Here is a 57,422-nt window from a genome sequence, read left to right on the forward strand (position 1 = left end):
GCTATTATATAAATATTTCGAATTGGCCCGATTAAGATTTTAGCCAAAATAATATTATATAAGCCTCGCAATTTCATCACAGATGGCAGAAAGGTTTGGAATCTATTTTCTAAATCTCGAACTTACAATATTATCTTGGCTAAAATCTTATTCGGGTTGTTTATAAAAATCGACTCATGTATTTTTTAACCGGTTGACCAACTACAACATTTATTCCAAATTATATATTAAGATTCACAATATTCTAAAAATTTTATTTAAAACCTACTTAAGATTTAAGGAATTAAATATTAATTATATTTTAATAAATTTTATTAAAATATATATAAGAGTTAAAGAATTAAATATAAAACTATAATTATTTATTGACCAGAGTTTATTTGGCTTTAACTTATATATTTTAAAACAAAACATATTTATGTATTGTCTATTTTCAATGGATTGTTATTCTCCACCTACTTGGAAATATTTTAAGCATTCTGTCGTTCGTGGGTAAATAATTGGGAGGGCCTCCTTGGTCCATTTGGTCCATTTTAGGTCAAAATGGACGATTTTTTCATTCATATGAATTTATAGGTTACGGTTAGGGTTAGGGTATTCATTTCTTCTTTTAACAAATAGTCTTAAATTATCAGCTACAGTATTAAGCATAATGTATTTAAATGATTTTAATTTACCGCGATTAAATAGACCAATCAGAAAAAAATGGACCAAATTTACGATCAAATGACTTTACGATCAAAGTTAGGCAAATCAAATAATTCATATGATATTTTTTTAAAGGTAAATGATAATTCTTATTGCTTAAATAATGAAATAGCTAATGATTATATATAATCACTATATTTTAAATATGAAATTTTTTTTACTAAAAAAACTAACTCGAAAGAAAGAAATACACTCATATATAATTTAAATATTAATTTTTCTTTTACATAATAGCCATTTTTTCTACATATAAATTATTCCTGGAAATATATCACCTATAAATTTATTTGATATAATATCTACTATTACTTAGGTGATAATTTTTGACAAATAATAGCACAAAAATAAGATTCTAACATTTATGGTTAAAATAAACCTTAAATTTATTGTATATATCCAAATAAATTTAAAATTTTTCCTAACAAATATTCTAAACATATAACAAAAGCTGCCATTTGTTTTATAGGATTTTTAAATCTTTAATAATAAATAACATTATTTTAAGTTTATATTCACTACTACCAAACTATATTCTGGTTGTAAACAATTCATCTTTAATTTCTATTTATTGATTTAATTATTAATTTTGGATGATAATATAATAATTTCAAACAATGTGTAGCTTGTCAAGGTATGGTCATTTATATCATAAATTCTTTAATTAATATATAAAGTTTTCGAATCATTAAGCAAGCCCTTATTTTAATTCAAAATTCAAAAATAAATATGACTCCATTGACACAATAAAATCAGATTGAATCACATAAAGAAATGCCCTAAACAAGACCTAAACAAATACCTCAGATAAAAGATACTTAACAAATTTCCCCAATAAAAAGTTTAAATGCTTAAAAAGGTGAACATTTTAAGAACCATTTTTTTGTATTTCTAAAAGTAGGGTATTTTTGTCTAAGTTTTTTCCTTGGCATTTTTGGCCACGTCTTTTTCTCCAGGACATTTAGGTATATTTAGGATTTTTATGGAGAAGAAAACTTTTATGCCTATGTTTGGTTAGACATCTTTTTATTTATTTTTTTTTCTCAAATTTTTCTATTATAGACATTATTTTTTAAATATATTTTTTTAAAAAATGGTATATAACAGAAGCGCCAATACCATCTTTTTAGCTAATTATAATACTACTACTAACAAATATTGCCTGATACCATTGAAACTCAATACTAGCCAAAAAATTAATGTAGTATATATTGAAAAAGTAAAATTGTGATTTAACAATGTGATTTTTTATTTATTTACAATTAATTTATAGAATTAATAAAATAAATTAAAACAGGAAATAAAGATTAACAGCAACCTTCTTTCTTTTTTATTAGTCTATAAATTTTTATATGATTTTTTTCTATAAATTTATAGTGTAATGTAATTTTTTTTAAATTTATGAAGGCTAATTATAATTGTTGAGCATTGGTTGTTATTAGTTAAAATTGAAAGTATCTGCCAATACCGATATTGAGATTAAGTATAGATAATGGGGTATCTCTGGCTTATAATGACTTATCCTATATATTTTCTGCAAATAGGGTGTCAGGGATGTTGAAGGAAATTTTTTATTAACTTGACATGATATTTATAAAAATTGGCATTAGTGTTGTTAATAGTTACATTTTTAAAATAACTCAGTTATGAGTTTCATCTTTAGAAAGTAATTAAATAACTTTAACCAGTTACATTTCAAAAGTAACTAGTTACATTAAAGTTATTTTTAAATTTATATGTATAACTCAACATTTTAAATATTATCTTTTCATTCTACAAAACAATTTTTGATTTACAAAATTTAATTAAATTAATAATTAAAAAACAATTAAAATAATAATATAAATTGGAAAAATATTTATTTGCACCAAAAAAATAAATATTCTTAAAATTGGTGTTAATAGTTTGCTCATTTTTCTTGAAAAATAAGTTTCACTATATAAAACAAAATTTTTACATAAAACATTAATATTTAATTAGGAGTCATTTTAAATATAGAAAATCATTATTTAATGATTGTATATTATATACTTTTGTTGTTACATTCAAAAAAATTAATTAAATTACTTTTGAAAAGTATTAATATGTTACTAGATGCATCCTTAAAAAGGTTACTATTTAATATATTTCAAAAGTAATTTATTTATATTGAAATTTCTACATCATTAAAAACCTATTACAGTTTTGTTATCTATTGGTATAATAAAATAAAACTAATTTTTTTCTATTCTTAAAAAATTATATGTAATTTTTTAAAAATGAAGTGAGTTCATAATTCTATAAATCCAGCAGAACCAGCAAAACCAATTCCAACAATGTAAATGAATTGAATATTTTTAAAATTATTTTATATTTGAATAATATTCATAATAGGGTAGAGGAGACTAGGGTTGTTGAGCTATTGCTCTTTTCAAATACAGCATAGTTATCAGAGACCTGCAGAAATATCAGGGGTTCGAACCGAACCCAAACCCAGAGAAAAAACCCTGGTTTTTGGGAAAAAATTTGAACCCAAACTGAACCTGAACGCGGATTATAAAATTTTCAAAACCCCGAACCGAACCTGAGAATTTTATTTGAACCTGGGTTCAACCGGGTTCAGTGTATTGTTTAAATTAATATTAAATATTTGTATAATTCTAAATACAAGTATTAATAATTTACTTGACATTTTATAATATTTTTAAATTTCCAATTAAGTGAAGTGTTAATTAATTTTAAACAACTTAATTCATTTACTCCATTTTTAAATTTATTCTCAAAGATTCCTATTGGATTGTTTATAAATTTTGCCATTTTTTTTTTATTTTTAACTTATTCTCAAAGATTATTAATTAGAGGAAAATGTGAACAAGTCAGATGTTAATTTAAAGAAATACGTCTAATATTATCAATTTAAATATTCTTAAACCAGAGATAAACCCGGAACCAAACCCGGGTTCAAAAATATTTCCCTGAACCGAACCTGAACCTATCCACCTATTTTTTTAAACTTAAACCGAACTCGAACTGAACCCGTAAATTTATGCCATTTGCATGCCTAGCCCAGATTTTTTTAAAATATATTATATTCGGTTTAAAATATTTGGTTGTAAAGTATACGGCCTGGTCCAGGAATTTTTTTTAATAAAATTTTTTAGGCTCAGCTTGGCCTGGGTATTTAAAACAAAACTTTTTAGGCCCAGTCCGGATATATTTTAAATAATTGGCCTCTCAGATATTACATTATAATTGGTATATAGCGTTTTTAGGATGGTGAATAATCCATGGAAATATATTTTTTGTGTTGAGAATGTTTTCAATTGGAATTAACTTAAATTTTTTTATTGCAATCTAATATTTTCTCACTATTTAGAACAATGTATATTAGTCATACATACATAGGTAGGAGTTAGCAGTAGTCATCTTATAATTTGCATATTGATTTTTTTGAAACTAAGACTAATATTAAATTCTTAAAATTTTACACAATTAAAAAAAATTTTTGGCCATATATTTTTTTCCATTACAAAAGACTTATCACATGTTTTTCTATAGTCTTATAAATTTCTCGAGTTAAATTTTTGATGTTTAGGACAACAGGGTGTAAAACTTTTTTAAAAAAAAATCTACAAAAAATTCCTTACATAGCTACAGCTCTGAATATTTTTCTTGCAAATCAAACTTTCCAAGTGTAAATATTTTATTGTTTAAAAAACAACTGGACTAATCTTAAGTATATTAAGCTTACTCATCAATTTTTAATTTTTAAGATACACTAAAATTAAAAATGTCAACTGCAAAAAAGTGAATAAATAAGGATTATTTTATTGTGATAAAAAAATACAAAAGATTTAAAATTAATACAATGTGTAAGTGTATAGAAGTTGTAGATACCTTTTCCTAAATAATATAGATAATTTTTTATAAATTCATTAGAATTTACAATTTATTATCAAATTTAATTCATCTTACATTTGCATAATCAAATCTCGATAAATGGAATATCGCACGTTTTCTATATTCATTCTTTTTACTTACCATATATAATAAAATAAAATTATTAATGAATATTGTATTTTTCCGCTTGTACTTCGCATTATAAATCAAAAAATATTAATTACAAATTTTTAAACAAAAGGTGTATTATTATTTTTTATTTAAAAATTTTGTTAAAAAATGAATAATTAATTGGTTTAAACTTTCCCTTTTTTTATTAAAAAAAATCTTTTAATGATTTAAAAAAAACTAATTAATTTTTAATTTTTAGCCTACATTATTTCTAGATTTTTTTACTTACACAGACAAAACAATGAAGATGTAAAATGTCGTATACGATTACCTGTCTTTTAATGAATGAATGCTTTAAACGAACTCATAAATATAATAGGAAAGGAATAGTGTTAGGTTAGTGTAATTAGAGATCTGCAAATAGGCTGGATCGGGCCTAATATACTTTTAAAAAATCCGGGCCGAGTCGGGTCGGGCCTTGGAATTTTTTTAAAATATATCTAAATTTACTAATTTTATGTAAAATAAAAATTTGATTTTATTTATAAAAACTAGACGCCATATAACATATATCTATTATTTTTAGTAATTATAAAAATGAATTTCTATATTTAAATAAATACGGGCCGGGCTTGAAAAATTAGGCCCGATGCAGATCACTGAGTGTAATATCCAATATTCTGGAATTTTAAACGTTTTTTAATTTTGACTTTTATTATTGTCCCTTTTTATTAAAAAATAAAATTTCTTAAAAAGTATGATTAATTAATGCCTCCTACTGAGTAATTTATGTTTTGCTATTTAACATTTAAATTATAAAGCTATTTTTGATATCTAATTTCACATTATTTGAAAAAAATAAATTAAGATCAAAATTATTATCTTTTGATCAAGTATAAAGTAATAGAAATGATAATTTCGATCATGATGTTATAATTATTATATTATGTATAAATTTAAAAATCATTTTATATTTCTATTTTTTGAATAAAATTTTAATCCAATCAATTATGGCTCAATTTGTTATTTAAGTATTGTAAAAAACTACTTATATAAAATATAATCGATTGTGTATAAAGAAATCCCATGTATGCCTGTCTTTCCAGTTTTTGAAATTTCTTATTTATTAAATTTTCTCGATTTTAAACGTTTTAAATATTGTTTAATTGTTAAAACATTATTTATCAGCGGACATAGGATATTCTTTGATCAGAGTTTGAGACCTAAAAACTAATTTTGGTTCGGAAAATTTTAAAAAGAAGATCTGGTTTTGGTTTTTTTTATATGAACCGGTTCTAAACTCTATTAAAGGAATCTAAAACAATTTCCAAAATTCTAAACATTGAAAAAAAATCCCTCTAAAATAGCAATTTTATCTTTATAAACCCCTTATTGCACAGGTTAAAAAATGACACGAAAGCCTAAATAGGGGTTCCTCGGTCCGCAATTTAGATACGCTATATCTTACAATTAAATATATTTTATATTTTAAACATATATTAAATAAACTCGGAAGTGACTTTAACTGTGTATTAATTTATTGTTATTTTAAAAATTTTTGACAGCTTTTTCCAAAAGAGTCAAAAAAGTGACAAATTATTTTAAAATATCATATTATAATATAAAAAAAATGTATAGACGGAAAATATATCCTAGAAATATAATTAAATTAATATATATTTTTTAATTAATAAAAATGGATGTATAAAGTAAGTGTTTATTTATGCTTAATATATTAATGCTAAAATAGATGAAAAAAAATTACACCATGATAAAGTGGGGTTTATGCCTCCCAACCTCCAAAAACAGTTATACACGAAGACTAGCAAAATCCCAACTACATATATACTTTACCTAAAAATAATAAGTAACTAAAAGATCCAGATAAAAATATTGGAAGAATTTTTAGTAATAAATTTTTTTTAATGACTGGGGTCTTCTTAGTCCCATCCCCACCTGTGCTATGAAGGGTTAAGAAATATATATTGATTAATATTTATAATTAGCTCAAAGGTTCACAGCAAAATTAAGTGAAATTCATAGAACAGGTACTCTATATATGTGGTAAACTTAAGTATTGCTATATATTACATTTAGTTCTATTTTCTTAGAAATTTTAAAAAGAATTCCGGTTTTTAGAAATTCTAGCTTCGGTTGAACTATAATTTTTAAATGAACACGAATATTTTGGGGATCGCGGTTTATGGATTTTATTTATAGATTTATAGATATGAATACACGATAATCAACATCTTAAAAAATTATTTATCGATTAAAATTTTAAAGGAAATCGCTTAACAAAAAAATTAATATTAGTCCTTGTAACATATTATTTTTATTTAGAAAAATAATGACCAATAATTTGGACCTAATCAAATTAATTATATTTGCATTTTTCATTATAATATTTTTCATAAAATAATTTATTTTTACCTAAATTTAGAAGTTACTTCGTTATAATATAATTAAAGGAATAAAATAAAGTTTTATCATCATTGAATTGAAAATGTTTAATTAATAAAATTCATTCATGGTGATGGTAAATAAAACTAGTTATTTTAAAAATGAATATTTTTTCCCCCATTTCATCGTTTCCCTCAATTTATCTTTTAATTTAATTCATATTCTTTCCTCCCAAACCTCAATAATACAAAATCTTCCCTCTATAACCTTTACTATTTATCTATACTTATATAAGATAAAAAAAACTAAAATTAAAAACACAGAAATATAAAGAAATAAAGAATGAATAAAATAAGAAAAAATATTTTTTAAAATTTAAATTAAGAAAATAAAAAAAATTCTATAAAATTTAAAAAGTGTTTGCAAAAGTATAAATAATAGAAAAAATTATCATCTATTCTATTAAATCCTTAAAATTTTTTTTGATAAGAGTAATTCGCATATCGATTAGCAGAGACCTGCAGAGATACCATTTGCAATGCCCGGCTTAGATTTAAAAAAAAAATTAGGCCTAGCCCTGATATATGTAAAAAAATATCCGGGCTGGCTGGGTCTGCAGGTCTCTGTCAATTATATATATTTTGGTTTATCTTAAAATTCTATATTCTTTGTGCAGCGAATTAATATGGCAATAAATATTTAACCTGCTGATCAATATATATCAGAGACCTGCAGGCCCGGCCCTAAGCCCGGCCCGGGTACCAGGGTCGGGCCGTATTTTAAATTTTTAAAATATACCCTGGCCGGGCCTGAAATTTTTTTAAAAAACCCGGGTCGGGCCGGGCCTGAAATTTTTTTTTAAAAAAATACCCGGGCCGGGCCTGAAATTTTTTTTAAAAAAATACCCGGGCAGGGCCGGGCCGTATTTTTTTTAAAAATTTATAGAACATGAATAATTATATTCGTCAATTAGATATGGTTATAATGATTATATAGTTATGATTAATATAATGTTTGGTGAAAGTTAACACTAGCTAACACTCATAGTATCTATTACATAATAAAATTATAGTTTTCCTGCCATGGAATAAATACGCAAAGGATTATATACATTATATATATTATATGTTATATTTTTTATTAAAAATTCATTTTTATTTTTTTTATAAATACATAGTATTTGTAATATACTAAATATCTGTTTAGAATAAAAAAAATAAAATATAGTGTTGTTAAACGGCTCGTTTTGAGCCGATTTTTAAAAACGGGTCTAGCCAATCATTAGAAAGATTATTTAAAATTTTCTGAAAAAATGACTAAAACTAATAAACAAACTATTTTTAAGAAGTCACCCGAAGACTTGGTTGTTTCAGAAAATTAAGGCTACGATCTCTAATGAAAAATTCTTTAGCAGAGTAAAATCCCTCTGGTCTCTGAGGTTATTTCTTTCCCGACACATTTTATGAAAGTCCCTGAAGACTTCTAAAGTCTTTAAGCATAATTTTCCTCTTAAACCAGGGACAAGTGTGAATGATATTTGACCTAGAAATCTATTCAGGCACAATCCCAGGCGATGAAGGTATGTTGTCCCTTTTAAATATTAAATTTTATTACTGATAGCTTTGGGGCGGGGCTGGTGACTCTAAAATGTTTACAATATATAGGAATAGGAAGATGGTTTTGGCGCAGTAGACAGTTATCTGGTGTTACTCAATAGAATTAATTATTAAGTGCTTTTTATTTTTATTATTTTATTTGAAGGTAAATTAATAATAATACAATCAGTTTATTTTATAAATTATAATATAATTACAATTTTAATTGAAATATATTTATTGCTTTAATAGTTCACCCTAACATTTAAACTTCTTTTTTACAATATAAATGTTATTTTAATGCTTTTTATAGTTGCATACCTCACTTTAATAGAAGCAAAAATATATGGTAACTCGAAAACGATCCAATGTATAATTTACAAAAAATAAAAGAATATATTTAAATTGTTAATAGGTGATCTTATTAACTTGACTTTCCTTTTATTAATAAGTGTAATTTTCATTATATAAATATTTGTTTAAAAAAAAATAATTATGTTTAAAAATTATTTATTTATAGGTTAAAAAGACATTTTATTATTGCTTAGTTGTGTGAATATTTTTTAGTATATTATATTAGCGTTTGCAATATAGTTTTTAATATTAAGATTAAATAAAAAAGTTAAGTCCTTTTTTCAACCGATTTAAAAAAGATATATTAAGATTAAATTTTAATTACTTTTGTTTTAAAGTTAAGAAAGCGCAAAAGAGAGCGTTTTTTTACTGAGCACATTTAAATAAATAAAGAATGCACAATAGTAAGCTCAGGGCTCTCGAACAGAAAAATCAATTGCATCATTAAAATCTTAGGCTACTATTATACTCAATATCGATTTTATTGAATTATTTTTTTATTTAAGTCATCAGAGGTAGCTTAAATATCATTGGCATAGGGGAGTCGGCATTGACAAGCCGAAATAATAGGAATTAATAATGCAAGTGTTATACTCATGAATTTAACTGAGCTGCTGACATCAGAACTTTCTAGTTCCTCTTAGCCAATGACGCTGAGGCTTCCCCGATGTTTATAGATAATGTAATTAAATATAATGAATACTGACTGAGTATATATTTTTTTTTAATCTTGAGTTTTTCATTCCTAAATATTTTTAAAATTTATCAAATATAATAATTTCCTATGGTTTAGATATATGGGAGATCAATCATTATAAAAGATAATTTATGCTTTGAAGTATATAAGTATAGTCGGGTTTAACCCGGACACCTGCACGTTCATTTGTCTAAAAATTTTATTTAACCAGTCCACCTAATGTTTAATTTAAAAATTAGTTTATTGGTTGGTTTGGCTCTTTATTTGTTTTATTTTATTGTACTTAAACTTATAAAATATGCAATATTATGAAATAAAAAAATTAATAGAAGTTGTTTTGCTCATTTAGCCAGAAAATTTTAAACCGTGTTTTTAAATACTTTCACTCGCTCACCCATCCGTTGTTTAAAGTTAGCCCGCCCGCCCATGCATAACTTTATATAAAGTCCTCAAACAGATTCCTAAAAATAATACTTATTTTTCGACACATATGTTCCTTTGTTATTAATAAGTCTTCCATAAAAATAAAGAAACTAATATTATATAATTTTCATCTTTTTCATATAAAAAAACGAATAAATTTTTTTTATAATTTAAAATAATCTGAATTTTTTAATAAAGGATTTCATTTTCTTACATACCCAATTCCTTCAAATATTTTTCGGCATGATTTCCTTTCTGGCTAGTGTCTATTTTACTCAAATATGGTTTACATATTATGCTTACATTTTATTCTATAATATCATGGAGCCCATAGCAACCCCATTTCCATTTAAAAAAATAAAGATATCCTGCATTTGGGTTATTTAAGCTCACTATACTATAACAATAATATTATTCAAATTAAAAAATTTACATGCTTAACTTATTGTAAACCACTAATAGATACATTAATTCAATAGTGTTATTAAAGTGACGTCTTTAGCTGACTTATAAAATGAATCGTTAATATATTAATATCATGCATAATACTCCTTCAAAAAGTTTTATGATTTAGACGCAACCGAAAAAGCCAAATATAATACCACATAATTAACATAATATAAGAAGTTTTATTTAATCAAATTTATTAGAATATTCTTTTAAAATTATTTTAGGCCTCTTAGATATTATTTTTTTAAAATTTATTTATTAGATAATACATAAAGTTCTACTGTTTAATTGTGCTTTGTTGTGTTATTAGCCACAAGATATTCATTTTTATTATAAAGTTTTTATTTTAAAAAGGTACATATCGTTTAAACAAATATAGTAGAATTCTTTTTTAATAAATTCCAATACGTCAAAGAAATATATATTTATACTATAATATCCATTTTTTTTGTGGGCTCTTATTAGTGATATATTAATAATTAATTTTTTTCGATACGTGCGAATTATAAATTTAAGATATATAACCTTTTTTTTATCATCAACCTTACCTTGTCCATATTTCATATCAAATTATGTTTTATTTGAATACACTTTTTTAATGAACCTGAACCAAACCTTTTTATAAAATATTTAAAGGATCTAACTGAATCTTTATAAAATAGTTTAAATGTTTATTTAGGTTTTAAATTAGATAATATTTTTATATTATCATCATCTAATCTCTTTAGCGCCTTGTTTTTTTTAAAATTGTATTTATTAATCCATTATATAATTTTTGTTTGTATCTTTCATTTGGTTTATTGAACAAGTGTCCTAGCACCCGGCTGTCCAAGCCTGTCGGTGACCGGGGTGGCATTTCTAAGTTCAGAAATCTATCTTATCATATGTCTTTACATATAAGTCATCAAAGAAAAACCTGAAAATTTTTACAGCCTTATCAGGATTGAACCTGGTATTTTCGGCTTCCAAGCATACATCATAACCATACAACAATGGTCCTTAACACAACTGGTAATTCAGCAGGCTTTACAATAGCCGAGGGAGTTCATCAAGGGTCAGCTCTAGCCTACTTCTCTTCATAATAGTTATAGATGTATTATAACAGTCTATACCGCAAATAGTCCCGTGGAATATGATATTTGCAGATGATATTGTGATACTTGCCGAATTCAAGGATGAAATGAAAGAAAGATTAGTGAGTTCGATAAATATTCTAGAAAAGCACGAACTAAAAGTAAACAGAGAAATGACGGAGTATATGTTGTTAGGAGGAGATGAAACAGAGAGCATTGATATAAATGAATGGCAGATATCGGCAAAAAAAAGCTGCAAATATTTGGGCTCCACTACACAAACAAACGGCACATTAGAGAAAGAGATATAGAGTAAAATTAATTAAGGGTGGTTAAAGTGGAGATCTTTATCTGGAGTGCTCTTTTACAAAAAAATCCCACACAAATTGAAAAGAAAAATTTAGTACAACCAACTACTATATAGTTGGGAAACATGGCCAACCAAAGTATCAGGCAAGAGAATTCTACAAACTAAAGAGAAGAGAATGCTGAGGATGATTGTTGGGATATCAAGAAAGGATAAGGTGCGAAGTACAAGAATACTAGGATGCTTAAAGGTAGTGCCCATTAAGACTAAGATAATGGTGTACAGACGTAGGTAGTATGGGCACATAACATAGGCGTAGCCAGGGGGGGGGCAAGGGGAAATTCCCCCCTTCAGAAATTTATCACTTTTTGTAAATATCATTTTTAGCTAATAAAAAATATCCCCCTTAGTCCTCCCCCCACTCCCTGACCCTCAAATATGTATGCATATATCTTAAATAATAATTTAAAAGAAAGAATGTAAAAGTTGATATTTTTTTATAAAACAATTCATCATAATTTATAGATTTTTGGGAAAATAAATTTATAAATATATAAAATGAACCAAAAATGTTTTTTAATAAATGGAATATAAGCCAAAGATAAGTCTTAAGACAGAAGTGAAATGTATTATAATTATTAATAATAGATCCATAAAATTACTAAATAATATAATATATCAAATATAATTTTTTATAAAGTGAGTAATTTTAATTTATTTATCTTAATAAAAGTAAAATATAATTATAAAACTATTGATAAAATTAAATCATAAATTAAAAAAATATTAAAGCACAATACAAACAGTGGAATATTATATGTCGTAGATTTACAGTATATCTAATTATCAAATGACAATCAAGTAATTTTTACCAATATAGCGAATTATATATTTAACAGAAAACTCTAAAATATTGATAAGGACATCAGAAAATATCTTAAGACATTGTGGGATGAATAAAATGAAGATTTATTTTTAATATCATTTTTTGTTAAAATAAATAGATGGCGTTAAATGCAAATTGTTGCTATATTTAATATCAAGAGCATTGATTAGTAGAATTTGTTAAATTATTAACTGTAATATATTCTCTAATTGTCAAATATGTCTGTAAAAGTGGAATTTTACCTAGTATTTTATAACTAATTCTATATAATAGAGTAAAATCAACTATATGTCTACTTACTTTTTATAAATAAATTTCTTATAATTGTTTGGAATAAATTATTACCATGCTCTTATATTAAGGTATATACAATACAAGTAATTTATTTTATTTTTATTTTATATAAACTAATAAAAATATATTTCATATTTGTTCCAGGCTTATTTTTTTATTATTGTAAAAATATTTTATGACTATATATAGACTAAAGTAACCCGGCCGAAGGCCGGGGAAAAGCGGGCCGAAGCCCCGCCTAAAAGGGGGTCTGGGAGCGAAGCCCTCAGTAATTTTGTAATTTCCCCCTCCCCCTTATGAAAATCCTGGCTACGCCTATGGCACATAATGAGAAGACCTATGAACTATATAGGAAATAAGGTTAAGAGTTTGGAAGTGATGGGGAAATGTAAAAGAGGAAGGTCAAAACTTCAATGGGGCTTTAAAGTTAGAGCCAATATGAAGAAATATAAATTAGATAAAAGAGATAGCATGAATAACATAAAGTGGAGAGAGATATTGAAGGTGCTTACCATCAGAAAAGGTGAATGCTAAAAAGAAAATAATATAAATTTGTTCTTTATATAATCTATATTTTATATTAATTTATAGTCATAAAAAATAAAAAGTATAGCATAGCAATGTTTAAAAAAAAGCATAGGGGAGACCAGTACTAGTTGTCTCAAGGGTCTTGTCGGTTTAGTGGATTTTATTTAAAAACCAGACATGTTTAGAAATTCAAATTTAAGCAGCAATATGTATATATAAGGTAAAAAGTATTTTATACCCCTGAGCTATTAAATTTTTTTAGGTAAAAATTAAAATGTTTTTACATAAAAATATTAGGTGGCATTATAATATGAAGAGTTTAAAAATAATAAAATGACATTATATGAAATTTAAAACCCACTTTTCGCATTTCAGAAGGCTTCATAATCGGATATCATGTTTAAATATATTTAACCTATATATATCAGAAGATTCGACAGTCTGAATGTATATCATAATATTAGACTGAGATAATAAAATATAAATCGAACTATCGATTTTCTTAAAAATACAACATTTTACTACACTAATTAATATTATTTTTTACGATTTTTTTATTATTGGACAAAAGACTAATCTTTTTGAATAACAAGGATGCCAAAGATTTTATTTATACAATTTATTAAATGAGAGGATATGAGACTTTTTTACACTCTAAAAATAATTAAATTAATAATGCATAAAATATAAATAGCGATTATTAAAAGAACCACAGTTTTAATTTAGTTTTTACAAAATTTATATTAAATTTTAATTTAATTTAACTTTCTACATTTATTAATTAGGCATATTACAAATCAGTTTTTGCTTAATACGGAATATTTTTCTTTCTTGGATCTTTTAGTCACAATAATACATAGATTAAAAATTGAATAAAAATATGGAATATTTATTTTATGCAGCGTAAAACCAAATTTTAAAAAAACTCGATTTTTGCCAAATCTTAGTTCTATTTATTATATTAAAAGTTTCTCACTTTAATATGACTGTATTATTTAGTTGATTTTTCTCATAAATACGGCTAATTTTTTTCTAAAAAAAAAATAAGGTTTTAAAAATCCAATTATTTATATTATGAATAACTAAACTCCAGGGATTTATTTCATTATTATTATCATAATTTGATTATTATTATAATTAATAAATTTTTTAAAATGTTAATAATTAAAATAGACGAATAATTAATATCGGATGGATTCGAATATGGAACATTCATCGTCCTCGTTTCTGCGATCTTGGAGTGAAAAAGATCTGACCTTAAATGGTGGCTCCTATAGAAAATCTTCTCTGTTGACCAAATTACCTCGATACCTGACTAAAAGTCAACGCTACACTAGGCTGAGGGAAGAGTTCTTTGGTAAAGAAAATTCGAATCACTCGCAAAATTTGATAAATGAAAATCAAGAACGTAAATTTTCCTCCAACAGTACCTCCCCGTGTTCTAAATCTTTATCACCATCCTCCTCTTCCGAAAATTATTTTTCACTCTCTTCAAATAATTCGATAGCATCCATGATAGATTCCAATAACGCCCGTCATCCTCAATTGATAGACATAGACTCCGATAGGGATAGACTAAGCCCCGATACACTTATAAGCACTAATAAATTTCCAACTAAGCAGCAACAACAAAATGGAAATCTGACCAGTTATTTGGAGGAATTTTGTTCCAACATGTCGATTTTTAAAGATGGCGAATTTGGAGGAGATGTGAGGAGTGATGAATCGGCTCTCAATAAAACATTTGACAATGATTTCCTTTGTTATAAGGTAATCGAAGAAATGCTTGCCACCGAAAAAAACTACCTGGACGATCTGAACGTTATAATTAACGTTAGTTTTATTTTATTAAATCTCAATATAAATTTATTTGAAAAAGGTTTAATTAAATAAAATTTCAGGTCCCTCTTGAATATAAAATCGAGGATTATATCTGAACTTTGAACCCGAATCAGGTTCATTGGGCCTTCTCTTTTACCCGAACTTTTCCAAATTTTAATTCCAAATACCGGACCTGAATTAAACGCGAAATTTTTCTCAGGGTTTCAAAGATCCAGATAAATCATAATTGTTTCATAAATTTCAAAAATAAATTAGAATTTAGACAGCATTTTTACAATATTATGATTTTGACTAAAATCATTTTTTTTTGAACGATGTGTCGAAGAAATGTTATGTCCTGATAAAAATAAATGATAAATCTAAATTTCTCTTTAATGAGTTTGACTTTATAATATTTCGCCTTTTTATTATCTATTTTATCGAATAAATATATATAACATAACTTAAGGGATATCTCTGGCCTTTATACGCGTCAGCGCATGCTTATGGATTAAAAAAACGTGATATCAAATTGATAATAGAAAATCTTGAAAGGATTCGAAATTTAAATGAGTGAGATTATATAACATATTTATACCGCCACAACTCAATTCGATAAATAAACATTTTTTTAGAAAAATAATGTTTTAATTAAAATTTTAAGAGTTTTTTTATGTAATTTTGGAAAAATCACTTTCTTTTTTGGCTTATCTAAAGTTAAAGAATTAAAATTGTTTTTTTTGTATCTATATGTTATGTAACAAATAGTTCCTCCGTGAACTATATTTCAAGTATATTATCTCTTAAATGATAAAAAAAATATCGAATTTTAATTAGTTTTTTTGTTATAATTTATATTTATGACTATTCTGGTTATTTAAAAATTGCTAATATTTAATAGATTGTTTTATATGAAACTTTGATTAAGTATCACGCCGATCTCAGTATTATTATCATAAGTAATTTGCCAACTAACATTAAATTTTTGAAATATTATCATTTAACTCATCACTTTATTATATTTTAATGTTAATACTTAATAATATTATTTAAGATTAGTGATTTTGTTAATAATTATTTTAAAACAGAATATACAAAAAACATAACATTTAAAATTTTAGCACTTTCAGCCAAGTTTATTTATTTAATTATTTTTTAAAAAATGATTTTTGATTAGTATATAAATAAATATGAAGAGTTCAGATAATCTCATAGTCAATCTTTTTCAATTCACCCGGGAAAGGGATTTTCTTAGGTTTCAAGTTGCAACATTAATAAATAAAATTATTAATGAATATGAATTACCAAATGGTTTTTTAAAATTACTTATCTCAAGTCAGCTCGATATTATATAATATTAATTTGCATGCAATACAATTTTCATGATTTTAAAAAATATTTCTTTATTACGAATATATAATTAATTTTTTTAAAAAAGCGAAAATTTATAGATTTAACAAGGATAACGATATGAAATATTTATTTTGCACATGTTTTACATACTTAGGTAGGTTTTTATATAATAAAGATTCGTTGATCTCATGCATACTATAAAATGAATAAGTATATTATAAATGCTTATTCAAGCATAGAAATAGAAAGTTGACAAAAATCTTTATCTCATTGGCTTGACCATAAAATTCCTTAAATAAAATTACTTTTTAATTTTATATAACCCCTATAAATTTTAAGCGCTACTAAGGTCTTTACTTTATCTCGTTAGCATTTTATTTAATTGACCTATGGCATTACTTTTTAGGACTGCATCGTTAATAATACGAAAATACATGCTGGTTCAACCAGGGATGAGAATCCATACCCTGAATTCGAATCGTTTTTTAAATTTATGGTTTAAGAATTGTTTTTTATTTATTCCCTTAATTATTATATTTTGAATATATGATAATTCGCTTAAATGAAATTTTTAATACAAATGTATAATATTATTAAGTATTGTATTATTCTAGTTATAATTATGAAGAAAATTATTTTTATGGTGAAACTTGATATAATAAAATAAATTTAAAAAAAAACGGGTGTCTGTTATGTTAACTAAATTTTATAAGTTCTCATTTTTCTTAACTTCGAACCCGAACCTGGTTCAGGGATTTTTCATTGAACCAGAACCCGAACCCTTTTTAGAACGAGGGTACACCACAGGGATATGAACCCTTCGACAATAAAAAAGGGTCTAGGTAAATTTAAAAAGGGCCCGGGTTCAGGGAATATAATAATGACTCAAAATAAGACTTTTTTTCATTCATTTATTATTATACTTCAATAGATACACATTTATAATTTACAAATTATAAAAATGAATTAATTTATATTTTAAATGTTATATTCAATCGCACAATCATAATATCTTCTAAAATATCATCCTTGAGATTTCCACGTAAATTAGACAATATATATTTCAAAGATGAAAATTCACTTTCTACGCTCACTTAAAATATATAGTTATCTTTATAATACATAAATTATTGTAATTGTGTCGCCGGTACAGCCATGACGATTCTAAACAATATATATAATTCTAGATATATTGAAGGATTTTCTTCCCAGAATTTCAAAATATGTGTATTCTTTTTATTCTCTTAACTTCGGAACTTTTCTATTAAAGATGCAATAGGCATTTTTTTGATCCTCCTTTCTATTTGATGATAATTTGATTTTTTTCCCCCTCTATCTAAGTAAAATTTCAATATCATCAATGTTGCTATCATTATTATCACTATCTAGCCTCCAATATATTGTAAATAACGGAGTTTTGCGTATGCCATAAATCCTCAAGATGGTCTATAGCCATTTGTTTTTGCTCAATACTCAATAAAACTTGATATCGAGGGTCTAGATATATAGAAGCTTATACAACACTATTTTGCAAATATTGTTGCTCTCGAATTTTCATGTTATCTAATATTTCATATGAAAAAGGACTTGTAAATCTTTCTAAATCTAATCGGTATCTAATCCATATGCCATAAAAATCAGATAAACATAATTGTTCCGATTGTAATCTTAATGTTGTTATTTTTAAAGGAACTAATACACTTCTTTTATTTGGCATCAATCATTTTCCGACAAAATGACTCACATGTTTCTATAGTAAAATCATTACAGGAACCTTTCAAACTTAATAATCGTTCTAGCATCATACAAATTGAGGACCAACGTGTTGTACAATCTAATATTGCCATTGACCTTTTCATTGATTTTAACATTCTTACAACTGTAGGAGTTCTTAAATATTTTGCAACATCCCTTGCTTTATCAATAATAGTTTTAAAGTGATTATTTTTTAGGCAATCATTAATAGCCAATATAAATTTACATAATGAACTATTACCTACACTAGAAAATAATTTATGATATCAATCTCTAAATAAAATGGAAGTCCAGGAAGAAAATTGAAAGAAAAACGCGAAGATAAAATAAATGATTCCACTAAAAAAGTTAATAAAATTTATATTATAAAAATATTTATAAAATTTTTTTATGACACTTAGAGTCCTTAGACCCTCCACCTGTAAAAAGGGTCCGAGTTCGGGTTACAGCAAAATGCGAGTATCCGGGTTCGGGTTCACGTCCCTGGTTTATATACAGCACTGTTTCAACCCGGCCCACACCATTAAAGGACAATTGTTTATTTAAAAATCGATATTTTATTTGTAAAAAAATATCAATTTAGAAAATTTTACCAAAACCTCAAATTTTATGAAGGGGAGCCTTACAAAATTTGCACACTTTTTATCGAATACAGTACCGATTTCCACACGGCTTATAACATATATTGTCAATATCACCAAAGGTTGGTTTTTTTTAACGCTCTTATTCTTTTAAGTTTTTTATTGGCATAACATAATTAAAATAGAAAAGGCATATTATATAGAAAGAAAAAAGAAAGCAAGCAAATATGAAGACTCGGAACCCGGTCCAACCCGTATATTCGGCTTGGATCGGGCTATAAAATGGTATAATTTATAAATCCAGACCGGGCATAAATATAAAAGATACAAACCCATCCTAAAATTTTTTTTTAATCCGGAGTGCTCATATTTTTAATTTTCCTTCGCGATTTACCAAATGCAGCTAAAATATTTAAAATAGCGAAATTTTCAAAAATCCGGGACAAAGCAGGGATTAAAATAATAAATAAAATTTTGAGCTTTGCAGGTTTCTCATATATTGTATATATTCTGAATTTTTGTGTATTTATTTAGAACCTTGTTATTATTTCACCTGGATGATAAAAATTATCGTAAAAAATTACTGGATCATTTCTTAAAACAACGTCAAATTACTCTATCTCATTCGCTTCCCATTGATTCCTATTTGCTCAAACCTATTCAAAGAATCCTAAAATATCCACTTATTTTGAAAGTTAGTAGAATATTTGTTTTCATACATTTTTTATAAATATTAATTTTTGATGTAGTATTCTCATAAATTGTATTTTAATATTTTTTTTTAATTTTTAGCAATTTAAAATGTTTATATCCAAAAAAGAGACATTTCTTTAAAATGACTAATTATACTATTATTCTTTAAAGTTCTCTTATAATTTTCTCTTTCGAGCATTTTGTACTGAATTAAAATAAATATTCTCTTGGCAATGGTATATAAACTTTGCAATTTGATAAAAATTAGAATTATCATATTTTTGAAATATATTTAAATTATCAGAATTTGGAGAAACATTACACCCCCCAAGCTGAATTAAATTTTAGGCCCTCTTTATCTTGCGACGAAAGTATTAATTTTGATACTTCAAAATCTATTGTCAATAATGCTTATCAGCATATGGCGAAAGTGGCCCACGATATCAATTCAGCTCTCAGGAAGCTTGAAAATTTGGAAAAAGTCCAAAAATTGGCCCGATATGGCTTTATCAATTGGCCTGTAAGTTATAAATATTAAATTTTTTATCTATTTATAAAATAGCTTGTTTCAAGATCATTTAAGTCAATATCAGATTTATATACATTAATCTTTTAAATAAAATTTCAATAAAATTATTTAAATTATGACCAGGGTTGCCAGGTCTCCCTCCATCAGCGGGAGACTCCCGCAATTTTTTAGTTTACACGCAGTTATCTCACTTCTGCAAAACTACTGCAATTTTAAATTTCTCCAGCACAATTTTTTTTAGCATTTTAACGTTTTTAATATATAAATAATAATTTTGAGAAACAATAATTGATTATTTTTATATTTTTAAAATAAATTTTAAATATTTATTCAAAAAACATGTATAGTTTGTAAATTTCTGTTTTATTTTTATCCAATAATAAATCATTTTTATGTATCGCCGGGGTGGCCTAATGGGTAAGATGTACGCTTGGAAACACGAGTATGAACAAGGACGCAGGTTCAATCCTGGTAAGAACCATAAAAACTTTCAAGTTTTTCTTCGATGACTGATGTGTAAAGACATATGGTATGATGAATTTCGGAGCTTAGAGATGACACCCCGATCACCGACAGGCCTGGACAGTCGGGTGCTAAGGATACCTGTCCAATAAACAAAATGAAGAAAACAAATGGAAATATGAATATGAAAGCTAGAGCGTTCCCTCCAAGCGACGCGCAGGGTGTAGACCTTCATCCTGTGAAAAGTAAAGTAAAGGTCAAAGCAAAGAAAAAACAACAAGATTAGCAAGTTTGAATATTGGGACGCTTAAAGGTAAGACGAGAGAATTGGCATCAATGTTGAATAAGAGTAAAGTTGCTATAGCGTGCATACAAGAGACGAAGAGATGGGTATAAATTGTACTATAATGGACTTGTTAGCAATAGGAACGGTGTCGGCATCATCCTCAGTCAAGATCTAACCTCCTCAGTTGTAGAAGTCAACAGAATCTCTGATAGACTAATGAAGATACTCTGCATTGGTCCAATCAATACTACACATCCTTTCAGTATATGCCCTCAAACGGGTTGCAAGGAAGAAGAGAAAGATGATTTTAGAGCTATCCTCAACGAATCTGTAAGAGGTACAAACCACTATACAGGAGAAAAAAGCCCTTTATAAAATATGGTACAAATCCAAAAACGCAGATGACGACAAGATACAAAAAATCCAAGAGATTAACTACAAAAACGGTGGCTAGAGCCAAATCTAGATACGTCGACATGTACGAAGAACTACATAACAAAGAAGGGCAAAATAAAATATACAGATTAGCCAAACAGCGAGAAAAGAACTCTATACAGGATATGTATATGGGCCACAACAATGGTCCGTAGCGCACAACAGGTACTTCAGCAGGCTTCACGGTCGGCTCTCAGCCCACTTCTTTTCATTACAGTAATAGATGTATTATTAGCAGTCCCGTGGAATATGATATTATATTGTGATACTTGCCGAATCTAAGGATGAAATGAAAGAAAGTAGAAACGCACGGATTAAAAGTAAATAGAGAAAAGAGGGAAAAATTACAGTTCCATATAATACAACCAACTATTCTATATAGTTCGGAAACATGGCCAACCAAAGAATCAGACGAGAGAAGTCTACAAACCATGGAGATGAGAATGCTCAGGATGATTGCTGGGGTAACAAGAAAGGATAAAGTGCGCGTACAAGAATACTAAGTAGTATAATTGTAATGAAATGTTTTAACGAATTTAGTTCATCAACTAAAAAAGTTAATGAATTAGAAGAGTTGGTGGAGTGGTCTGACTTGGAATGTTGTTGCGACATCTCCCTATCAGGTGGTTATCATTAATACCTGCCATCGATAGAATTTTAAAATTTTACGAACCTTTTAAAAAATATTTCTTTAATAAAGATGATAAAAGTTGTCTTAATATTTTTAAAAATTTTTTCGAGAATTAAATAGCAGAGGCATATTTAGGAATGATTTCACATGTAGGAAATCTACTACATGCTGTTAATATGCAGTTGCAATCAAACGAATCTTTTTTAATAAAGATTCACAAAATTATGTTGCGACTGTGTTCATCTTTACAGTTAGAAATTGACAATAAATTTTATTGTGCTATTGTTAAAAATATCATATTAAAATGTTCAAATATTACTCTAATTAATGTATTTTTAAATGAAGCAAATATTTTTATTAAGACATTCAGAATATTTGCAATCAAAATTTGATTTCAATAACTCGATTTACAAATTTTTAGATGACCTTGGAACAAAAACCATCGATTAGATGGTTTTTGATAAATATATTAAAAATACCGATAGACATTGATGTCTTGTTTGAGGAGATTGTAATGCTCTCTATTTTTTATAATTCGCCAGAATACTTAAAGATAGATGGTCTAAAAGCAGAGGAGAAATGGGTGAAATTTTTTCGTAATAACGATAAATCCCCATGCTTGGGAAAAATATGTCAGTATTTCTCTTTAACTCATTCTAATGCCTCATCGGAGCGCATTTTTTGTCCTGATGAGGACTGCCTGGAGAAAGGAGAGTAATCAGCTCTAACAACATTAGAGGCCGAGCTAATGGTTAAAAAAATATAATCATGCCAGCAATTTTATAAATATCTCAACAACGACAGTAAACGTTTAGTTCCATTATTTAAATCTCAAATAAAAATACTACAAACTATTTAATTATATATTTTATAAAACCTTATTTATATACACATTCGCATAAAATAAATATATTTTTTACATTGTAAAATTAAAATCGTTTGTTTTTTTATGAAATTTTATATTTTAAATAGATCGTTGGTTTTTTTATTATAAGAATTAATATATTTTAATAAATATAGATATAATTTAAAAAATTTTGTCTCGTTTTATTAATATTTTCTTTTATATAAAATATAAATAAAGTAACTCCTTTTGAAAAATATTTCCTATTTCGAAATTATAAAACGTTACCGACTGTTAATATTTATATAAAGTAGTGCTGTAAACGATACTACAAAAAAGCGACGCATTACCGTTACTCGTTACTTCTGAAAAAGGAACGCGCGTTACTGACTATTTAAAAAAGTAACGGGTTACTCGTTACTTTAAAAATTAAATATTATATTCAAAAAATATATTTATTTTTTTCCTGCAAATAATATAAAAAGAACAAAAAAAATATAAGATAAGATCTTTTTATAAAAAATATTTTCATATATATAATTATAATATAAATAAATTATACAAAAATAATATATTATATATAAGATAACATCTTTTTGTAGCAATTTTTTATTGATTTTCAAAATTTTGATCAGACAAACAAGAGCGCTTAGTGCTTAACACACCTTTCACTGTGTTAAACACTCGTTAAATAACGCAGAAGATGGGAGAGTTGTATTATATTTAATAAATAAAATTTTAATTCGGGGAATTTATTAAAAATATTTAAAGAATTATCTTTATTTTAAAAATAGCTTAATAGATCGTCTTCACAATCTTCATTTCAAAATTTTTTTTTTATCTCTATCAGAAAATATTCTGGTATGTGTATTGGATAAAGGAATTAAGTCTGCTCTTTCTTTATCAAGATCTTTTCTCAAACTGGATAAGTTGTAGCATTCTTTCTTTGTTGACCTTTAATTTTATCCAGGGCCATTCCAATTTAAATAGCGGGTGAATTATTGCGGATAGTATATATTCAATAGATATGTTTGAATCTATTGAAAATAAAAGATATCGAAATATAGCTTGCAAGTAATATTTGAACTGTATACCTTTTATCTATGCCTTTCAGGATTGAATTAATAAGCGGCTTACAAAACTTGAAATTATTTCAGGCCATTTTTTAAAGTTTTAATATTATAATAGTTATCGTGAAAGTGAAATATCCCAAATTGAAAGAGCAGTAGCAATCGGTTCCATAATCTATAAAATCATATATATACATATCATATTTCTTAATTATTTCTAACCATACAATATTAACCATGAACGACTTGTTGTTATCTGAATATCTCTGTAATTCAGATTTATCACAAGATTCGTCAATTTTTTAGCAATTTCCTTAATAAGACTATCAATTAATTTCACATAGTTATAAAAAGAGTTCCGTCTTGTCATGGGTAATCAGATATCTTCCCATGTTTCCTTAAAATTGGATGCACAGTTTGAATATTGCTCATGTTTTTTCCACATTAGAAAATGTAATCTTTGAAATGGTTTTAAAATGGGCATCGTTACCTCTTTTTAATGTCAACACTTGTAATGAGATTTAAAGTATGTGCTGAACAGGAGTGTTGCTTAGGTAAGTATACAATACTATCATTAGTGTTTTGATTTTCAAATAGATCAATTAATGGCAGAGGAATTATTTCAATACCCGATTCCTCACCTTGTTCATATACTCTAATAAATATATTATAATTTTTTTTTCTTGAAAGCTTTTATAATTTCTAGCAATGTCGGTAATGCATTTGGTCACTTTATTTTGTATCTTATATGTGGTAAAAATTTCAAAGATTATTTTTACTAGATAATCAAATGTGTGTTTTTGGTTTAGCCTTTCACAAGCTAAGCAGACTGAAACCCTCTCAAGAATGTCTGGGTAGCCAGTTATCGTCATCCCTAAATAAGAATTTATATTTTATATACCGATGATAAGCTGATCACGAATCTACAATTGTACGGACAATTTTATACATAATAACTAATTTCTTTGCTATGGTGTCATATGCTTTGTTAATTTTTAATACGAGAGTAGACCTAGACATCACATTTTTAGTTAGCTGCAGTTTTTTGATAATATTAATAAATGCACTATTTTCTACATTTAAAAATGGTTGTAATTCTTTAATTAGAAAATTAAAAACTGATTTATCAACAGCTGATTGTGCTATTTTTATCTTTGATGTAGGTGGATTCTGCATCTCAATGAGTGTGAGTTGATTGGCTTCAATTTTTTTTATTGCTATTCACATGTTCATTAATCACTTTCATTTTTGAGGAATATACAGTCTATAATTTTTTAATTAAAATATTTTTAATTCCTGAATTTTTTATCAAAAATAACTTAGCTTTAAAGATAAATCTTTTAAAAATTTAATTGCACTTTTTAATCTCTCACTAAGCTTATTGTCAAGGAAAGCCTTAAAAATTGCCAAAGATAATTTTTCAATTTCTTATCTTTTCAGAATTACCATTTAAAAAGGAATCAGGAAAAATATCTAGGCTCAGTTCTCTAAAACAATATTGCTTCATAGTTTTATTCCATATAAATATTTATATTTTATTCTTTAAATTTATTAACAATTTGAATTTACACCAATAGCAATACTAAAACAAGAAATAGAACATATTGTTTAAACCCAATATAATATTTTGAACCAATACCAATATTTTCTTGATCTTGGTTCTCAGTCCTACACTATAGTATAATTTAATTGATTATATTTTAATTTCATGATTGAGCGTTTCAAAATATTATGAAAGAATACTTCTTTTAATGGTTATTTTATAATACCCATGATTTAATATTCTATTAAAGTAATGTTTAAAATATATTAATTCATCTTTTTACTTTCATATGTTTTTTAAGTTTGAACTGCTGGACATTGAGGTTGAAATATTTGCGTTGGGACATAATTTACATTTACAAAGTGTAGACTTTGTACCCTTAGTTTTCTTTATTGGTGTAAAATATACTTCAAATTGGGAGTGGAGGGGGGGTTTAAATCATCTTCATCTGAAGAATTAAGTACAATGGACATAATATTCTTAAAATAAATTATAAAATAGAATAATAATATTATTATTAACATTAACATTTACTTTGAATTTTGATTGAATATTAATTATATTAACATTCGACTGATAATTTAACAACGAGAATTTAAAATAAAAAAAGGAGTGGTGGTTGATATGAATTAAAAACTCGGCTTAAATTATTTATATTAAATTATAAAAGTAATTTTATAGTACATTAAAACATGTTTTTTTTAAGAAAAAATTTAAAGTAACGTTTTGCGTTACCGTTACTCATAAACAAGAAACGCGTTACTGTTACTCGTTACCTCTAGAAGATGGTAACGAATGGCGTTCCTTTTCTTCAAAAAAGTAACGACGTTAATTTTGACACTACTTTACAACACGAATATAAAGTAATTACAAGAATTAATAGGGAGATGATTAAGCTAATTCATAATCCCGGCCGAAGGCCGGCACTAAAAAATATTTTTTAATAATTTTTATTATTTCTATCGCAATTTTCATATTTCACCCGCAAAACACCAGATTCCCGCAATTCGAAAATTTTGACCTGGCAACCCTGGTTATGACAGATAGCTTTATAATGAAATTTTATATAAGTTAAAGTTATATATAGTTACTTGGGGTTGAATAATATCAGGGTTTTTAGTGTTTTATATATTTTTTTATTAGTTTTTAAGAGTTTTTTTTATGTGCATTTTTTTATTGTTTAATTTCGTAAATTGTTCATGTTTTATTTTAATCTGCCCAATATGATTTATAGAATCCATAATTGTTTCCTGTATGAGTTAAGCGAAAAAGAGCATCATATGGTTCCTTAGTATGTGGCCAAGGAGTTTAATTTTTTCTTAGCTTAGTATCACTTAGGTTGGAACGTGACCGTTACCCATAATTTTTTGTTTCATATGATTCTGGTATGCATATAGTCTTTATTGCTTAGGCATCTATTAATAAAGGTTAGCACCTACTTTATCTTCTTTTTATTTGCATTACAAGTGTGGCTGCCATATAAGAGTGGGATGACTGAAGTAGCGTTGTTAAACAATCCGATTTGAGGCGATTTTTAAAAACGGCCTGAAGTTTTGACCAAAATAATATTATGTGGTAGAAAGGTATGAACTCTTATTTGCCGAATCTCGAGGCTTACATAATATTATTTTGGCTAAATTTTAATCGGGCCGGTAAATCGACCCAAATCTACTGTAAAGCTAAGCATTCTGATGCATTTTTTTTAGGGAAATTTCTTTTGAAGACTAGAGTTTATATTTTTTATAAGTAATATTGATATTTTTTATTCTAGTTTCTATTTCTACCTTTGTATTCCATTTATTCTTTATGTTTACTCCTAGATATTTGAAGTGATATTTGAAGTTCGTTTTGTTTCATTTGAGTCAACTGTTTGGCGATCTATTTGTGCGCTTATGACGGAATGATGATAGTTTTATTGCAGTTTATGCTTAGATCAGTCTTTGAGCTATGTGAGCTGTAATGTATTTTTAGTAGTAATAAAATATCGAAATCTTTTGTAATGTATTTCTAGTAGAATTCTTTCATTTTTTTTATTTAGTATCCAAAATAAAAATCATAATTTATTATTCAAATTCATATCAAATTATATAATAATAAAAATAAACATTTTACAAAAAATAACAAAAACAACAATTTAATACATATCACGAGCCTAGGGGTTTTATTAGATTTATAGTTTCGGATTCTAATTTAGTGATGAGTACTATGACCAGACAATTTTTTTGTATTGACTAATTATTTGGGAATGCGTCGAAGATATGTCAGAATTTTTAATTGTTCATATTCATATTAAAAATGATGAGCGAAAACACACAGCCTTCCCTTACTATAATTAGGTAATTACTATATTTTTAACCCTTTAAGCCATCACTTTGACCTCGGGGTTTTTCTTAAAAAGATAGCAAAATTAAAACGCCTTAATATTAACGGATTTTCTTCAGATGGCGCTTGAAGATTGAGCCGAATTAGCCGACAGGGTCATTGGATTTGCCAAATTTAGAATCTGAAAATAAAATTAGACTCATTAATATAATTCATTTTATATTATATATTTTTTTGAACTTTTGTAATATTACATATATTGTACAAAGGAAAAATTTAAGAGCAACAAAGATATCTTACAACTCCTTAATTCTTTTGGTGAGCTGGTTTTGGATGGAGATTTGGAAGTTATGCAGATTAAATCTAAACTTACCGAAAGGCAAAAAGAAATTAAACACGGGGATGTATACAAAATCCGTTACGCCTTTTTGTTTGAACACATGCTTTTAATATGTAAGAAAAAACGTAGGAATTATGCGGACGATAACGTTAAAATGGCAGACCGCGCAAGACAATGCTACAGTTTTAAGAATGCCTTACCAGTGAGTATTTATTGAAAACGAAAGAATCAATATATTATTATTGGTTTTTGATAATTTTTTTATTAGTAATATTTTTACTCCTTAAATTTTGACCCTAATTTTATATGTATTATCTGCCCAAGTTATGCTTTTTTATGGAATATGAGAATTTTTATTTTATATAAAATCAAATTATTTATATTCAGGAATTCAATCTTCACCTTTTCATCATCATAAAAGAATAAATAACATTTTATATTATGGTAGTTTTTATTACCTGGGTTTATAGCTATAATTTTTGAGGGGAGACTATAAAAATTTAATATATAAAAGATGATAATTTTTTCCTATTTATGGGAAGTTTAAAATTTATTATGGAGAGGTAGGGGAAAGTTTCCCATGAAGAGAAGGGGTATTTTTAAAAAAGATTAGATAATTGTTATGCGGAAAATAAATATTTTTTCCAAATGTGGGACTCTAGTTCTACTTGACCACATTTATGTTTTTTATTAATTTTTTTATATAATAAGTGTTCAAATATCAAGATAATCGATAGTATTCCAAAATTTTCAAATAACGTCACCAGTGATAACATTCCTGTATCTTACGAAAGTCAAATCATCAATTACGGTACTGTCAACTACAATTCAAAAAGTCAACATAACGATTTGGTTATCAAACTCGTGCTTAAGCTATCCGATTTGAATGAAGCTTATCTCGACCATACAAGAAACAACGAGTTTTTTAAATCTTACCTCCAAAGAATTGGTGATAAAAACGATGATCTTATCCTAGAAAAATGCGATAACTCTTTTTTTAATCGTTCGCATATTATTTGTAAACTAAAATTCCTAAATCACACTCAGAAACTTGCTTGGTTTCAGGCTCTTCTCGAATGCGTCGATAAATCGAAACCAGTTGAACAAAATTTTGAGAGGTTTTTTTTATAGATTTTATAAAAATTATTCGGTATTTATAAAACAATTCAGTTCAATTATTATATCTAGTTGAATAAATGTTTCCAATATGTAATATGTTGTATTATAAGGAAATCTATGCCAACTTTATTGTTACCGGATAGCGAAGCTGAAAATTTTCAAACCTCAAAGATGGTATCCTTTGTGTCCCAAAATGGTTTTTTAAAATAAATTTATTTTAATACTTTATATAAAACTAACCTCCCCTCCCCCCTTCCCCCTAAAAACTACATGAATTTTAGTTTATTAAAAGCTTTTTTTAAAAAAATAGATGTTGTCGTTATGTGTCTTTAAACTCTACAAATGTTGATGTTCATTATAAACTATAAAAAAATTTTGATCATTTATTAAAATATAAGAATATAATTTTATCAAAATACATGAGTAATTTTCGAAATTAGATATTACATTTATAACGGTAATAAATTTTTGTTAGATTTTAAACCAACATTAAAATATAAATATTTTTGATTTTAATAGACTTTTTTAAAATTATTTTTTAAGATGATTATAAAATAATTTTAATATAATAAAAATATTCAAAGCATTTGAAAAGGCTACCAAAGCGGTCTCGAACTTTCAAGTTAATTTAATTCACGATCAAAATAATTATTTGCATCTATTTTATATTATATATTACTAATATTTATTTTTTTTTAAAAATCCTTATTTTAGAAATATGCTTCTTTGCGTAGGTCGGGGCCAAGAAAACATGATGAAGATGATAACTTACATTCGTCCCAATTTTTTATTCCTCCCCACCATTCAAAAGCCAGAAATATTTCTCATAATATATCCCAAAATCCCCAGAAATCAACGTTTTACCTTAAAAAAGAGCCCGTTCTAGATGTCGGTACAAATGACAAAGACAAGAATAATAATTATTCCTTGAAAGTTGTCATTAATATAACCTCTAATTACAAGGAAAATCTGTCTACCAACCCTTCAGCTCTACACATGGGTTATAATCAGTTCGAAAACGATTTCGATTCATGTCAAGATACTATTAATTCAGCCGCGAAGAGTAACGATACACTAAATATCAACAGCATTCAGGTAGACAATAAGCTCATATCGAGATGGTCTCAAGCTTCCTCCACTTCCTCCAACAGTAGTGGTATCCATTCCATATGCTCTATTGATCTTTTCAATTCGTAATCAATTCAGAAATAATTTGAGCCACTTTTCGTTGCATCGTTTATATTATTATAATGATCAAATAGCATTATAATATAATACTATATTTTTATCTGTTTTTTAATATATAAGAAATCGTAATTTAGTGGCTATTACATCTTCATTACTTTTTATTAATAATAATATATGATATTTTTTTGTGAGATTTTATATAAAAGATCTAAAATTATATTTTTCAAATTTTTTAATATATAACTTATATCTTTTTAATCACGTTTCATTTTGAATGTATATGTTATATAAATAAAAATGATTAGTTGAATAATTAAGCTTCTTAACGGCATAGAGTTTCGCATAGTTAGCCAAACAATAGAAAGAAAAATTATGTCAATATGATTTAGGAGATTGCAAAAGCAAATTAATGAGAAGTAAGAATTAAAAACGTTATAATATTGTTTGCATATTATTATACATATAATAATATTTCATGCAAGTTTATGGCTTACCTCCTCATACCGGAAACACAGACCTAATATTAACCCATTAAATTTAAGTGTGGTTTTACCATACTGCCTTGCCCAGTTGTTTCTAAGTTTATTTAAAAAAACTTTAGCATCACTTCTACGAGTTAAAAGTATCACTTTTATTTGAAAATCTAGACAATTTTGGACATATATAAATTTTAAATTATTCTTGTATAGTGACAAAAAATTTAAAAGATAAAAGGGCAGTTTTCAAAAAATTTATACCACCATAAATATTCATGTCACGTAAAGGGAGTATGAAAATGATATTCTCTCAAAATTTAAGCTTTTCCTGACGACCTAAGGTAAAAAAGTTACTAGTGACTGCCGTTTAACCACACTTATTATTTATATTTCTCCCTTAAGTTCCATGGGGGGGGGGGGGGGGTTGTAGGCGGATTTTTAAAAAATAGATTAATCATATTTAGATTTACAATAACATACCATTTGCTAAGGAAAGGGAATTTTCTCGCTTTCCATTTTTCTGAATTATGCCATTGATTATATTTAATATAAATACTGTATTCTTATAAAATCTTTGAACGCGTTAATAAACTTTATGCCATTCATATGCGTATATAGTATTTTCCCATAGAGAAAACATTATTGGGGTTTCCGCCACAAATTTTATGTTCACTTATTGTAGGCCTTTGGCTATATTATATTTTTATAAAATTAGGGTTTACACGCTCTTTTTTTATAAGGATGTTATTTTCTAAAAATTATAAATTATAGTCGTTATTTAAAAATTTAATAACTTTTACTAATTTTTCGTTCAATTTCTTCTTCAATGACTCATTATATGCATTTTTTGGGGAGCGGGAATTTATATTGGCTTAAAATGATGTTTAAGGGAACAGGCTATCTCCCCCACCCTTGTTTACGTGCCTGATTCCATTATCAATCACAAATATACACTATACATTTAATATTATCTCCCGTTTTTCTTTTCGTAATTTCCCTTGTCAAAAAAAATGTCCTTAAATTCATATTGATAACAAACTTAGCTTGAAATACTTCATTTGTGCTCCCGCCATAATCCACCGTGTCACTTTTCATGGTCCGCGTTCACCTCTTATCATGACCCATCGGAATCGTAAATAATTTCAGAAAGTTATTAATATAATATGGCCTTATAAACTAAATATATAGTAAAATTTTACATGCAATAAATTGTACTAGGAATAAAGATCTCGTATTTTTTATAAAAATTATCCTATTATTATTCTTTTCTGACCTTTAAATTCATTACATTAGAAATAAAATATCCATCCACAATTACTAAACATTTTATAATACGAATTTTATTAGGTAAATATAATTATGTATATACAAAATAAATATATAATAATAATAATGTTCTTATGAAATCTGTAAGGCTTCGCACTCCATCACTAGATTCCTCTCATTTTTTTTACCCTAAGATATTGTAGCTCTGCGATTTTGTACACGGTGTCAATCTATCCACACGCCATCGTTCGAGTTTAGTTTCATCGGTAGCCACCTCATTTTTTAAAATTATCCAGATTAATGGGTGTTTATTTCCAACCAGATTAGATAAACGATAATTATAACCTTCACATCGATTGATTGTGTGTTCTCATGTTCAAGGTTTCCGGTGGTCGAGGCTCAATTCCACTTGTTTTAGACTGAGAATTACCTCTTGCGACCTTCCTTGATACTTCATTGAAATAATTTAATCGGAATAATTGACAAATATCCTTACCATTGTTCTGAATATCTTTCTTAGAAATATCATTGCATTGCCCATATCACATACCGGAACATATGCTAAGCTGTCTTTCATGTCAAAAAAAAGTTTAGAGTTTTGTCGGCCCTTTATTGGCTTTTCAGGCCTTCTGAATTTTTATATGTATTCTTTGACACAAATCGTATAGGCATCCTCTGATTACGATGTTATCCCATAATTAAAAAATAAATAATGAATATATTAATAATCATACCAATTTTTCGAGATCCATGCATTATATATAATGGATAGGGCTGTGCCGATCCACATATTTTTCACACCGATCCGACATTGTTTCAAAACCGATCCGAAATTATATTGATTTTTTACTACCCCCCTTTGAACCAAATGTAATTAAGAAATAAATATTTTTTATGCAAAAAATCGAATGATCAGGCCGATACCTGTAAAAACAGATTCAATCTTTTTACATTTCTTTTTTTTTTGTTATTTTATATAAATTTATTTTACATTAATAATATTTTCTAAATAATTTTTCTTTAAAGAATGCAAATGCACAATACCCTTTAAGTTTAATTTATTTTTTAAATAAATTTATAGTATTTTAAAAGTTTTATAAAAATAAAAAGGAACACCCAAAGTTTATTTATTTTAAATTTATTTTTAAATATGGTATCTGAATTATGGAAATATTTTACAAAAGACAAAGATAATTTTGCAAAATGCGTTATCTGCGTAATTCTAATTTCACGGGGAGGAATAAGGAAAAATTCATTTAGTACTAGTCCTTAAGCTTTTTTTAAATAATGCAGAAATAAAAAAATTAATTTAAATGCATAATTCGACTTTTTGCATAAAAAATATTGATTTCTTAATTACATTTGGTTCAAGGTGGGGTGGGGGAAGGGGGGGGGGAAATCAATATTGCTATCGGATTGGTTTTGCAATATCGGATCAGATCGGTGAAAAATATGAGGATCGGCACAGCCCTATTTTTTTATTTTTACAATAATTAAAAAAAGTTTAAGGATATTGCTAGTATTAAATGAATTTTTCATTATTCTTCCCCGTGAAATTAGAATTCTGCAGATAACTTATTTTGAAAAATTATCTTTGTCTTTTGTAAAATATTTCCATAATTCAGATCTCATATTTAAAATAAATAAAACTTTGGGTGTTCCTTTCTATTTCTATAAAACTTTTAAAATACTATAAATCTATTTTAAAAAATAAATAAAATTTAAAGGGTGTTGTGCAGTTGCATTGTTAAAAAAAAAAAAATATTTTAAATGCTTGATATGATTCAATTATTAGTTATTTATTATATAATATTTAAAGATAGGACTGAACATAGTGATCATAATTCAGTTTATATGTTTTTCCAATTTCCACACAAATTTTCTACAGAATCTTTGAATTTTAAGTCATTTTTGTACCAGAGATTCCTTTGCACTTTTATGCTTTCCATAAAATTATATTCTGATACTAAAAAATATATTAATATAAAAGACTAAATCGTTTGGATTAATAAATTTATAAAATAAAAATTACAGCATTAAATTTTGTGCTTACTAATTTTTTATAAAAATTTCAAAAATAAATAAATTTTGAATAAATTTTTATTCGAATTTATTTATTTTAATTATTTTTTTAAAAAAATAAATTTTTATACCGATAAATGAAATTGGACATCATTTTATTTTTACATTTAACATAGATTATGTTATTTTTTTCTTCTAAATTTATTATTTTATTTATTTATAATTTTTAAGATTTAGGACGCCGCCTAAAATAACAAAAAAAAATAAAAGTAAGAGGATCGGATCAATTTTTTACAGGTATCGGCCCGATCCGATATTTTGAAAAACGTTAAATATCCGTGCCGATCCTATATTTAATATCGGCACAGCCTTAATAATGGATCAGGAAATAAATATGATAAATAATGAACATATTAATAATCATTCCAATTTTTCGAGATCCATGCATAATGTATAATAGATCAGGAAATAAATATGATAAATAATGATTGTGGCACTCGTTTATAAATTTATTTATCGAATGCCATAGTCTGCTAAAATATAAGTATGAAATAACCCCCCCCCCATTCCCCTCCCCCCCCCATTCCCCTCTCCTTCAAGAAAGTAAATCTAAATAAATTAGCAAAAAAGAAATTTAAATCCAAATTTAAAATCAAAGAAAAAAAATTCCAAATGAAAATCAGCTAAAAAGGAAAATTCAAATCCGCATTTACTTCTCCCTTTACCTCCCCCCGCATCTACTTTACCTAACTCCCATAAATTCTTATAACAAAACATCTCTCAAAACTCCCCACCCCTTTTCGATTTTGAAGAAATGTCTGAGTGAGGGAGGATACATTTTTATATTTTCAAAAAAAATGACATGAAAAACATTTGATGCATACCATAAGTGGACCCTCACAACTAAGAGACCAATTAAATAATAGTGTTATTGTATATATTGTTAAGTATACGAAAAACAGTGAGTTCTAATATAAACCTTCAAAATAAATTATTCTGAAAAAATTTTATTCAAAAAGTAGAAAATTATGTGATTTGTTCTGTAACAATCTTATGTTATGTATGAGATAATTTTACAAAGTGTTAATTATAGCGTCAAATTTGATAACTAAAAAAATACTCTCTAAGTGTTTATTTTTCAGGAGATTATTTTTCGGGGGTTTTTTTCTGGGGTGAATAAGATAACATTAATTTAGGGAAAAGAAGAATGAAGGAGGGAAAAACATTATAAATATAATTGATGGGGAATGGCCCTACAAAGAGTGAATTAACAAATATAGAAAATTGCTATTCAATAATTGGTAGACTATTCTCTGCCTTAAATAGAACCCCATCGGTTTGGGAGAGATGAGTTTACCCAGAGATATTATGAAGATGCAAGTAGGAGCACCAAATGTGGTGAGAGTGAAGTAAGAGACTGGGGAGAACATGTAGTCGCCTGAGATGTCACCGCATTTTCTTGCTTTAACTGCTGACAATATATCACGGTTGGTTAGAAGTAGAAAGGGGATAGACACAATTAAAGTCTCAAGACAAAGAACTCATCTTCTTTTCTGGGATATCAATCTTTTGATATATAATTATTATAATATTTTTACATTTACAAACTTAATTTTATTTTTATAACAAAAAATTTAAATAATACTTTTTTAAAAATTATTAAATATTTTTATTTTTTGGTGGAAGGTAGCGCGAACGCTGGCCTTCCTTGTGTCACTCAGAAATTTGTCGTCCGAATTCTCCTAAGACAATTCGCCGAATTTATAGGAATAGGAAATATTTATCTTAAATAAACTTTCCTAAAATTTCCTTATTCGGGAAGAACCGCCTTCTTGATCACGGATTAACTTCTACGCGCTGTAATGTCTAATAAAGAAAATACTTTATGTTCATATATCATTTATAGACAGATATTTTATATTGAAATCTAGTCTCTTATATTTCGAATTTTGTAATTTTATCATTTATAACATAAGGTAAATTATCAATTTATATATTGTAGATGGCGTAATAATGATAATTTAAAATAATAAAAAAAAACAACATTCTAGAATTATTGTTTTATTTTATTTAAAAATATTATTTCTTTTCTAAAATATTTATAATGTTTAAAAGAAATTTGGTAATTACTAGCCAAATTTAAGTAATTGACAAAGTATAAATATAGGTTTAGACCTCTTTAAATTTTATTTAAAATAATTTTAATAATCATTTCTGATATATAATTATAAAATATTTAGCCAGTTAAATATGTAAAAGCTGCAATTTTTATATTTAGACAAATTTTCTGCCATTTATCACGATTTCACTGCTAGTCTTTACGATTTCGTGCGTAATTTTTAATATTTGTGTTTTTTAGCCGCTTATTTTTTACATGTGTATGACCAATTTTTAGAAATTACGTCTTTTCTTATTATTTATTAAAATACATTTTTCAAATATATATAAAAGGATGGTTTCATTTGTATTATATTGACAATATTTTATTGATTAAATATTTTTTCAAGAGCGACCATAAACCTTTTTCCAGGAGTGGCATAGGTATTTTTTTAATCAAAGCTTTATTGGATGTGGGAAACTACTTAATGTGCTGTGTTTTAATAGTATATTATATAAAGTAGCTGCCTAATTATTTTTTCAGTTTATACAATTAAATGCTTTTAGAGCTCTTTTTAAAATTTTGTAATGGAAGTATACACCTTGTGATGTGATAATAGTAATAAATGTAAATTATATAGTTTTAATTTTTATTAGTGTTATTAAACCATCTATCTTTGGCCAGCTCTAAAACGGCTTAACTAAGTTTTTATTCTAAAATGATAGTCTCTATTATTAAGTTGAGGCCTAACTTAGACGTTTAAGTCAATTTTTTAGGGGATAATCTTGACCACGCCATGTTGGAGTTGGTCAAAGTTAGGTGATTTAACATCACTAATATTTATAGTAAGATAATGGTAGCCCTTGTTATATGTTTATTTTAAAAAATGAGAAGTGTGAATTAAATAGTAATCCTAGTTCAAAAATTTTAAAATATATAAAGCTTTATCTGGGTTAGTGAGTTATAAACTGGGTATATAGTATATTCATTTAAAAATTCTTTCTTAATATAAGAATTTTCACTGATGAAAAATTAATTGCTTGCGCAGGAAGCCTATGCAAATATTTAATAATATTTTAAGTTTCTATAGGTATACTAGCTTATTTGCAAACATTTTATACTAGATAGTTTTCTTTCTGATATGAAATTTGCCAGAGTTTGTTATGATGGAGTAAAAATAAATGTCAGCTGCGTGTATTAGAAAAATGTTTCTAAGTTGCGTGGACAATTGTTATTTTGATTCAATTTTTTATACGATTTGAACTACTAGAAATATTATGCATTATAAAATCCAAAAAAGTATTGACAAAAACTCAGGATTTTATCCAAAAAATTTATCAGTTAAGGCTCGAGTTTCGCATTTAAATTGAAAAAAAATTTAAACCACTTTTGACAATATTTAGAAGGTTGGGTCATATTTTTTTTTAGCTAAAATTTTAATTTAACCATTTATATAAATCGGCAAAAAATGTTTTCGACAGCGCTATACACAAAATTAACATTTTAAAGTATTTGGTCATATTAGATCTGTAAAATAAACTTTTTGACCAATTAACCTTATGTGTCTGATCAATTAGCCGACTTGTCAACCCAGATATGAATGACGTTTAAATAACTGGAAGGAGTCATAGCGATAAAATTAGAAATTCAAAGTTGGGACAAAGTATCCATTTTTATTCGTTAATAAAATCTATGAAACTTCGCAAATTTTTAATCGGAGGGCTATCCCTCCCTCCACATTAGTTATGCCAATGTTTTGATTCATTTCATAATATATTATATTGCCGGAAATATGGTCAAGCAAAATTGAAAATATTCACATCAATTTGTAACTTTTCTCTATAGCGAATAGCATCCCAAAAATTAAAATTAAATATACCATTTTGTTTATCTTCATTCTAAATAGTTTTTAGCAAGATCAAAAACAAGATACATACAATTTGTTTAATAAATTGTTAATATTAGAAGAGGAGGAAGCCCAGATAAAAGAGCATATCTAGAGGTGCATGATAATGTTATATGGTTTGACAAAAAAATTAAATTCTACACAAAAAATATAATTTTTTTATATGCAATTTATTTGATAATTATTAAGATAATTTAATTCAATTTTAATTAAATTATAATTTATATATTATATAAATTCATCTTTTCTAAATAACTATTTGAGAGCGAATATAATTTTAATCGATAATTAAGAATGCTTCTACCCTTTAATTGTTTTGGGAAATAATGTAAAAATTGCCCTATATATAAACAAGGATGAAACTCTTTGTCTCTCTTATATGTGTCATAATACAATTAAATTTACATATGGCTTTCACTGATAGAAATCTATTGCCCATATTAAAATCACGTGAATTGAGATCGATTTCGCGACACTTTCCAAAAACTCAATTTATAAAAGTAGGCGACATTAATATTAGTGGTATGTATAAAATATACAAGCATAAATATAACTTTAGGGTTTCTTGCAGTCAAAATTTGGATGATATCTCTATTATAACAGTTTATGCATTCTATTATATGATTCAACGTTTTAATCACGATCCACATTTTCTTAGTAGCATAACGAGGAAATATATTAATCAGGTCGATAACAATTATTTTGAAGAAATCAATTTTAACCGTAAATATATCCATAGGTTGTATTATATCCATTCTGTGATGACTCCGCAGTTTCGCAAATATTCTATAAAAATATTAGATATAATTAAAGGATGGAAGGGGGGGTGGGTGTAAAAGATGTAGATAAGGAAATAACAATGATAGTTACTCTAATAATATATGATATAAAAATACAATCATTTAATGCTTTTTAATAATCACCTAATGCTCGTTGTAGTCATTTATATAAACCGTATGAACATGAATACGCAACAGATAATAAATGTTGTTATGGTGTCAAAGTTGCAATTTAAGAGAAATTTATATGAATAATAGAGTCGATTCATGCAGACTTTTCCCGATCTTAACTTGGCCTTTACCGGCACCTCACCAAATATATTCAATTGTTAAGATAGATCCAAAGTTTTTAATCTTAGCCGTAAGTTACAACATTTTAAATCAATTTAAATTAACAGATGTGCAAAAAATATCAGAAGAGAATATATTAGAGGGGCGTTGCATATCAATACCAGTTATAACCTTATGTTCAATAGAATTTTGGCCATCAGTAATATATTTTCTTAGTAGCCTTGGGGTAATATTTTGGATAATTCTATACCTGCTATACACAAAAAATAATATGATAATCAAGATGGAAATACGTCTTTTATATCACTCTAGATATCTTGGAATATTTATGGAATTCATAGCTTTGTATTTTTTGATACCGAGTAGAAAAACTATATTATGTAATATCGGTCAATTTTTTGCACATTTAGGTTCGATTTTAATACTGTGCGATATATATTCTCAATAATTCCTTATTCATGAAAAATTTATGTCAAGAAGGAATTAAAAGAATTAATGTTAAATCTTGGACATCTCCAGTAATACCTCTATGCTTAACTCAAGTATAATATTTTCCCTTAAAATTTTAAAATCATTTTAGAAAATTAATTAAATGATTGTTTGAATTTTATATAGCAATGTCTTAGAGAAATTTAATATTACAAAATATCATTTTAAGAAATTAATGAAAGTTCATCTATTCAATTCTATTAAGAGTCAAAATTTTAAAAATCGGGAAAGAACGCCTATGAAATCCCGACTGGTTAAATATAAGAAGGATTTAAATTATATCAATTTAAACTTTGAAAACTTAGAATTGTAGAAGACTTTTAAAAATTGTTTAATATTAATAAAAATATATCAGAAAATGTTTATTTAAACTTACATCTGATTTAAATTAAATGTATAAGCAATATTAGTAACTTTAATGCAATAGAAAACCTGTATTTTATTTCCCGATTAATATGCCATTTTTTATTTTTTTATAGTCCAAATTTTATTATTATCTGAACGTTACTTTATAAAATTTAGCACGTAATCATACTCATGCATTGCAAAAAGGTAAGATATAAAATGCAGAGATTCCGAACCTAAACTAAACCTTTAACCTGCTATTAACCGTTATTTTTTATCCATGAACCGTTCAGACGCTAGCCGTAATAAATTTTTTAAAAATTATAAAAGGTTTTCATCAATTATGTATTGCAAAGTATTCCATTTCAAATAGGATATTTTATTTTAAATTTTAGCAAAAAGTTAAAATTTTAAATATTTCATGTACAACAATGTTTTATCTTACAAAAATTTATAGTATATTTTCTTACACTTTTTTTAAACCTTAGAAGCTGATGGGTATAAGAAAATTTTAAAAATTCTATTCAATTTATCTTTACTAATAATTATGATTAGGCAAAACTTTTAGAGTGCATGAAATGCTAAGATATCCAATGAGACAGAATTTGCTGAATAGAATTATTTCTAAGACTTTTTGTGCTACAAAAAAAAAGGCTGGTCAGTCAAGATGGAGCCTTTGATGTCAAGCTGTTATGTTTTGGATCTAGAAGTGCCTATTTTGAGTACCCTTGGAGTAATATCAGAAGACCTGAATCAGATATTTCACCTGAAACTTATTTAATATTTATTTTTGTATTGGAATGTATTAAAAAATTATTTAATTACACGACAATTTTCAATATTTGCAAAAAAATGATTAGATTTTACTGAGGTTATGAGAATTACGAATATTATTATATAATATAACTTAGAAAATTAAAAGGCAATACCAACCAGGAATTTCACCATTGATTGTTGAAGCGAGAGCAAAATTATATGATTTTGGATTCACAAGCCTTGATCTATGACTAACAAATCGATATTAATGTCAACTCAACTGAGAATTAGTATAAAATAACTGTTTTTATTTCACTTTCGGTATATTTTTGACCCAAATCAATAAATGATTTTTGATTTAGCAAATGGCTCTATCCAATCTATAGTACGATTGCCTATAAATCCTTCTGAGTATATATTAAATCTTGACAATGATTGGTTAAATTTTATTTAGAGAACATATATGTATCTGTAGGAAATTTCCCAATTTAATATTGGTATGAAGATTCATTTTAGTAATAATCCTCCAAGAAAATCAACGGACATACTTTAAAATATTTCTAATATTTTAATATATTTGTAATTTTTTACAAATATATTAAAATTACTGTATATCACAATTAAAGTACATGTATCTTAACATATTTCTTGTTTTGCAGTGTCGATGTGATTTGGGGAGGGAGGTACTATTTACCTCCATGTAACTTTCAGGAGGGCAGTAGGCTTCTAGGAGGTAAGGAGTGAAAAACGATTGGGTAGGGAGTAAATCTGGGCGTGTTGTCTCTAATTTTTTCGCGGGGGTTGACAGATTTTAATAGTGAACTATTTAATTCTTTATTCTGGAATTGTGAGTTTTTAAAACATATATATAATTATAATCTACAAATATAGAAAAATATATACTAGCTCATGTTCAGCTTTGTTGTTTTTTAGATATAGTTTCATACTCTACTTGTACTTAACATCATCAAGATTTAGGCTTGAATGCTTTTGTTAAATTTATTTGATTTTCATTAAATTATAGTTATTTTAATCGATTTAAAAAATATATAATTGTGTATAAAAATACATGATAATTTTTTTAAAAATTCAGGATGGGGAAAGGGTAGTATGTAAATTTCGGAGGGAGGGGGAGGGGTTCAATGGTCATGATGCTATTGAGTCAAGCAACCTAACCCCCATACGATTCTACTCAAGTTATTTCATCATATACCCACCCTGACGGCATTGGTTATAATAATTTAGTTATAATTATATTTTATTATATGTTCTTTTAAAAAAAATCTTTCTTGAATAATATTTTCTAACTGCTAATTATTTATGTAATTCCTACCTTCAATTCAAGCCGATAAATATAGTATATATATATATAGAATTTTAATTTTATTGTTTACCTTTTCTTGCAATTCTTTCAGAATTACAATATTACGAAATCATATTGTTTTTAATTTAAGATCTTATTGATACTTGTCCAATTAATTATAAAAGTTACGCGTTATCGCTTATCATTTATCATAAAAAATAACATGTTACTAAGGAAACCACTTTTGGGGTTTTTATTGAACTATTTTTTGCAATTGTCTTACCTCTCACAGTTTATATTTTCTTATTCTGAATGTTGTGTTTGATTAAATTATCGTTTTCTAATAAATAGTTAATTTTATGCCACGCATCTGTTATAGTTGTGACGAATAGGAAGATTAAATTAATAATATAAATATTATGACTATAGAAAATGGGGACATAAGTGATGTATCAGTCAGGTAGCATTAAATTTAAGGTATATATGAAAAGTATTAAATTGAAATAATTCTTATTCGTTTTGGTTCACTCAAATTCTCTAAAATTTGAGTCTTGTACATTTTTTCTCCTACAATGTTTCGGGAGGCTTGGACTTGTCATCAAGTTCATGCTGGATGATCCTCTGCGATAGGGAATTTTACAACATAAAAACATATCGAAAATTCTTCCAATCTTTATATTATACCACAAACATATAGTTATCAACAGAATGTCGAAGGAGATTTAAAGGTTGGAAAATGTCAATTGTTTGAATAAGGAGAACAATACATTAGAACTTTGACTTTCCTAAACCTAAGTTAAATATTTAACAGTATTGTAGATATCCCAATATTGGATTGACCTTGTGTTTTATTTGATGTAAATTTAGATGAAAGGTTTTCGCTTATATTTTTCATATTTTCGATTCCAAATAGTTTGTTAATTCACCGAATTTAATATCGTTGAAATTTTCTACTTTAACCAGGTTTGAATCGTCGAATATCAAAATTATAATTTTGATGAGTACCTGTTTAAATATGAAAAGTAAATATACTTCTTAAAATAAAAATCATTATTTTAATATGTGTTATTATTTAATAATTGTTTCAAATGTTGTACTCGTAATAAATAAAATAAGAATTAATGATTTGTTAATATTGAATGAAATTTTTGTAATTTAAAATATATATCAGGTCTGGAACAAATAGGGCCGTGCCGTGACCTTCGTTGACCCTTTAAAAACCCACAATATACCTAAGCTTATTTGATAATTTTTTCGCATACAGACAAAAAATAAAGCATATAATAAAGTAATATAGTACATGTGCCGCGTACAGGCGCTTAGTAACAAATATTTTTGAAAAAGGTTTTTATGAATTATGAATTGCAAAGTTTTTTCTTTCAAATTGGTTATAAATTTTAGTAAAAACTTAAAATTAATTTAAATATTACCATCTTGTGTAATATTAATTTTACTCAAAAATTGAAATTATATATTCTCATTTTTTTATACCTTAAACACTGATGGATATAAAAATTATTAACCAAAAAAATTCTATTTAATTTATCTTTACAATAACTATGATTAAGAAAAACTAGAGTATATGAAATGTTCGATATCTAAGAGACAGATTTTGCTGAATTGAATTAATATCCGAGACTTCTTGTGCTACAGGAAAAAATAAACGGCAACAACATGTCCGGCAAGAGGCAGCCTTCCAAGCTGTCCTCATTTTTGAATCTATACGAGTCTATTTTAATTGCCCTTGCTAATGGCCTGAATCAAATCTGAAACTGATAAATTATTAGATTCAACGACCGCCGATTTTTTATTGTAATATATTATTAAATTATTTAATTACACAATAATTTTATGCAATATTTTTCTAAAAAATGATATAGATTTGGTTAAGGTTTTGAAAGTCGTGAATATTATTATATTACAACTTACTAAACTAAAATATACACTAAGAATTTTAAGAGTTTTATGTAACTTTTGAGGCGTAAAAGAAATTATATGATTTTGTTGAAAGCCTCAACTTTTAAAACAAAACGTTTCAATATTAACGTGGACTCAATTGAGGATTGCTATAAAATAACTGTTTTTAAATATCTGTGATTCATCAAACAATTCTATCATTTACAAATACTATTACCTAGAAATCCGTCTTGATGATATAAAAAATCTTCATGTTATTGAAGGAGAGCACTGCTCTTTCAAGCCTCTTTCCAATTCCTACGCAAACTTTTTCGCTTGATCAAGGTGGAATTTTAAAAGTCGCATTGCCTTAAAACAATGAAAATCTTGCGTGCTTTCTAGTAAAGGTCTTTTTAATTAAATATTGTTTCTTTGCATGATATATCTTACTAAATTCACCTGTGTCAACACATTAAACTAAATGACAAGAATTACTAAATATGTAAATTGTATTAATTCTTTAGCCAATGAAATTGCTTCTGTACAGCTTCATTTATTTTTCGTATAAGTTTATTGTGCATCATTAATCACCCCCCCCCCCCCACACTTAAAATCCGATGGCCTTAACAATCATTCAAAATTTGCCATTATGATTACAGAAACTTTACTACAATTTTTTTATCTCTACTCATAATTTTCAAATGATGTCAAAAATGTCTCAAGCAAAGCCTGACTTGCACTGCAATCAATTAAGAAAGCCAACAATCGCTTATTTAAAGAGTCGTTGTTAAGTTTTTCGTATCGTATAACTACGATTAATTGTTGCTTTAATATTACGGAAAAATATATCGCGTTTTTAATAACATCAACAATCTTTTCCATTTATCTCCTAGCATATTAATAATTTCATTTTGAATTCGATTTCCAAGATTAAGGATCATTAATTTCAATATTCATAATTTGACAAATGTACAAATCATTTCAAATTTCGATAATAAATCGGTTAGACATATAAAATTCCAAATTTTTGATGGTCAAGTTTTTCTATGCCGCTAAAATTAAATTTTTTAAACTGAAAAATAAATGATTGAGAAATTTTATCCACAACTGCACGCCATCGCATTTCGTTATTATCTATTAGTTCATTTTCTTTATCAATGGCTTTAATTTTAATACGATTTTCAACTTAATCCATTAATGCAGACTTACAAGTATTATTGAGAGAATCTCTAATCCTTTACGTTATCTAAAAAGTGTTCCTAGTCATTGTAGACTTCGTTTGAAAATTTGTTTCTCGAATTTTCAAATTAACAAATAATAATAAAATAGTCTTTCTTTATCGAGTACACCAGTCAACTACGATAAAATAATTGCTTATTTGAAAGTTTTAGCCAGGGATATGAACCCGGACCCTGAACCCTCCTGAACCCTCGTATTTTGGCTGAACCCGGACTCTTTTAAAAAGTAAAAAAATTTAACATAAAAATTTTTTTTTAAAAAAATAATGTAAAAATATTATTTTTAAAAAATAATATAAAATTTTTATAATTTTATTAATTTTTTTCGTAGAATCATTTATTTTATCTTCGCGTTTTTCTTTCGTTTTTCTGTTTTTCTTCCTGGACTTCATTTCATTTTATTTAGAGATTTATACCATAAATTATATTCTAGTGTAAATAATAATATTTTATAATGAATCGAAAAAAATACAAGCTAAAATAATAAAAGAAACAAAAAACAAATTAATTTCATTAAAAATTGATTCCGCCCAAAGATTAGGGAGAAATATTCTAGGAATAAATATACAGTATATAAAAGGAAATAATATAATATTAAGAAATTTAGCTATGAAGGAGATTAAAGAGAGTTCAATTTCTGAAAATATAAAAAGAATGATATTAGAAACATTAAATAAATTTCATATACCTATAAGAAACGTTTATACAATTACTACGGATAATGGTGCTAATCTAGTAAAATCAATCAAATTATTAGAATGTTCACTGGAAGAAATGGATGATATAGATGATAATGATGATAATTATGAGGACATAAGTGAAATTGATTTACTGGAAATAATAAAAGATTTCTCCACAAAAATATACTGTATTAGATGTGCAGCCCATACGCTACAATTGGCTATTAATGATTCCCTAAAAATAATCACTTTAAAGCTATAATTGATAAAGCAAGGGATGTTGTAGAATATTTAAGAACTCCCACAATTGTAAAAATATTAAAATCTATGAAAAGGCAAATGACAATATTAGATTTCACATCACGTTGGTCCTCTATTTGTATGATGCTAGAGATTTTAATAGGTTTAAAGATTTCTGTGATGATTTTATTATAGGAGCATGTGTAGTCATTTTGTCGGAAGATGATTGGAATTAAATAAAAGACCTGACTAGTATGTTGGTTCTTTTAAAAATAACTACATTAAGATTGCAAGCAGAACAGTTATGTTTATCGGATTTTTATGGCATATGGATAAGATTTCGATTAAAATTAGAAAGATTTACAAGTTCTTTTTCATATGAAGTATTAGAAAATATGAAAATTAGATAGCAATAATATTTACAAAATAGTGCTGTATATGCTTCAATATATTTAGACCCTCGATATCAAGTTTTATTAAATATTTCTTGAGGATTTATGGCATAAATCGATCAAAAAAAGCACTTTTTCGGCCGACCTCTTTTAAAATTGTTAAAAATTTCTGGAATTATTTAGATAGGTAAAAGAATAAGAAAGTCGTTTATTTTAGCTCGCTAGCACACCTGGTTCTCGAGATATAGGGGCTACAAAGGTACAAAAAGAGCCACTTTGGAATCTGTAAAATTTTTTTAAAATGCTTATATCTCAAAAACTATTTATAGTAAAAAAATTATAATATATCATTTTGTAGGTAAAAAAGAATTCTCTAATGGGCTAACAAAGAATAATAAATATTGGCGCCATTATAGCCTTTTAACATCAGGTTTACCTAAATTGCTTTACCTGTATTTTTAAGCAAAATAGTGAGTTTGTTTTTTGAATTTTTTTTTGTTTTTTATTTAGACACCTTGTATAAATATATATACGATGTCAAAACCTTGGCGACGCTATCAACTTTACCGAAATATACATTTTTACCAGAAATTGAAGAAGGCGCTAATGGTTGAAAAATATTATTCTTAAGGAAAATGAAAATATTGATACATTTATAAGAATTGTGATAAAATTTTCCAGTTCTGCCCAAAAAAAAAAAAAAAAAAAAAAAATGTTTTACATTTTTTAGATCTCTACTTTGTTAACTATAGCGAGCAAATGACTTATTAGCTCGATAATATATAACAGCTGCATTAAAAACGAATATTTTATTAGGCAATAATTCGATTATATTTTACAATATAAATTGTTTAAAACAATCTCTCTTTTTGCGAAATACTTTAACCTGTCCGTTCAGATTAATTTTATCGTCGGTCTATCAATAACAATCTGGATTTGGAGAGTGCAAAAACATGTATTCTAGGTGTAGATCAATTAAAGTTTTATTATATATCACAGATGGACGTCCAAATATTAAAATGTTGCAACCCCATTTAATCTATAGAGACATGCTTATTATCGCGAGAATCTTAAGAAAGATTCTACCCTGGATGACCCAAAAAAATTACCATTCAATTTAGATATGTTAATATGCCTTCATGGCGACAAAAATTAGCAAACATTCCTCATACTTCAAATACAATGTAGATATTGATTCTCCCCTTCATATAATTAATCAAGAAGCTATTGATAACATTAATATATCCCTACAATCAAATGAGAATCTCTCCTTAAAAGAAAACACTTATGTGAAAAAAAATATTCGAAGAAAAAAATATCTAGAGTAAAAAAAAAGTTTTAACGACTATAATTATACCATTATCTTCAAATGATGAAAAATTGAAGAAATTGTAGATACCTTAAAAATTAAAAAAATTATATGAAAGATATTTATTATTGGAAATTTGTTGCATTATTAAGTTCTGCTCCTCAGTTAATTAGTATATTTAATAGAAAATCAAAATTTTTTAGTATAAAAAGTGAAAATATCTGTTATTGATAAGTTAGCAGCAAAAATTTAACCATAATCCGTAATTTAATAAAGCGCCATCTATTTTTTTTATCAATTTTTAAAGTTTTATATGTCACAAGGTTTTGATATTGTATATATATTTAGCAAAGGTGTTTAAATAAAAAGCAATAAAAAAAATTCGAAAACAAACTCACTATTTTGCTTAAAAATACAGGTAAAGAAATTTAGGTTAACCGGATGTTAAAAGCCTATAATGGCGCCAATATTTATTAGTTTTTGTTAGCCCATTAGAGAATTTCCTTACCTACAAAATGATATATTATAATATTTTTTATCATAAATAGTTTTTGAGATATAAGCATTTTAAAATTATAGATTCCAAAGTGGCTCTTTTTTGTACCTTAGAGCCCCTATATCTCAAGAACCAGGTGTGCTAGCGAGCTAAAATAAACGGTTTTCTCAATTTTTTACCTATCTAAATAATTACAGAAATTTTTAAAAATTTTAAACGGGATCGGCCGAATCGTGATCGATTTGACGTGGAATGGCCCATACCCAAAACTCTATTATTTACAATATATTGGAGGCTACGACAATATCTACTGGTTGTAGCGATAACAATGATAATGATTACAATATTGATGATCTGGAAATTTTGCTATTAGATAGAGAAAAAAATAATTAAATTATCATCAGATAGAAAGGAGCATAGTTGTTTATCTAGATATAAAAATGTGGTATCTGTATCTAGATAGATTTTTGATTAAAGTATCTGTATCTAGAATATATTTTAAAGGTATCTGTATCTGTTCTAGATACTTTAAGATACATTTTGATATACTTCTATTTAACGCTTTTTTATATTATAAATAAAAATACTTGAAAGTAAAATTTATTTTATTTCATATGAGCATATGAGCATATAACTTAATATTAATATATATATAAAAAAAATATATATACATGTAAAATATTAAAACTTATATATAAAAAAAAGAATATATAAATAATAATTAAATATTATGTCCGAGTTATCAATAACAAGAAAATTTGATATTACAATCCATCTCAAGGAATTTGCCAAGATAGGTAAATTAATAACAAATTAATCAATATTTAATAATTATAGGTTTATTGAGACAATTTATGAAGATGAAAATATTTTGTAACTATGCTTCATCCTTTTTTTAATCTAGATTGGACATGGTTACAAATGGATGAAAAGTTTAATAAAAAAAACAATTAATACAAAGATGGAATTATCAAAGTCTTCAAATGAGTGCAAATTAACCTGTGAAAAAAAACAGTAATTTAATATCCAATTTTTTTCAGTATCCCACAGCAGGAGATATGATTGTTAATGATTTAAATTCTGATAATGAACAAATATTAAATAATTTTTTCAAAAATGAATGCCGAGATTTTAGTATTTTTAAACAATATCCTGATATAAAAATGTTATTCATTAAATGTAACACCACAATCCCTTCCAGCGCTCCTGTTGAAAGACTTTTTAGTATAGCTAAAAAATGTCTTTAAAGATCGAGGATGTCTTAATGACCAAAATTTTGAAAATATTTTATTACTGAGATCTAATAATTATTTATAATCATTTAATCATATATTATATTAATATCTAAAAATTATTATTCTAGTTATATTTTGATAAATGTGATATCGAGTCAATAAATTTTTTAGATCATTTCATGAATTTTCATAATAGAATCCTAATTTAGGTTTATTCAAACCTTATCTAAGATAATAATAAAAAATAACATTTTAAATTGTATCTGTATCAAGATAACTTCTTAGAAGCTGTATCTGTATCTAGATAAATTTTTAGACGATGTATCTGTATCTAGATCCATTTTAAAAAGTATCTTTTAACAACTCTGGAAAGGAGCATAAAATATTTATTGTATCTTTAATGGAAAAGTTCTCAGAAGTTAAGAGAATAAATAGAGATACAAATATTTTAAAATTCTTCAATATATCCAGAATATACCTTGTCTAGAATCGTCATGGGTGTACCGGCGACACAAGTTCAATAATTTATGTATTATAAAAATGACAATCTATTTTGAGTAAGTGTAGAACGTGGATTTTCATCGTTGAAATATATATTGTCAAATTTACGTGGAAATCTGAAGGATGATAGTTTAGAAGATATTATGATTCTGCGATTGAATAAAATATTTAAAATATATATTATGTCATTTTGAATTATGAATTATGAATGTGTAATATTGAAGTATAATAAAAAATGAATGAAAAAAAAGTCTTATTTTGAGTCATTATTTTTATGTTCCCTGAACCCGGACCCGAACTCTGGACCCGGGTCATTTTTAAAATTTATTACTGGACCCGAACCCGGACCTGGACCCTTTTTTTTGTCGAAGGGTTCACATCCCTGGTTTTAGCATATGAAACAAAGCCTAAAAATGTCTATTTTGTTTGGTGGAAAATTAAAATTTCGATTCGTTGAGGACCTTTTCTGCTAAAAGTATTCGCAGATTATCAGTTATCAATGGCGCTCGTCCCAGTTTAAGTTCAAATCTTTAGGGGAACTATTGTTAACTATGCTGTATTCTGTTTGGATTCCCCTATATCGAGAAAGAGAAATATGTAAATTAATGCGAGATCGTCACGATTGACCATAGGAATACTAATCTTCTCAAGCTCGATATAGATATGAAGTATTTCTCGCCCTTCTTTAGAGAATCATGAATTAATATCGGGAAGCAGTGGCGTAGCTACGGGGGTTTTCGGGTTTGGACCCCTCCCAGAACAAAATTTTTTTTTAAGATTATATGTTCAAAAGATTTAAAAGTGACCTTATACCAAATAAACACCATTAATATTTATATTTTTTTGGTTTTGATGTTTAGTCTCTATCTCGTCTAATTTCCCATTTAAGAAAAATATCATGCATGATTTTCAAATAGTTATATTCGTCATTTTGGACCATGTCAATTTGTCATAATAATTTCTAGGTGTGCCCATGGCGCCCGAATATTTGTCAGTAATGAATAGTTACAATTTCGCGCGGGCAATTAGGGTCAGCGAAAATTTAAAGTGCCTAATTTGATGACCATAGTTTGACGCACAAAAATTTGGCACTGTCAATTGATTAACAATGCGGCTAAAATTTGGCTTGCAAAAATGATAAAATCAAAATTCCTTAAATAAATATTTCAAAAAACCTTAAAAATCTACAAGCAGGATAATTCCGATTTTTTGTTTATTTGTAAAGTAACTCTAGTAGGAACATTATCAATTTATATCAGTCACTTAGATAAACTTTTCCGGGAAACTTAAAAATCGGCTTAATTTTTTTTTAATAATTAGGAAATATATCTCAAACTCAAAGTATTTATTTTGTCAACTATTGTTATGCATTTTCGCAATAACTCTGATAATTTAATGATATTTATCTTTTTAATAAATATGAAATATTTCTCACTTTTCAGTCTTGTTTTTTTAAATTCATTTTTATATTTTGACCTATATTTTATTGATGTGTTAATGCCCTGGGTCAGGCTGGTCCTGCAGGATTTTTTGAGTCTCAGAGTATATAATTTTACATCGTTTCTGCGCAGGACAAATTCAGCGCATGTCTATTTGGTGCGGTTACAGTGAAAAATATTATTTTTTGTTTATACTTGCCGAAATTACAATACAAATACAATTGATTTTTTTTACTCGCATAGGTTATATTTTAGTAAATTAACAAAAATTTAATATTTTCTGTCGCGAATATTACTATACTAATCCGATTTGCTCATTCATGCCAATTTTCTCTCGTCAAATTGCTAATGCGCCTTGACAGTTATTAAAATAATTGCGCTGAATTATCCGCGCCTATAGATATCTTTCTAAATGTTAAAATTAATGTATGAATAGATATTCCTATTAGTTTGAAAAAATTTAAAGAAACCATAAATGACTGAGAATGGATTTATTTTCTAATAAATTATATTTTCTGGGCATGCCTGATCGGCGTAATTTTTTTTTCGAGCGGGAGGTAGTGTGTAAACCTAAAATTGAACACATTATTAGGTAGAAAATTAAGCAAAGCCTTCTACCTAAAGCAATACATTATATACAGTGGCGTAGACAAGGGTGGAGGTTTGGGGTTGAACCCCCCACCCCACAACCTCCGAAAAAACTCTTTTTATTGCGAATAATTTTATTTAAAAAACGGCTTCAATTTATAAATAAATTTATATACGATATCAAAAATGAAATATATTTAATAAACACAAATAAGAATTTTCAATTTTAAATGATCACCACATGTTTAAAAATATATATTAAAAATTATATGAACTAAAATATTTACCTCAATTTTTATGAGATATCGGATGCTTTAAAAGCCATCTCAATGAATCAAAAGATATCAATATCTAATGTATTGAATAAAAAAAATTTTGATATTGTTACAACCAACAGAGGACGAATAATTATAATAATTGATGCAATCATTTGGTTAGGAAGGCAGGGCTTAGCATTAAGAGCTCATAGAATATCTGCTGGCCCCTTCACACTTACATACTCTTCTCATAATGAAGGGAATTTCAAGGAATTGTTGAAACTTTTATGTAATAATAATGATAAATATATAAAGCTTTTAGAAAGCTCTGCTAAAAATGCTACCTACCTATCTTAGTCCAAGTATTCAAAATGAAATAATAGCCATAGCAATAGGTTCATATTGAAATAAATTTCTTCAAAAGTGAAAGCATCACCATTTTTTAGTGTTTTGGCGGATGAGACGGATGTTGGTAACATAGAGCAATTATCCATAGCAGTAAGGTTTATTTAATGGAATCAGGTGATTTCAAAATGAAGGAACACTTTGTTCAATTTATTGACTTACATGACACTAAATCAAAGAAGTTAGGCAAAAAATTTTAGCATCCATTCGAGACCTAGATTTAAATTTAAATCTAATGAGAGGCCAAGGATATGATAGAGCATCCTCTCGATGAGTGGTCACGTTAAAGGGGTGCAGTCAAGAATTAGAGAGCTTTATAGCACAGCTCTATATGTTCACTGTAGTTCACATTGCCTAAATTTGATGATATATGAGGCATGCGAAATTCGAGACATCCGGAACAGTTTACGTAAAAATATTTTAATTTAATTGGAATTTATTGATTTTATATGTATTATAGATATCTTTTTATAATTCTAATATATTTTTCAAAATATAGAAACAATATCGTCGGTTTGTGACTTTTTTACACCACCCAAGGGGGGCAGCCTTTTAACCGAACGTTTATGATATTGATTCAAATAATCAAAAAAAAACTAAAAAGATTTTGCCTAACTATTTATTGAAAGACAACAATCAGTGAGACTTTTCTTCTAATTATATGAAGTTATTTTTGCAGCACTCGAATCCTACATATCAAGCAAAGTAAAAGATTCCGCAGATGCTGAAAATCTTTTGCAAGCTATTACGAAGCCACATTTTTAATATCAATTCAATGTGTATATTTTCTTAATTTAAACATATGATTTTAGCAAAATCCTACATAAAATTGATTTGGATTTAAGGGAGATTATGAATAGGGCAAAGGATAATGTTGAAATATTAACAAATATCAGAGATAATGTGGATGAAAATTTCATGAAATATACGAGAAAGTAAAGGAGATCGCTAATATGTTTGGGATTGAAATTTTTAAATCTAGAGTAGTTTTTAGACAGTCCAATCGCTTAAATATTGATGCATCTACGATTGAGGATTTTTATAAAATAAATATTTTATTCCCCTTATTGATACATTTTTATTTCAATTAAACGAAAGATTTATTAGTCACAATTTTATTTTAAAAAGCTTTTATTTTCTTCTGCCTGTTGAGTCTGAATTGTTGATTACACTTGAAACGCGAGAGGATAATAAGAAAATCTCATTTTATCTGATGATTTATCAGGATCGCATGATATGTTACTTTGTGATGTCGTATTTTGATATAAAATCTTGATAAAATAGAATACTCTTTGAGACCAAAAAACGCTTTGCACTTTGCAGGCCCTTTCCATGTGTAATTGCACTTTAGATTCTCTGCCTATTTTTAATAAAAGTATTGCATTTGCAATATGAAGATTCATTTATTGTTAAATTATATTTTTTTAAATACGTTACAAGAATTACTTATATTTTATTGAATTATATTTTTTAAATATAGTTATATACAATAAATTATTCCCTTACCTGTGACGAAGTACTTAAGTGCTTAAAGTTCTTTAAAAAAGGGACGACAGGTGGGTTGGACGGCTTCAGACCTGGTTTTTTTGTGGATTTAATTCAATTCTCTGATAGTGGCTTCATTGACCCTTTGTTGAAAGCATTAACCGAACTTTGCAATAATATCCTCGTACGCGAAGTTCCCCTTTGCATTCGTCCTATTATTTTTGGCGCACGTCTTGTTTCCTTGACCAAACCGGATGGCGGCGTTAGACCCATAGCCATAGGGTCATTCTTTCGTCGTTTAGTCGCCAAGGCTATTGTAAATAGGTTCTTTCTTATTTCCTTCACAGTTAGGATTTGGAGTGAGAGGTGGGTGCGAAGTGGCCTCTCATGTTGCGCATATTTTTATAAATACTGAGGCCGATAAGGTTTTCTGCAAGTTAGACTTCAGAAATGCCTTCAACACCATCCATAGGAGAGCATTCTTACCATCTTTTTTACACCATTTCCCAAAATATGGGAATTTCATTAATTCCTGTTATGGATTCCCTTCGTTACTCAAATTCGGGGAATTTTCCATATCCTCCGAAGAGGGGATACAGCAAGGTGATCCACTAGGCCCCCTGCTCTTTACTATAGGGATTCAAATGATTTGATCAAATTTTTAAAGTCTAAGATAGCTCTTTTGGCGGTTCTTTATCCAACGTTATGTCCAGGGGTTCGAACCGAACCGAACCGCAAAACCGGAATGAACCGTTATGATTTTCTGAACCGTAACCTTAACCGAACCGTTATGAAGAAAATATTAAAAGAACCGAACCGAACCGCAAAACCGGAATGAACCGTTATGATTTTCTGAACCGTAACCTTAACCGAACCGTTATGAAGAAAATATTAAAAGAACCGAACCGAACCGTTATAAATATTTTGAACCGGTTTAAACCGGTTCAAAACGGTTTTAAAAATAATTAATTTTAAATTATTAACCTAAATTTAAAATTTTAATTTTCCTTGGGAATTGGTGATTTCTTTTCAAATTAAATATTTCTATATTATCAACATTATATATCAAATTAAATATTTTTATATTATCAACATTATATATCAAATAATACCAGGTTTGTTGTTTTTTCTTTAAATACTTAATTTATAAGAGATTAGACAATTTATCTGTTAATTAAATAAGATATCTTAAAATCATTAGTGACATATTAAAAGCTTTATATCTAGCATATGTTTTGACAAAATATTTACAAAGTGAACAATTGACAATGGGCGATTTTTATGCTGCGTGGATCAAATGTCTCATGCAAACGAGTAAAGTAGACACTCCATTTGCCAGACTTTTAGTTTCTACGATGAAAGCAAGAGAAATAAATTTCAAAAATGAAGTTTTTGCTCTGCTGACCCTAGATATAATGTATAGTTCCAGCTACGCAGGTCTCCGTAGAAAGAGCATTTTCAAGCCTTAAGTTTATACTCTCTGCGCAGAGAACTAAATTAAATCCTGAAATATTAGAAAATATTCTAGTTATCCGTTCGAATTCTCTTTTTAAACCTAAATAGTATAGTATACATATTATTTTATTCATTATTGTATTTACGCATGTTTGTTTTTATCTTATTTATTTATGAAATAAAAAAAAACTAATTTGTCTAATTTATATTTCCTAAATTTAATAAAAATATCTATTAGATTATCATGGATAAATTAAATAAGAAATTATAAACTAAAAAGATTTTTCTCTAAAATTAATATATACATGGTTAATGATTAATTTTTTTTAAAATTAAATTTATAAAAACCGGAACAAACCGAAAAGAACCGTTATAAATTATAAACCGAACTGAACCGATATGATTTTTTTTAAAAAGCCGAAATGGAACAAAACCTTTATAAAATTTTAAACTAAAAACCGGAACGAACCGAACCGTTATACTAAACGGTTCGAAACCCTGGTTATGTCGGCCATAGAGTACGTTGAAATGGAAGCTTCGAAAATTGGTCTTTCCCTAAATAGGAAAAAGTGTGAAATTTCCTCCCTCAACAATAAGGATTTTATTCCTCCCTTAGATTTTACAATCATTCCGCACGAGGAACTCTGTCTTTTAGGTTCCCCTATCGGTTTTTCAACCTCCTTTTGTCAAAAAACTTTTGACGATTTGATCCAGTCCCTTTCCAATTCACTCAAGAATCTTCCTCATCTCCCCAAGCATCAGTTCTTCTTTCTCACCAAAAAATGTCTTTTTCTACCGAAATTCTTGCATTTATTTAAATCATCCCCCGTTTTCCAGTACAATACTCTCCTTAAGGTCTCGAATTAAAATTTAAACATTTTATCGAATCCCTTTTAGGCTTAAATTTTTCCGATTTCAATTGGTCCCTCGCCTCTATGCCCACTTACCGGGGTGGACTGGGATTTTCACCCCCCTTCCTTATGGCAATTACGTGTTTTCTTTCATCTCGGAGTTGGACGATCCCCTTCTATCTTCAGCTAAACAAGAGTGGCTTACTCTAATCACCCAAGGCTCCGAGCAGCCAATTTCCAGTCATCTAAAGAGCTCCCTGGTCCCTATGCTTCAATGCTCGTTTGAAAAACTTTGCATGTATCCCGATCTAACTAACCTTCAACTGCTCAGAAACGCAAAAAAAAACTCTAACGGCCATGAATGGCTAGACGCGACGAGTGGTAAAAAGGAAACGTTAATCACAGACGATGAGTTTCAAACTGCCATTGGCCATAGGCTTGGTTGCCTTATCCCTTCTGTGGACACCTGTGCTGCCTGTCACAAACAGGTTGATCCTTTCTCTAGACATTGTTTCTCGTGCCTCAAAGTCAGTGGCCGTTTCCTGAG

General features: G+C 26.9%; 1 protein-coding gene across 1 annotated transcript; it reads left to right on the forward strand.

The window, feature by feature from the left end:
- Positions 1-728: 728 nt before the first annotated feature.
- On the forward strand, positions 729-30,990 carry LOC135927823 (rhoGEF domain-containing protein gxcJ-like). Its single transcript, XM_065464021.1, has 11 exons — positions 729-783; positions 14,879-15,538; positions 15,996-16,099; positions 19,218-19,337; positions 19,750-19,909; positions 20,213-20,428; positions 28,300-28,572; positions 29,082-29,488; positions 29,600-29,685; positions 30,074-30,111; positions 30,204-30,990. The coding sequence occupies exons 2-11, from the start codon at positions 14,897-14,899 to the stop codon at positions 30,684-30,686; spliced, it is 2,529 nt and encodes an 842-aa protein (XP_065320093.1). The 5' UTR covers positions 729-783; positions 14,879-14,896; the 3' UTR covers positions 30,687-30,990.
- Positions 30,991-57,422: the final 26,432 nt, after the last annotated feature.

This window comes from Gordionus sp. m RMFG-2023, chromosome 4 (genome assembly GCF_954871325.1).
Source record: "Gordionus sp. m RMFG-2023 chromosome 4, tfGorSpeb1-WG-v2, whole genome shotgun sequence".
Lineage (NCBI taxonomy): Eukaryota > Metazoa > Nematomorpha > Gordioida > Chordodea > Parachordodidae > Gordionus > Gordionus sp. m RMFG-2023.

Excerpts from the sequence above, each read along its gene's own strand:
- LOC135927823 (XM_065464021.1), top strand. The coding sequence starts at position 14,897 with ATGGATTCGAATATGGAACATTCATCGTCCTCGTTTCTGCGATCTTGG. Across the intron at positions 15,539-15,995 it reads ATCTGAACGTTATAATTAAC|GGATATCTCTGGCCTTTATA; the intron begins GTTAGTTTTATT and ends ACATAACTTAAG. Across the intron at positions 16,100-19,217 it reads AGGATTCGAAATTTAAATGA|AAAATTTTACCAAAACCTCA; the intron begins GTGAGATTATAT and ends ATATCAATTTAG.